The sequence below is a fragment of the Nuphar pumila genome, chromosome 3 (genome assembly GCF_984573655.1).
Source record: "Nuphar pumila chromosome 3, dmNupPumi1.hap1.1, whole genome shotgun sequence".
Taxonomy (NCBI): Eukaryota; Viridiplantae; Streptophyta; class Magnoliopsida; order Nymphaeales; family Nymphaeaceae; genus Nuphar; species Nuphar pumila.
The window spans coordinates 130,619,026-130,691,114 of NC_143251.1; the positions used below are offsets into that span (position 1 = coordinate 130,619,026).

Sequence of the window (72,089 nt, forward strand, 5' to 3'; positions counted from 1 at the left end):
CTACGTTGGACGAGCAAGCACTGTTGATCGAGCATGCTGTTTTTTTGGCTTAAAAACAGTATTTAGCGGTGGTTGTGATCACTGTTAAAGACGCAATGGTTGTGATCATCGTGACAAATATCCCGAGTTTTATGAAAATCTTGCAATAATATTGTAAGAAATTGCCCGAAAGTTTAAAATGGTAATTTCTTGCAAGATTTCCAAAATATTATGAGATTTATGAAAAAACACAAATACCATCATTTAAACACGATATTTAAGTTCTAAATGGCTATTTATCATGAAAAAATGTGTATTTTTATCTTTAAATAATTTTTATTATAACAATATTTTTTATATTATTTTCTTATTGTTGAGATTTTGTCAAAAAAATGTGAGATTTATGAAAATGTTTCAAATTCTCAAGAGTTTGTGAAAAACAAGATTTTGTCATTTTTAACGTTTGTTACTATGGTTGTGATCATTGTTAAAGGCTTTTTGGGTGGATGTGTGGTGGTGCATAACTGCACAATCACACGTTCAATGCTAATAACTTGTCTGACAATGCTCTCTTGCAAGTTAGTGCACGTCACCTAGGGATAGCAGTGGACTGAGGAGAAACAAGGTTTTGCCCTGCCTCGCCCCATTTGAACCGTGGATGGAGGACATGAAACGGAGAATGGATCGAATGAAGGTTAAAGTCAAGACATGTGCAGGGATGGACTTACTCTTGCTCCTGCTTCGTCCATCCCTAATTTCTGTTAAAAATTTATTATTATACCCTTAAACATATTATAAAATATTATCTATATATTCTTAACTCTAATTTAAAACCCTTTCTCGAATCTCTTCTCTTTTCTTCTTCTCATTTCTTTAACGATCCACATAAGATCCCGTTTTTCTCATCATCTTCTTCTTCTAATGGTGGAGGATGGCAGCGGCGAAAGGATCGAAAAAGCAGGGCTTCTCCTTGCTTAGCTCTGTTTGAATCAGAGATGGATAGAAAATGGGGAATGAACCGAGAATTGGGGTTAAAATCAAAATGAAGGCAAGAATGAAGAGCAAAATTTTGAGACGAGATGAGGATAAAGACCTTGTCCTCCACCTCTGCCCTGATCCACTGTAACGACCCTAACTCATACCCCTTAAAAACGCAAAAAAAAAATTAAACCATTGCAAAAATATTCTCAGAGACCCGGAGCCTTTATAGTTTCACTCACCATTGGATAACGCAACCAACCACAAGGGATCTTACATTTATCACCCAAATCATAGCAACTCATTATTTATTAATTATGAATAAAAGAGTATTTAAATTAGTATTTTCAAGAGAGATATCAGAGTTATTTAAATGACATAAAAGTAAATAAAGAAAAATTGAGTCATGTTGTCCATATATAAAACAGTCTAGCAAAAGTGACACACTTGTAACTCTCCTAGAAGTCAGCCGCTTCACTAATCCCTTGCGGCTGCAAAAACCATAAAAATAGGAGTGTCAAAACCGAAATCTTGAGTACAAGTACCTCTAATGAAATAAATGAGCAAAAAAAAATAGATCAAAGGAAATGTATTTATGACATATCTATAATTTTAGCAAGCATGAAATTAACATAGAATAATTGCTAAGCAAGAGGAAACATCTTATATCAACAAGAAGCATTAACTAAGCATTAAAGTCATGCTATTATTCAAAAGAAAATACATATCAGGAAACCATCTATATATCACAAGTAATTATGATGATCTAATGCATAGCAGAAATATGCATGACTTTAGTGCAATGCATGAGTAAATTATTATCTTTTATTAAGGTTTTCTTTTCATATGCATGTTCCTATTAAATGCACACAATTAATTTTCTCTTTTTAATTATCGTTGCCCGCAGATACACCAAGCGGGTAAAATCCCCAAGGTCAAGTTAGGTTTCCAGAGTAGTTTAGCACACAATTTGTATTTTATTACTGGGTTCCAAACTTAGCACTCGATTGAAACAACCTTCAAAACATTAGACCACCCATCTAATGTTGGGAACACTAGGGACCACCCATCCATAAGTGCCACTTTTTTTGGTATACCAAAACAACAGATATGTCTACACACCACTCTCAAGCAAAGTGGCAGACTCTCCCTAAAACTGTGGTCAGGAGAAAGAACCTCAATATCGGGTTCAAAGATAATTAAATAATGAACACAAAGTTTTTGTATCCTCAGGGTCCCCCAAAACTGAAACTCCAAGAGTCTCGTACTCTCGATGAGACATCTTAGAAAGTATATTACATCGTTCTTTTATTTTTATTAGATTATTTTTATCATATTTCTTTAATTTATAATTCAGCATGTAAATAAAAGCAACAACTCGCATATTCCTCTGGGAGAACTATAACGGGACCATCGCCCACAGAAAAGAATAGAACAGTGCAAAATATTAATATGATTTTTGCTATGCATTTAAAATAAAATAAAGGAGCAACCCAGAGCTCGAGGCTCACCCGACCTACGATGATTCATTTTTATCATCGATGCATCGTGTAATGCCCCAAAAGTTCAACTTGAAATAAGAAAATATTTAGTGAAATCCTTTTGAAATTTAGAGTTTGTACAGCGAAAACTTTTAGCAATAGTAGATTTTCTTTTAAAAAGAAACAAGTCGATTCTTCTGAGCACATTAGTACAAAATCCTAACAAAATTACTTCTAGCCAAAACAGGTAGTGAACAAAAGGTAGATTTTTCTGATAAATAATTTAGTTTATACAAAATTTGAGGTCTTCCTCCCCTGGAAGCAAAAAGTACAAAACCCAAAATGAGCAGCCAAAACGCCAGCAAGAAGGGTGAGGCCTTGATCATGTTACACCACACCACTGACTGTGAAGAGGACCTACTTGTCACCTGCACCCATAAAATAGGTCAGTCTCGCAAAAAACTGGTAGGTGCGCAAAAGAACAGAAAGAACAACTAATATAAAGCATGCTCATAATTGTGCAATCATATGAATCAATGATGAAATTGATTCCACATGCAGAGAATAAGTACTAGACACAAGCAGTTATAACAGAATTAATTATAAGCAGTTATAACCAAGCTAATCATACAGTTACTACAAAACCAACATTGCATACCATTAACTATAATAAGTAGTAAAGCAAAGCAGGTAACCAAGCTCACAAGCAAAATAACTATCGTATCTCTACCAAAGTGTAAGTCTAACAGTAGTGTGAGCCAAACATATTTTTGTCTGATTATTAACTGGGCATTGTGGTTATGCATAAGGCACAAAATGTAGAAACAACCAAGATCGATTCGAGGATCGATTATGTCATGTATTTTATGCTACTCCGAATGACTGACTAAGTCTGCTCCTAAGGGAATGACCAGTGACCAAGAGAGTAAGTCTCTAGAGGCATATAAGGCCTATGGATGCATCCAACTTCTGTAGAAATGTCAGGCGACTACCACTTAGGATAATTATGGTAGCCCCTATCCCCGAACTCTGATGATTGAGGAAGCCGAGTCATTTGCCCGTAACAGCCATGAATGGCCTATCCATCGAAGTTTTTGTACCATCCATCATCTCTCTTGATGAACCATCTCGAACGAGTATGATGAGTTTTTTTTTAACCGTCGTCACATTCTACATGCTTCGATCCATTAGACCCACTCAAGCATCTTGCCTGTGAAGGCGCTTAGTTACCCTTTTTGAGAATTCCAATGATTGTGCCATATTGCATACCATGAGGTTTAACAACTTCTCATGCTACATATCGTAATATCGCATAATGTCATTGCCAAATGACATGATTACGATAATAGGCAAGGGTCACTCAAAGGCACCTGAAACAAGTCTAATCATGCAAGCATTCTTGAGAGAAAATAGAGTCCTTGTAAGGCATGTTCTCTCGAGATCAAGGTGTTGGTACCCAATTTTGCATCACTTGAAAAGGAGTGAACCTTGGTACGCATGCACTCGCCTCTTGCGAGGTTTAACCTGTCAGCAATCATAAGAGGCCGCGTCCTTGCTTCCTGTGTGGCCAAAGCTCAAAAGTAGCCAACGCAAAGACAAAAATAGCAATATACAGCAGAAGCAAGAAGTACAATAGTAAATTAAGAGGATGAGCATAAATGCAAGCAACTAAAACAACAACAAAGCCTAAGCGCATAAAGTGCAGGGCAACAACAAGGAAGTGCTATAATTAAAAGCAGAAAGTAACCAGCCAAGGTGCATAAAGCGCAAGGCAACAGAAATGAAAAGTACAGAAAAGCAAATAGCCATGGCGCATAAAGTGTGGGTCAAATAGAAAGAAACTGCAGAAAAGCAAATAGCCATGGCGTATAAAGCACGGGGCAAACAGAAAGGAAAGTGTAGAAAAACAAATAACCATGACACATAAAGCGCGGGGCAAATAGAAAGGAAAGTGCAGAAAAGCAAATAACCATGGCGCATAAAGCGCGGGGCAAGTAGAAAGGAAAGCACAGAAAAGCAAAAAGGACAAAGATTGTGAAACTGCATCCTTGAGTTAAAAGATATCAAATGAAAAGACTGGAATTAAAAGCCTAGGCACATAAAGCGCAGCGACAACAAAAAAGAAGTGCACGAAAAATAAAGGAGGACAAGGATCAAGAAACTGCATCCTTGAGTTAAAGGACATATGTATATATATACATATACGTATATAATTGTCCTTTACTTTAGTTATCTTCCTTTATTTTAGTTTGTTCATTGATGGTCTTTTTCATGTAACTTTCTCCTACCTTGAAGAGTTGCAGATTTCTGTATGCTTGCGAGTGTAGGTACGAACGTGCTCAGGCCATGGGGCGCGAGAGGGCTCTGTCATACAAACTGAAAGCACAAAGATATTAGTATGCCAGATTAAAACAGTGGACGGGTCCGATAAGACCTGCAGTGGTACCGAACCCCGATGCGAGGGTAGGCAGGGAGCCTAGCTCCCTGCAGAAGAATCAGCAAAGGCAACAAGGCAAGGAGCCCGGGGGTTCTCTGCCTGCTAGAACAACAAAGGCCCTCGGTTAGGGCCTTGCTGACAGCAGACCGCGAGCCAAGGCGGTGGCAGAGAGCCCTACTGCCTCCCAACTCAAACGACAAAGAGGGATACGGGCTCAGCCCCCACCTACCGACTCTACAGATGGCACAGAGGTGACGGCTCTGCCTCCTTCTGCAAGGAGAGCAGAGACAGGGGCTCAGCCTCTGTCTGCCAGGCAAAACCGAAAGTAGGAAAGAAAGAAGGGGAAGAGGGGCCTGATCCCTCTTCCACCAAGGCAGAAAACAGGGAGGGGCTCGGCCCTCTTTTCCCTGCGACAAGGGAAAACAGGGAAGGCTTAGACCTTCCCTCACAAGGATAGGGCGACAGAGAGGGTCCCACCCCCTGCCAGTCAAAAGAAAACACAATGGCAGGGGATGAAGCCCCTTGTCGGCCAAAGAAAAAGGACATAGGCAGGGGGCTCTGTCCCACCCTGCCTGATAAAAGAACCACGATAGGGGGCGAAGCCCCCTGTCGGCTGGAGAAAAACACAGGCAGGGGCCTCACCCTCCCAGCCTTACGAGAAAAGATAGCAGCAGAGGGCGAAGTCCCCCTGCCAACCAAAGAAAAACCAAGGCAAGAGGTAGAGCCCTATGTCGAAAAGAGCCAGTGACAGGAGGGCGGAGCCCCCTACCGAAAAGAGCTTGTGGCAGGGGGGATCCCCCTTTCGATGAGAGCCAGCGACAGGGGGGCGAAGCTCCCTGCCGATAAGGACGAGTGACAGGGGCAGAGCCCCTTGCTGACAAGAACACACGACAGAGGGTGGAGCCCCCTGCTGACAAGAACACGCAACAGAGGGTGGAGCCCCCTGCCAACAAGAATCCGTGAGAGGGAGCAGAGCCCCCCTGCCGACAAAAACGAAAAGAGAGATGGGGTGGTAGGCAGGATCCCCCACCGATAAGATTGAACAACGAGAAAAGGAAGGGAGTGAGACAGGAGGCTACCTGAGGAGATAGTGGAAACGTGAGCTCGTCGGTACAAAAGGAGCAAGCATAGCATCGCCAGGGGGTCGAAGAGGAAAAAGGGGGAGATGGCGACGATCGGAGGTGGCCGACGACAACATAAAAGAGAAAGGAGACGGGAGGTTGTCTGCGCAGTCGTTGATGGTCATTGATCGCAGCAGAAAAGAGGGAGAAGATGGTGGTGCTTGAAGGGGGTGGCTGACAACTTCGGTCGCTGGTGTCTGCTCAAAGAATAGGAGGCGCCGGGAAGCAGTGAGGATAGAGAAAGGGGCAAGGGCTTTTTCCCTTTGCCAGAAGGCCTGCGTTTTTTAAAGATGCAGGCTTCTCTATCTTTCGAGAAGTTGGGTCTGAGTCAGGCTCAGATCCGGGTCTGGCTCAAGCTCGGATCCGGGTCCAACATATTCGAACCGACAATGTCACGTGTCTGACACGTGTCTGACATGATTTTTTTTTAAGTGGACTTTACATCCTTTCCTCCTTAAAAGAATTTTATCCACGAATTTTTTATTGCAATCAACGTTCGAAATACAAGCCAGGGTATTTCTCTTTGACAATATCCTCAAGCTCCCAAGTACATTTGTTGGTGCCATGATACTTCTATTGAACCTTTATAAAAGGTATCATCTTCAATCTCATGACTCGATCGCGATGATCAACAATCTCTATTGGTTGCTCCTCGAATGTCAGGTCATCGCGAATATCAATGACGTCGAAATGAATGACGTGGGATGGGTCATGAATATACTTTCTCAGCATAGACACATGGAAGACATTGTGAATCTGGGTGTACTGAGGGGGTAACGCCACACGATAAGCTGCCTCGCCAAAACCGATCTAGGATTTTGAAAGGCTCAACGTATTTGGGACTCAACTTTTCCTTTTTTCCAAATTGAAACATGCTCTTCGCTGGTGAAACCTTAATAAACACCATATCTCTAACTGCGAAAGTAAGCTCCCGGTGGCGACGATTGGCATAACTCTTATGCCGACTATGTGTCATACAAAGTCATTCTCGAATCATCGACACATGTTGTGTGTAATGCTGAAGCATGGTAGGTGACTCTAGCTTTCTCTCGCCTACCTCATTCCAATACTCTGGTGATTGACAAGGCCTCTCATACAAGGCTTCGTAAGGGGCGATGTCGATAGTAGCGTGATAGCTATTGTTGTAAGCGAATTCTGCTAAACTGACATGAGAATCACATTTCCTATTCCAGTCAATCATGCAGACTAGCAACATGGCTTCTAGAGTCTGAATAGTATGCTCAGATTGTCCATCACTCTGAGGATGGAAAGTAGTGCTAAACTTTAGCTTGGTGCCTAATGCTTGCTGAAGTTGTCACCAAAACCTCGAGGTGAACCTTGGATCATGATTGGATATAATAGAGGTCGGCACACCGTGCAATCTCACAATCTCTTAAACATATAAATCCACCAGGTTGTCCAATGACTGGTCGAGACGAAAAGGCAAAAAATGCACTAATTTGGTGAGTTGATCGATGATCACCGAAATCACGTTGTGCTTTTTCTTTGTCATAGGCAAGCCAACGATAAAATCCATGGTAATATCTTCCCATTTTCATAGCAGGATCTCTATCTGCTGCATGACTCTACTCGATCATTGGTGCTCGATCTTGACCTGCTGGCAAATCAAACATCTCGAAACATACCCTGTCACATCTCGCTTCATGTCGTTCCACCAGTAAATCTGTTGCAGATCCTTGAACATTTTGGTACCCCCAGGATGGATGGTGTACCTGAACCTATGCACTTTGGTCAAAATTTCATCCTTTAAGACAGATTCATTAGGGACCCAAAGGCGATCCCTGAGCCATATACTACCATCTTCCCTCAGACAGAAGGGAGTCTCATCACGCATCGCTCTTGTCTTCAGTCCTTTGTAAAGTTGACCATTCTTCTGTCCAACAATAATCCTTGCAGACATATCCGGGTGAACGATGAGATTTGACAAACATATTGAGCCTGATAAGGAAGCAAAAGGTTTTCATGAGACAAAATTGTTGATCAACTTCCACCCGGCAGATAATACACTGACTAAAGCCCCAAAAGACTTGCGACTGAGGGCATCAGCCACAACGTTTGCCTTCCTCGGGTGGTAGGAGAGGGTAAAATCATAGTCCTTAAGGAACTCAAGCCATCGACGTTGATGCATATTCAGTTCTTTCTGAGAGAAAAGGTATTTGAGACTCTGGTGGTCAGTGAATGCCTCAAATTGAACTCCATACAAATAGTGTTGTCACATCTTTAGTGCGAAGACTATAGCGACCAACTTTAAATCGTGTGTCAGATAATACCTTTCATGCGGCTTAAGCTGACGAGAGGCGTAAACTATCACCCTACTATTTTGCATGACGCCACTAAGACCCGATCCTGTGGCATCGGTGTAAATCACAAACCCGTCTTGGCCAGCATAGGAGCAGTGGTAATATGTTCTTTCAATAACTGGAAATTGGCCTTTCAACTATCGTCCCAAACAAACTTGGTCTCCTTTTTCAGCAGCTTCGTCATAGGCAGCGCAATCTTGGAAAAGTTTTGGATAAACCTTCGGTAATGTCCTGCTAATCCAAGAAAACTGCGAATGTCATGCACACTCCTCGGTTGTTTTCAGTTCAGCATGGCCTCAACCTTCGCAAGGTCCATGGATACTCCTCTTTTCGAAATGATGTGGCCCAAAAACATCATCTCTTCAAGCCAGAACTCATATTTAGAAAACTTGGCGATCAAGTGTTCTCTTTGGGGGGTCTCTAAGACAACGCTCAAATGATCTCGATGTTGCTTCCGACTTTCTGAGTATACCAGGATGTCGTCAATAAAAATGATTACAAAAGCGTCCAAAAAGGGCTTGAACACCCTATTCATAAGATCCATAAAAGTTACGAGGGCGTTTGTGAGCCCAAATGACATGACAGTGAACTCATAATGCCCATATTGGGTTCGAAAAGCCATCTTTGAAATATCACTCTCCTTGATCCGAAGTTGATGGTATCCCGTTCTAAGGTCAATCTTAGAGAAGATCCTGGCTTTCTGCAGTTGGTCAAAAAGATCTTTGATACGCGGTAGCGGGTATTTATTCTTAATCGTGGCTTGGTTGAGCATTCGATAATCGATGCACAACCTCAAGGATTCATCATTCTTTTTATGAATAATACAGGGGCTCCTCAAGGTGACACACTGGGGCGAATGAACCCGTGATTCAAAAGCTTCTGAAGTTGTTTCTTGAGCTCCTCGAGTTCTGTGGGTGCCATACGGTATGGAGCTTTAGAGATGGGCATGGTATCGAATATCAATTCAATACAAAACTTCACCTCCCGATGTGGAGGGAGACCTGACAGTTCTTGAGGAAAGACATCCAGGTAATCACATACCACGTCCAGCTCACAAATGGGAGTCAATACTGAGTCTGACTGGATAACGCTGACTAGGAAAGCAGCACATTCCTTACGCAAGAAATTCTACACCTTCAGCACTGAAATTATCTTGGTCTTACGCACTGGTTTGGGAATCTAAAATTCCACCTTTGAAAAGTCTGAAGAGAACAACACAATCTTGCCTTCTTGGCAAAAGACCTTGGCATGGTATTTGTGCAACTAATTCATGCCTAGGATAACTTCAAATTTCGTCATCTCGAGTAAGATGACATAAACAGGTAAGTGTTGATCCATCATGATGACATCTAATTCTGGCAAGTAGGTGGCGCACACCGTGTTCTTCCCAATCAGGTTGTACACGTCTAAGACAGAGTTCAACCATGATACGGGTAATTGCAATTATGCAGCAAAACTTGCAGAAATAAATGTATGTGTGGTATCACAATAAAAAAGAATGAAAGTTGCTCGGTCCGTGATTAAAAAAGTACCTTGCATGAGATCCCCTTTTGTCAATTGTTTGATAATAGTCGCATACACCCATCTTGGTGCTTTCTTCACACCGCTAGTCTATGGTTGTTGTTGTTGATGCATCAGTTGTGGTGTCTGTTGCTGCTGCGGCTGTTGTTGGGGAGGCTGGGGTGCACCGCCTGCTCGCTTGATGTCGTCCACCGCCTTCTTGCGGCAATCCTGAATAAAGTGGCCCATCTTGCCACAATATAAGCAGCCACCCGTATCGCAGGGACATGACTGACTGCCATGCGACCTCCCACATTTGGCGCAGGTGTCCCTGGAGGGCTGTCGGGTGGAGGATGGTTCCAGTACCATTGTCTCTTCGCTGGAGGGACTTGTTGCTTCCCTCCCTCGATCTTGATGGGTAAAAGTGATCATCGATCCTGACTGCGAGGCTGGGCCTTCTTCTGCTCGCCACCTGCCGCAGGTGGCTTCCTAGTCGAAGCGCTCCTCAAACGCTCCCAATCTTCACTAAGAAGAGTGGCTGCTGCAACAGCCGCAGAGAGGGTAGCATGCATACTCGTAAGGACCCTGTGCATGAGCCCTTCCTTCAGGTCTCGGATGAACTTTCCTGCCTGATCACGCTTGTCCCCAAAAAGGTTGGGACAATGATGTTCCAATCGCTGAAACTTGGCAACGTACTCGCCTAAAGGTAGGCTGCCCTAACACAGCTCCAAAAACTCGATTTTCTTTCTCTCCCTCGCATAAGGGGGGAAAGTAGTTCTCAAAGAATGCCCTCTTGAAGGCAACTCAGGGAACCACCTCAATACTCAGAAACTGTACCGCCTGAGTAGTATCCCACCATTTTCGCACCTCATCTTTAGGTCGAAAGGACCCAAACAAAGTCTTCCTCTCGTCAGGGACTGAGAGGATCTAAAAAACTCATTCAATCTCCTTAACCCAATGCTCAGTTGCATATGGGTCCATCGTGCCAGAGAAAATGGGAGGGTCCATCTTCAAAAATTTCTTGAAAGTGGCCCTTTGCTTTGCGAAAGGAGCCACATTCCCTTGGGAAGCAACCTGACTCCTGATCGCTTTGGCCAATGTATTAAGAGAATCTAATATAAATCCTCTTTGCTCTGACCAATCGTCAGTCGAATCTCCACTCAAACTCCACACCATCCTTGTAAATAACCATAAGATATAAGTCAGAATGCACCAAACTTGATAGAAAAAGCAAAATACTTTATAATTCTTAAGTCATTACCGATATATCTAATACAAAATTCCAACGATGCCGGTGCACAAGCAAAAAGGAAAAGATTTATCCGTAATAGAGTTCACAGACTCCCATACAAAAAGCGGACAGACACTAACTCCCTCTAGGGATGACTAGTGAATTGTCGAAGGTACTCCCTCTTATCACCTGTGCGCCTAAACCTGTGTCGAGGGGTGAAAGAAGGTGGCTCATCATAGGGAGTCTCTTTTCTATAAAGCGGTGTTGCAGGCATATACTCTGGCAAGCCCGAGCCGCTCATAGTCGAATTTGAAATGTTTATCAGGGATCCAACAACATGTATTGGGGATACGGGGCCACTGAGGGCAGTGGCTGCTTGACGACCGCTAGAGGTAGATCCAACATATTCAAATCTGAGATGGCAGTTTTTGCAAAATCCTGAGCCGCAAGAGCCTCATCATGCGTAGCCTTGAGGAGACAAGAGTCTAGGGTGTGTCCCAAATCGCCATAGAAGATACACTCTACCTGGACCTCTAGAGGAACGTCTCCTTCTGACTCTTCTAGCATAGCATGTCAATTTGCTTGAACATGCGAAGGTATACGCTCATCCATCCTGGCATATACCGAAGATCAAGTTATTGCCAACGGTATTTGAAAGTCCAATGGCAGTGGAATGCCCAACTCGTCTGTAAAGGTCGGTGGGGGTGGGCGGTTAGCCCAATAACCCTCCCAAGACATTCTATGTCCTCCATTTTCTACGAAGAGGGCCCCACGTCTAACTGAATGGGCATGCATCCTACGTGTGCCCTTTTGTGACAACCACTAGAACCAACTGATGGATCCATCAAACAAAAGTACTGGCAAAACAAAAACAACACTTTAGTTTATAACATTAAATATTTAACAATAACAAAGGTCTACTTACATTGCGATGGAATGCTCGATGGTCAAGGCTCAACCCTTCTTGTCCTGGCTCTGATACCAAAAGTTGTAATGCCCCAAAAGTTCAACACGAAATAAGAAAATATTTAGTGAAATCCTTTTGAAATTTAGAGTTTGTACAGCGAAAACTTTTAGCAATATTAGATTTTCTTTTAAAAAGAAACAAGTCGATTCTTCTGAGCACGTTAGTATAAAATCCCAACAAAATCACTTCTAGCCAAAACAGGTAGTGAACAAAAGGTAGATTTTTCTGATAAACAATTTAGCTTGTACAAAATTTGGGGTCTTCCTCCCCTAGAAGCAAAAAGTACAAAACCCAAAATGAGCAACCAGAACGCCAACAAGAAGGGTGAGGCCTTGATCATGTTGCACCACACCACTGACTGTGAAGAGGACCTACTTGTCACCTGCACCCATAAAATAGGTCAGTCTCACAAAAAACTGGTAGGTGCGCAAAAGAACAGAAAGATAAAGCATGCTCATAATTGTGCAATCATATGAATCAATGATGAAATTGATTCCACATGCAGAAAATAAGTACTAGCCACAAGCAGTTATAACAGAATTAATTATAAGCAGTTATAACCAAGCTAATTGTAAAGTTATCACAAAACCAACATTGCATACCATTAACTATCACAAGTAGTAAAGCAAAGCAGGTAACCAAGCTCACAAGCAAAATAACTATCGTATCTCTACCAAAGTGTAAGTCTAACAGTAGTGTGAGCCAAACATATTTTTGTTTGATTATTAACTGGCCATTGTGGTTACGCATAAGGCACAAAATGTAGAAACAGCCAAGATCGATTCGATGATCGATTATGTCATGTATTTTATGCTACCTCGAATGATTGACTGAGTCCGCTCCTAAGGGAATGACCAGTGACCAAGAGAGTAAGTCTCCAGAGGCATATAAGGCCTATGGATGCATCCAACTTCTGTAGAAATGTCAAGCGACTACCACTTAGGATAATTATGGTAGCCCCTATCCCCTAACTCTGATGATTAAGGAAGCCGAGTCATTTGCCCGTAATAGCCATGAATGGCCTGTCCATCGAAGTTTTTGTACCATCCATCCTCTCTCTTGATGAACCATCTTGAACGAGTATGATGAGTTTTTTTTTAACTGTCATCACATTCTACATGCTCCGATCCATTAGACCCACTCAAGCATCTTGCATGCGAAGGCGCTTAGTTACCTTTTTTTGAGAATTCCAACGATTGTGCCATATTGCACACCATGAGGTTTAACAACCTCTTATGCTACAGATCGTAATATCAGATAACATCACTGCCAAAGGACGTGATTACAATAATAGGCAAAGGTCACTCAAAGGCACCTGAAACAAGTTCCATCATGCGAGCATTCTCGAGAGAAAATAGAGTCCCTGTAAGACATGTTTTTTCGAGACCAAGGCGTTGGTACCCAATTTTGCATCGCCTGAAAAAGAGCGAACCTTGGTACGCATGCACTCGCCTCTTGAGAGGTTTAACCTGTCAACAATCATAAGAGGCAGAATCCTTGCTTCCTGTGTGGCCAAAGCTCAAAAGTAGCCAACGCAAAGACAAACATAGCAATAAACAACATAAGCAAAAAGTACAATAGTAAAGTAAAAGCATGAGCATAAATTCAAGCAACTAAAACAACAACAAAGCTTAAGCGCAGGGCAACAATAAGGAAGTGTTGTAATTAAAAGTAGAAAGTAACCAGCCAAGGTGCATAAAGCGCGGGGCAACAGAAAAGAAAAGTGCAAAAAAGCAAATAGCCATGGCGCATAAAGTGTGGGGCAAATAGAAAGAAAAGTGCAGAAAAGCAAATAACCATGGCGCATAAAGTGCGAGGCAAATAGAAAGGAAAGTGCAGAAAAATAAATAGCCATGGCGCATAAAGCGTGAGGCAAACAGAAAGGAAAGCGTAGAAAAGCAAAGAGGATAAAGATCGTGAAACCGCGTCCTTGAGTTAAAAGACATCAAATGAAAATATAGGAATTAAAAGCCTAGGGATATAAAGCATGGTGGCAACAGAAAGGAAGTGCGAAAAAAATAAAGGAGGACAAGGATCGCGAAAGTGCGTCCTTGAGTTAAAAGACATATGTATATATATCTATATATATATATAATATTGTCATTTACTTTAGTTATCTTTCTTTATTTTAGTTTTGTTTATTCATGGTCCTTTTCATGCAACTTTCCTCAACCTTGAGGGATTGCGGATTCTTGTACGCTTGCGAGCATAGGTACTGACATGCTCGAGCCACGGGACGCGAGAGGGCTTCATCATGCAACCTGAAACCGCAAAGATATTAGTATGCCAGATCAAAACAGTGGACGAGTCCAATAAGACATGCAGTGGTACTGGACCCTGATGCGAGGGTAGGTAGGGAGCCCAACTCCCAACAGAAGAATCAGTAGAGGCAGCAAGGCATGGAGCTCGGGGGTTCCCTGCCTTATGGAACAGCAAAGGCCCCTGGCAAGAGCCTTGCTGACAGCAGACCGCGAGCCAAGGCGGAGGCAGAGAGCCCTGCTCCTGCCCAACCCAAACGGCAGAGAGGGCTACGTGCTCAACCCCACCTACCGACTCTACAGATGGCACAGAGGCGGCGGCTCTGCCTACTTCTGCAAGGAGAGCAGAGACAAGGGGCTTGGCCTCTGTCTGCTAGGCAAAACCGAAAGCAGGAAAGAAAGAAGAGGAAGAGGGGCCCAATCCCTCTTCCATCGGGGCAGAAAACAGGGAGGGGCTCAACCCTCCCTTCCCTGCAACAAGGGGAACATGGAAGGCTTAGCCCTTCCCTCGCAAGGATAGGGCGACAGGGAGGGTCCTAGCCTTCCTACTGCGCTCACTAGGGCGAAAAGATAGAGACAGAAGGGGGGGGGGTCAAATCCACCCCTTGTCGGTCAAAAGAAAACACAGTGGCAGGGGGTGAAGCCTCTTGCCGGCCAAAGAAAAAAGACACAAGCAGGGGGCTTTGTCCCACCCTGCCTGACTAAAGAACCACGACAAAGGCAGAGCCCCCTGTCGTTTGGAGAAAAACACAGGCAGAGGCCTCACTCTCTCTGCCTTACGAGAAAAGATAGTGGCAGGGGGGGCGGAGCTCCCTGTCGACCAGTGAAAACAAGGGCAGGGGTCCAACCCCCTACCGAAAAGAAACAACGGCAAGGGGCGAAGTCCCCTTGACAGCCAAAGAAAAAACAAGGCAGGAGGTGGAGCCCTTTGCCGTAAAGAGCCAACAACAGGGGGTGGAGCCCCTTGCCAGAAAGATCCCACGGGGGGGGGGGGGGGGTTCCCTGCCGATGAGAGCCAGCGGCAGGAGGGAGCCCCTTGTTGACAAGGACCAGCGACAGGGAGCAGAGCCTTCTATTGGGATGAACGAACGACATGGGGCAGAGCCCCCTGTCGACAAGAACGCATGACAGGGAGCAGAGCCTCTTGCCGACAAAAACGAAAAGAGAGACAGAGGGCATGCAGGATCCCCTCACCGATAAGAGACAACGGTAGAGGGCTATGCCCCCTGCCGATCGAATAATGAGAAAAGGAATGGAGTGAGAGAGGAGACTACCTGAGGAGATTGTGGAAACGTGAGCTCTTTGGTACAGAAGGAGCAGGTGGAGCGTCATGGGGGGGAAGGGATCGAAGAGGAAAAAAGGGGAGATGGTGGCGATTGGAGGGGGTCATCGACTGCACGAAAGAGGAAGGAGACGAGAGGTCATCGACACGGTCGTCGATGGTCATCGATCGCAGCAGAAAAGAGGGAGAAGATGGTGGTGCTCGAAGGGGGTGGCCGACAGCTTCAGTCGCTGACATCTGCTCGAAGGATGGGAGGCGCCGGGAGGCAGTGAGGAGAGTGAAAGGGGTGAGGGCGTTTGCCCTTTGCCAGAAGGCCTGTGTCTTTTAAAGACGCAAGCTTCTCGAGCTTTCGAGAAGTCGGGTCCGAGTCGGGCTTGGATCCGAGTCTGGCTCAGGCTCAGATCCGAGTCCAACACATTCAGACCGACAATGGCATGTGTCTGGCACGTGTCCGACACATGCCTGGCATGTGTCTGACATAAAAAAAATTTTAAGTGGACTTTACACATCGTATGCAAAAACCATGATAATATGCCATATATGAAATAATTTACATGCTTTCTAAATGCACATTCATATTTCCAAATTTTAATTATGTGCATGAAACAAAGATGTTTATATGCATGTTTTTTTTATTCAATTCATATGACAGTGACAAATGCACGCTTTCATTTAATGCACATGTTCAAGTCAATTAAATGCTTCCATTTATTATGTACACATATTCACAATCAATGCACGATTTATTTGAGTGTACATATACATAGGGGTGATCGATTCTAGGATGGATGGTTCCTATCCTAGAATCGAAAACCATCAGCTAGTGGCCAGTTTCACAAATTGCAAACCGTGAACCACCCGCTCGTTTCATGGATCCAACCAAGAATCAAACCACTGGTCCGGTTTTGTTCCGGTTGAATCCCGATTATGGTCTTACTGCTTACCCAATTTTCTGCAAAGAAGTTATGTTTTACCTTTTTTTGTAAATGGGACTATAACCATAACATCCCGAAACATCTTGAAATGAAACAATTTTTGTAAATGGAACATCCTAAAATCAATAATATAAACCATAATATCTTGAAACTTCACAAAGATCAGGCCATAGGTACACAAAGGCCTTAATCCTGTTTGACATATATAAACCATGACATATAAACGAAGTCCAACTAAAAATCTATGTGAGGGGAGTAAGAGAAGCACTAAGCTCCGTGACATGAAGCGAAGGTTGAGGAGTTGAGGGTAGGGTTTTTTCATTTTGGGTTGGGTTGCTTTTCTTTTGGACTGAAGAGATGGGCCTTCGGGCAAATGATTTCATTTTCAAAAATATAAGTTCATATTATATATAAGACCGGTTGGTTGGACCGGTTGGGTGGTTCTCACCCAAAACCAAAAATCGAATCGGTACCCGTTGGTTTTGAAAAATTAGAACCAAGAACCGAACCATACTCGCCGGTTACGATCCAAAATTAGCCGGTTGGTTGGGTACGGTCCGGTCCAAGTTGGTTGGATCGTGGTTTTTTTGCTCACCCCTACATATACATGTCAATGAATATCTTCTTTTGGGGGTGCATATTCATGACAACTGTATGCTCTCATTTAGCAAGCATGAGAACACACTCCCACCCAAGCGCACACTGTCAACATCCCAAAATTGACACTGTCAACATCCCAAAATTGGATTTTTATGTATGCAAGTGACAACAAATTTGTATTTAAAGCCAAAGCAAGCAAGGTGTGTCAACTGAGCATGTGAAGTGTTCCATTATTAGCATGCATAGGGCCTCTGTTATTATCCTAAACAAATTAACAGCTATGGACATTATACTCCATGACTGAGTACACTCTTTTTACATGTGCACGTGTACTTTGAAACAATCAATTACTCAAGTGTATCATTTCAAGTCATGGCGTGTGAAGAAAATTCTAATCACAACATATATCAAAATCAAAACACATGTTCTTAACAAAAATATGGAAAATCATCATACAAATTCCAAATGCAAAATTCCATATTCACACAATACCCGTTATTAAATATATAACAATTTTTTTTTACTGCCCAGTCGAGACACTCGATTGGGCACCAACAGTATGACAGGTCGGGCCAGTTGAATGGATTCAGCTGGGCCTGGGGCCTATCAAAGTGTAGCCATAACTGATCATGCCTCGCCAGCTGAGTTGCACTCGATTGGCCTGCTGCGACATTTTTTTTTCCTTTTTTTTTAACACTGTACCCAATTGGGCCTGACAGGAGGCTGAGAAACCAAGCTGGCCAAACCAGCCCAACCAGACCCAGTCGGTTGGGACTAAACTATCTCAGTTCTGTCCAGCCAATTGAGTTGGCTAAAACTCCAACAGACCACACTTTTTTTTGAAATCACCCAACATAGTTGTATATATATATATATATAATATATATATATAATATATATATTTGTATGTTAAAAAAAATTCTCTGAAACAGAATTAAACATGATATACCTACATGTAGCATGCAAAACACATATTACGTAAATACATGGTTCCAATGAGTATTGCATACACTTTTCCACTGATCATCAGATTAACAGAATATTTTTCTTGCCATGTATGTTATTCAAAAACAACACCTTATCAATATATATACTGTATCGATGCCATGCATGATAGTTTTGATGCAAATGATATAAAGTTCATATAAGAAAAACAAAATAAAAATATATGGATTAAAAGAAGCCTGTATCTTTTATTTCTTGAAACTAGAAGATTAATAAGTTTGAATATATGTGTTCAGATGATTAACACTGGATATATCAATTCAAGATTTGAGACACAGGAACACATGAGAATATCCAAGCTTCTTTATCTAGTTTCCTTTTACATAATTTGGATTCAAGACAATGTGACACATCAATCACAACATTGAAATCTTTACAGATCATGGGAAAAAAAGGTGCAAATACACTCATATACGATTTTATAAAAAAAAAAAACTATGATTTCATCCATGGATCATTAGGGTGACTATCAAAGTTTACCCTCTTCCCATTGGATTCACTAAACTATTGCATGAGAAATGAATATGTGTTCCTTTTCTCATTGGAGATCAAAAGGAGAAATCAATCCGAACTCGATTCGCACAATATGTGAACTGAGTTTGGGTCATGATTTTTTCTGGGTACCTGATCCGACCCGGTTTCTTTTGCGGATACCCAACCAGTGTATTTGTAGATACTTCGCGTCGTGTCAACCCAAAATGGATTCAACGAGGCTGATTCGCCTCTCAGCTGATTTTCAATACTTGAAATTTAATATTTTAATAATCTTTAATGGTTTTTACATTAAAAAAAAGTAAAAAACGGCCGATTCAGCTCGATTTGGACTCTAACCGAATCGGTGGTGATCGTCTTCCTTCCCAAAAGGCAAAAACGATGGTTGGATTTTCAGCCTTGGGGAACGCCATGGTTTCGTCCGCCTCTAGTTCAGTAAGCTCGGAGTTAGAACGCCTGTGGATCGACGAGGTCCTGTACCTCCACTCCCTATGGCGCATCGGTCCTCCCCCCAACCGCAACCGCAACCCTAACCCTAACCTCGGCCCTGCAAATTCCCCAAGTTTCAAAAACGAAAAGAAGAAGAAGAAGAAGAAAGAGGAGAAGAAGAAGAAGAAGAAGAAGAAGAAGGAGGAGAAGAAGAAGGAGGATGAAGAGGAGAAGGAGGAGGAAGAGGGAGAGAGTGCGCCAGCTAGTTCCGTCGTCGAATGGCCGACGGAGCCCTCGCCGCTCAGCCTCACCCGGACGGACGTCACCTGGGAGGAGGCCGCGGCCGCCGCCCCAGCCCCGACGGAGCGGCCCCTTCCCTCCGCCGAGGAAGCCGCAAGATCCGCCTCCATGCAATTGCAACGCCGGGCCGCGAAGGCGTGTGAGGAGCTTCTCTCGGCGAAGGATGATGGAGATGGAGACGAAGATGGAGATGAAGACGATACGGAGGCTGTTGGTGAAGAGGAGGCGTTCTTGTTTTTTTTGGGGGTTTTCAGGAGGGAGGACGCGTTGAGGAGGTATTATGAAGGGAACTGGGAGAATGGGGAGTTCTTTTGCCTGGTTTGCCTTGGGGAGGGCGTGAAGTTGAGCCGGACGTACTTTGGCTGCGTCGGGTTGGTTCAGCACGCGAATACGATCGCGAAGACCAAGACGAGGGGCGCCCATAGGGCGTACGGTAGGGCGATCTGCCGGGTTTTGGGTTGGGATATCGGTCGATTGCCGAACATCGTGTTGGATTTGGCGGGGCCTCTCTGTCCCTCAAAGGTTAATTTTTTCCCTTTGTGTTTCTTGCCCTCTTGGGAGTGCACCTGTTCGGAATGTCGGTGTATTAAGAGTTAAAGATGATTTTTTTTACTTCTTTTCCTTTTTCTCCCTGCTGTAGAGTTGGTTTCTATGCTCTGTTTTCGTAGTTCCCTTACATTTGTATATTTGTTTTTGTCGCTATCACCATCGTTGCTGCTATTTCATACGTTTTTATTTCATGGTCACCACGAGTTACAATTCTTAGTTTGATGGAAATCAAAAAACCTGTATTGATAAAAATTAAAAAGCCCATATTGATGATTGGATTCTTGGAATTGGGTGAATATGGAATCCACTTGCATCGAAATTCTTCCATCCTAGACATGGAAAAGGAATTTTTTGGTGGAATTGGTTTCTAGTTCCATCTGTTCCCATTTATCTGAACATGCCCTACAATGAGCTGTCTATGAATTCTAATTCGGGTTAATTAATTTCAAACCCATTTTACAATTTTTAAAACTGTAGGGGAGCAACTTGGGTAAATTTCTATAGGGCACTCATTTAGCTGAATCTCCTGCTAAAACTTGGTTCAAAATAAGATGGCAACCAACGGGCTTGAATCTCTACCTCATTAGTGTTGTCATGGATGAACTGCTGTTTGAAGTGTTTATACAATGGTACTGTGAGATTGTATTTCATATATACGGATTTGTGCATGATGTAGGCTGCCTTGGTAGGAGATGCAGCAATTTCACAATAAAATATTCAGTTTGTTGCTTGGTTTGCATGTAATGTGGGTTATCTTTAGAAGATTCGGCTATTTCATAATGAAGTCTTCATTTTGTAATGTTGGTGGTTTGATTTGTTCCCAATGTAGGTTGCCTCAGTAGAAGATTCAGCTACTAATCAAACGGAAGTTCTTCCACAGTGATTGCTGGTAATGTATAACAACCAATGCCTAGACTGATGATGGAGATGGACAGTTTGATGGTTTGCATGATATCAATTTACCATGGTAAATTAAGGCTCTGTTTGGGAGCTGGAGATGGGAGTGGAGATAGTATTTAATGAGGGTGTAATTAATACCACCTACCTCCACAGGTGTTTGGGAACCCCATTTTGGGAGATGAGAGTCAGAGACTGGTGTTGGTAGTGGAGATGGGCCATTTTCTACTACATCCTCACAAGGATGTTGTTGACAACTCCAGCTTCATCTCCATTTTCGTCTACACTCCCATCACCCCTGTCATCTCCTCACCAACATCGGCTCCCAAACAGAGTCTAAGTGTTTTTGTTGCTCATATCAATGAACTATAGTCACTGCTATTCTCTGTTAATCCCTATTGAGATTTGAAAAGGGAAATCATGTACAGAGATTTTGATTAATTTAATCTTGTAGAAGCTTATGTAGTGGTACTGCACATGTTATAACCAGCTTAGTACCATTCATTTTCCAACATTTGTAACTTTGGGCAACGTTCTCTTTCATTATTGTATCATAAGAGGGGGAATCTATTGTCTTATATGTTCCTTTCCTTTCAGTAGTGCTTTGCTTTACGCAAGAAATGCAAATGCACCTCTCTGCCAATTATACCTTTTAGTTTAGGCTCTTGTATATTTAGATATACCATCATTGTTGAGAGATTATTGAATGAACCACAAAAACTGATTGAAGATTGATGACTGAAGCTTGTTAGGAGCATTGTTGGCACATTGTGACTCTTTAGTATTCAGTTAAGCATGGTGTATGGGTTTGAAGAACAGAACAGAGACTAATTAGATTCACTATAATTTTAAGTATCCTGTAACAATTAGAATTTATTTAGAATTCCATGATGATGTATGTATGAGACAAACACATATGCAAGGTCTGGGAAAAAGCTTGTTGTATTGTAGATGTAAGACCAAAATACATCAATAATAACATAAATAGAAGTGGTTATGAAGATGATGATAATGTAATGAAACAAGGAGTCTTCACACACCTCACTCAAGAGGCACAAATCAAACCCACAAATCGTCTAAAGCACAAAAACCACTAAGGGCTTATGAAGAACGCAATCACAAAGTGCACATGCACAAGTCCACTATGAGACAATCCAAAAAGCACGAAGGCTTACACAAGCAAAAGAGTGTATACAATATCAAAGGGGAGACAACACTTAAAAATAATGATTTTATTCATCAAGGAACTTCAAAGAAGCTTACTAATACACGGGTCCTTAAGCCCTAATTTATAGACAAGAAGAGGCCAAGAGGGAGCCTCCAAAATAAACGTTGGGAGGCTCCCAACGACTATGTGGGGCATATTACAATAATGCTCTTACACAAAGAAATAAAAAAAATACAAAAATAAAAAGAAGAATAATAAAGGAAAACCTATTTTCTAACTTGTACAAAATGACCAAAATACCCTTGATGGGCAATCTAAATTACATTATTCATTATAGTTACATATATCTTGAATATATATAACTATATATGAAGTTATAGATATAACTTAACACCTCTCTCAAACTTACGGTGATATAACCGTAAGTTTGCAAATACAAAAAAACTCATGTCTTTAAAAGTCTTCATCATGTTTCTTCATTAGTCCTTCCATTGAAGGATGTATAGAGTCTTCAATATTTCTGTTCAGTCATTTGCTCAAAAAGAACTCTTTAATACTTGAGAACCTGTAAATAGACCAACAAGCCAAATATCCCAACTATACAAAAAAACATATATATCATAAAAACTAGTACATTTTAAAATATTATTTGTTCAAAATATATTGATATGCACAATACCCCAATACTTCGAAATGAGAAAGTAAAACCTACTAGAAAAACTTCAGAGTCATGCATAAGATGTGAAAAACTAAAAAACCAACCAACCAGTGTTATCAAAAACGTGCCTTGAGGCGCAAAAGGAGCGTCCCTCTGTGCCTCAAGGCGCACTTTTGTTGGTTAGTCTCGTAGATTTTTCAGTTATTTCAGTCATGTAATTACTTTCTTAATATATTTTAACTTTTGTTGGTTAATTTCATATATTTTCAGTTATGTAATCAGTTTTTTAGTTACTTTTATATGTTAATCTCATATTTTTTAGAATAATCTCATATATTTTAACTTTTGTAGGTTAATCTCATATATTTTTCTGTTATTTCAGTTATGTAATCAGTTTCTTAGTATATTTTAACTTTTGTTGGTTAATCTCATATATTTTCCAGTTATGTAATCAATTTTTAGTTACTTTTATTTGTTAATCTCATATTTTTTAGAATAATCTCATATATTTTAACTTTTGTAGGTTAATCTCATATATTTTTCAGTTATATAATCAGTTTCTTAGTATATTTTAACTTTTGTTGGTTAATCTCATATATTTTCCAGTTATGTAATCATTTTTTAGTTACTTTTATATGTTAATCTCATAGTTTTTAGAATAATCTCATGTATTTTAACTTTTGTAGGTTAATCTCATATATTTTCCAGTTATTTCAGTTATGTAATCAGTTTCTTAGTATATTTTAACTTTTTTTGGTTAATCTCATATATTTTCCAATTATATAATTAGTTTTTCGTTACTTTTATATGTTAATCTCATATTTTTTAGTACTTATTTGAGATTTTGTATTTTTTATTGGTTGTTATTTCATCAATAAAGCATTTCTTTATTTATTTGTATTTTAGATATTTTTTTATAATTTTTTTAAAAGTTTCCAAAAATTTTTTTAGGCTTACGCTTTACGCCTCAAGGCTTACGCCTCACCTCGGTTTTTGGTGGAGCGCCTCGCTACGCCTCAACGCTTTTCACAACACTGCAACCAACAAATAAAAAAGTTAGCTTTAGGATAATTAACATATATATTTATCAAGAAAAAGCACATTAATGCATGCAAGGCATGAAATAGGATTTGTTGAATAATATTAATACCATGAATAAATGACTAAAAAAAGGTGTTTAAATCATAAAATCCCACAACGAAGAGTGTTTGTCCTTTTGAGAACAAGTTAGTTTTACAGAGCGGAATATATAAGAAATAATTCAAATCATTCAATAAAGGTTAAGGTAAGACCATGGTTGCCAGTTGAGGAAGCGGGAGCGGGAAGCGAGGCACTTTCAAAATTTTAGGAAGCGGGAAGCGTGGGACCACTTAGGAGCGAATCGGGAAGCGTCTCGGAAGCGAGGCGGAAGCGAAAAAAATAAAAATAAAAAATAAAAAATACAAAAAATTGAAAAAATGGGGGAAGCATGGGGAAGCGAGGGGAAAGCGTGATGGGAAGCGCGCTTCCCAAAAAAAGGGGACACTTCCCCGCATGCTTCGGAAGCGCGATGTTTTGCGCTTCCCCTTTTACCTAGGCGCTTCCGGTAACCCTGGGTAAGACAAATATGACAAACATGGATAAATCAAACATTATGTTTTAGAAGTAGTATTAATCATGCATATATGAGTGAATCATGCATATATGAGTGAATCATGCAATAGTTTAGAGCCAATGAAAGAGTCACTTTCGGACCAATAAAACTTTTATAAGAGAAAATAACTTATAACATATTTAAAATTCCACAACTCTCACGAAATAATATTTTTGCAAATAGTAATATATATGCAAAACACACAAGGCAACCTATCATGAAACTCCTTAATCATATAATTAAAGCATATTCGATGCAAAATGCATGAAAATATTTCAATAATCATTTTCCATATAAAGATAAATGAGTAGTAAAAATTCAGACACTTTGTGGAGAGATTTAAAAAATCTCATATAACACAATGAATGATGTTTGTAAATCTCAACAATAATTTAACCATCACAAGCAATCACCTCACTAAACCTCAAATCCTCAAAATCAAATGTATCAACGACTAGAAGAAGAGCATAAACATAAAGCCACTAAAAGGCCAAAGACACACACAAAGGTGTATATAAATATCTCGTCTTCATATAATGATACTCAAAACAAGTGTATCAACGAATAGAACAAGAGCATAATCATAATGCCAACAATGGGCTAAAATTACACACGAAGGTGTGAACAAACATCTCTTGTCTACATATAATGACACTTAGATAAGAGTCATAACAAAGAGAAGACACTCAAAGGTAATAAAACTTGCAATGAAAACACACCAATGTCATAAAAAAAATATCAATTTTAACAATCCTTTGAAACACTATGGTTTCAAACTATAGATTGCCATCACAAGTAAATAGAGTTATAAGCATCCATAATAATAACAATGGTTGATGCAACTTTTCTTGAAAGTATTTTTTAAAAGGGATTTTTCGATAAAATTGTTAGTGCAAATCGTGCATCAAATCTTAAATTAACCGGTTTACACTAGTGGTGAAGTCCGGGTCGAACTCAGGGAACAAGTTTATAACTTTTGTACTCCACACAAGAACGAGCTTTATTGCCTTAAATGAAATGTAAATAAAATGAACTACCCTATTAGAGAGGTTCAAGCAAAAATAAAATTTATTACAACCCAATAAATTAAATGGCCTGTAGTCCTACAAAAATAAAAATAAAGAAAAGCAAAAAATTGCAGGGCTTTGTTCGCTCACGATCTAGCTTCCTTGGTCCGCACATGCACGGCCCTCGCTGTCGCGTTCCAATCAACAAGCTTGTACCTACCTACAAAACTCAAGACCACTAAAAGAATGAATCAACTAAAATACCTAGTCCAGCTAAAGTTAATTGCATGAAATAAAAATTAGATTTAAAAACAAAACAAAACTGAAAACTAACTATGTTAAACTAATAATGAAGGGAATACATTTACTCAACTAATCTATCGCTACACTGATGAAAGGGAGTACAAACAAAACTGAAGCACACAGTCTACCTTAACCGAGCCCCTGCTAAAAGAATATTCTAATTAAGTCTACTCGACTATCAGATCTAGCCAAGTGATCTGCTGGGCTGGTAAGTTGACGTTGATTCGATCTGATCGGCAGTTTGCTGGCAGATCGACTAATTGATCAGGCTGCAATGCAAGCAGCCTGCTCACTTACCTTGCAGTCGTTCTGGGCTGATCCGGATCAGCAGACCGGTCTCAACAGATAAAGAAAATAAGCGAATCAAGCGTGCTGTCAAGATGGCTGATCTGGTCGACAGCGATTCAAGCAGGTCTGCTGGCTGATCTGCTTGAAGATCGCTAGCAGCGGGTTGGATCAGGGCTAATCCGCCTGGTTGTTGATCAGATCACCCTGATCCGATCAACAGGTTTGGCTCGGCTGGCAGTTGATCGGGTCAGGCTAACAGATCAAGAAAAATAGGATCGCAGATCGGGTCTGCTATGGCAAGCTTGATCAACAAGACTGCTGGCTGGGCTTCGGCTGGCAGCTGACTGGCAGCAGATCAGGGATGGTCTGCTGCTGCAGCTCAAATCTAAAAAAAAAATAAAAATAAAAAAAACCTGGACTGCCCTGGTTGGTTCGGCGAGATTGAGTTAATTAATCATAAATTGCCCCATCTGGCCTAACAGAAATGCATGTCAAATCAGAGCTGTCGAGCCCACTGCTAACGGCAGATCACAGGCTGATGTGATCTGATCTGATCAGCAGGTCAGATCGTCAGAAAAAAAACTCAGAAATCTATTTTTTTATTTTCTTTTTCAACAAGTAAAAGCAATTAAACTATCGTGAAGAAAATAATATAATAAAAATGAATCTAACCTGTACAACAACTACGCAAAACAGGAACTTAAAGAGAAGGGAGAGAAGAAGCGCACTTGGGGTTCGCCTCCGATGGATTGGGGAGATCAGAGCGGCCTTCCCAAGATAAAAAAGAAACTCTAACCGGCGAGGAAAAAGGAGAGAAAGGAAGAAGAAAAGGGGAAGAGAGAGAGAGAGAGATTAGAAGAGAGAGGGGCGTGTTTTTCAGAAAGGGAGGACACCCCTCTCTCTCTTAACATTATTATTTATAATGTTAAGTTAGGTTAGGGGGGTTTAAGAAACTTTTCTAAACAAGTTTCCTAATTTTCAATAATTTCTCAAAACCACCTCTTTCAAAAATTATTTTCTAAAAACTTGTTAGTAAAACTAAACTTTTCTAAAAAACTCAAGTGGGTCAAAACTTGTTTATTTATTTATTTTTTCTTTAATTGAAATCAAAAGTTGACCAGCAGGGCCATGCACAAATATTAGTTAAACATAGGTTTTTAATGCTCCTTTGGCACAAAAATCATACATACAAACTATATAAATTATGCATGATCAATGGCCAATATGAACAATATACTCATAAATTCAGAGATCAATCAACCGTCTGTTAGAGCAAAATCACAAGTTAACAATCTAAACTAACATAAAACGAGGTGCACACAACTCACCCCAACAAACAACTTTGAACAAATAACAAGGCCAAGAGAAAGATTCATCATATAAAATTTTGTGATGGACAATCCAAATGCCACAAAAGGCAATACATACTCACATAATTCAATTTCCAAATAGGTGAGTTCATATCAAATATTCGATTTGAAAAAACAAGTTTGAAATCATAAAGATTTGTGCAATCATATTTTTTCATAAACCTTTCAAGTAAAGACAATCAAGGTTACATCAATAACAATGAAGAATGAGTATGGCCAATAAAAACAAGCTATATATAGAGAGAGCTCAATCTATAGATTATAAGTCTATTATGATACAACAATGGTACACAACATAAAAAGGTCCAAAACTTATAAAGGTTCTCAACATACCATATACAAGACCAAGAGCATACACAAGCACAATCAATCATGGATACTCTCAAAGAGATTAAAATTCATGCATATCCAATAATCTAATAATTTTAAAGCTACATAAAATCTACTATAATATTTAACATTTTATGAATGACAAGAACCATTAATTAAGAAAATTAATGTTCATTAAAGATCCAAGTAGACAAGCACAACAAGTGTTCATTAGGGGCACACTTACAAAACCCACAAAGTGGCATCCATAAAAGGCTCAAGATGAAAATTTTATTTCAACAAAAAGGAAGAGGCATAAAAAACATATAATCATAGTAATTAGAGTTCTTAAGAAATCACATACTTAGAACATAATTTTTAATATATTATAGGAATATACACAAATAATCATAAAGACACTAATATACCCAAAATATACTTTGAATTAATGTGTAAGGAAATGAAAGTCTCCAAAGATGTTCACCATTGAAAGGAAATAAGGTCCTCCAAAAGATATTTACCACAACAACAAAGTGGACACTCAAAGAGTTCCACCAAAGTACCAAAAGAACATTCACAAGCCACAAAATGAGCTCACACTAAATCACCAACAATGGACGCTCAAAAGAGTTCTACTAAAATACCAAAAAGAATACTCAAAGAACCACAAAAACATTCACTCACAAACACCTACTGAAAGAGTACAAGAACAAGAGATAAAAATATTGATTTTATTGATCATAACACCTGGAGTGTTGTGCGATCGTAGAATGCCATTGCGGTTGAAGGGAAAGTTTTATAGGACGACTATTAGGCCCACTTTACTATATGGTACGGAATGTTGGGCTGCCAAGAGACATCATATTCAAAAAATGAGTGTAGCTGAGATGCATATACTTAGATGGATGTGTGGAAATACAATAAAAGATAAGATTCAGAACGAGGAGATACGTAAGAAGGTAGGCGTTGCACCCATTGAAAATAAGATGAGAGAGAATCGTTTACGGTGGTTTGGACATATTCGACGAAGGCCTAATGATGCTCCAGTTAGAAGGATGGAGAAATGAGAAAATATATTAGTTAAAAGAGGTCGGGGTAGGCCTAGGAAGACTTGGATGGAGATGATAGGAAAGGATATGAATGCTTTGAACCTCACACAGGACATGGCATTGGATAAAAATGATTGGAGGAGAAGGATTCATGTGGAAGACCCAGAATGATTTTCTTTTTTGGTTCATATCGCCGACCTTAATTATTTTGGGATGGAGGCGTAGTTGTTGTTGTTGTATTGATCATAACACCTGCAAGAAGCATTAACTTATTTTAAAAAACTCTACATAGATTTCAAAGAACATGCATTGACATATGCATGAAATTATCAATAATTATAAAAGTGTTCAAATTTTTTTGAATGAACACGTACACAAATTAACTAATGGATGTATACGAGAGCATAGAAAATATATATTTTTGTAGAAAAGTAAAAATGGAGAATTTATCATAAAGAGTTCAACAATATGCTACTTATGAGTTAATATCAAAACACAAACTCTAGTTCCAATTTAATTTTTAAAGAAAACACATTTTACACCATTAAGAAGTAATCATAATATTTCAAACAATTTTTTCAAAAATATACAAATACTTTTTAAAATATAGAGAACTAAAAATAGTCATACATATAAGGATTTTAGAATACATACTGAAGCCCACATCATATAGCTCTATTTAACTTGAAAGATTATAAGAGAGAGAGAACAATGTAGACAACACAATCTCTTGGACACCACAATCACCACGTCACACGGGTACCACGATCACGTGATGATCACACTTCAAAGGTCCAAGAACACCCTCACTCTGATACCATGTAATGAAATAAGGAGTCTTCACACACCTCACTCAAGAGGCACAAATCACACCCACAAATTGTCCAAAGCACAAAAACTACTAAAGGCTTATGAAGAACGCAATCACAAAGTGCACATGCATAAGTTCACTATGGGACAATCCAAAAAGCACTAAAGCTTACACAAGTACAAGAGTGCATACAATATCAAAAGAAAGACAACACTTAAAAATATTGATTATTCATCAAGGAGCTTCAAAGAAGCTTACTAATACAAGAGGCCTTAAGCCCCTTATTTATAGATAAGAAGAGGCCAAGAGGGAGCCTCCAAAATAGACGTTGGGAGGCTCCCAACGACTATGTTGAGGCATATTACAATAATGCCCTTATACAAAGAAATAAAAAATAAAAAAAAGAATAAAGAAAAACTTATTTTCTAACTTATGAAAAATAACCAAAATGCCCCTGGTGGGCAATCTAAATTAGATTATTCATTATAGTTACATATATCTTATATATATATATATGAAGTTATACATATAACTTAACAGATAATACCACACATGAGCTGTGGCTTTTAAAATTAGTTTCCCAGGCAGCCCATATTTAACAATGTTCTTTATGCTACAATTGGCCAGAAGGACGTGCTTTTTGCTCTGAAGCCTGCCTGCTGAGAATCTTTTTTTTCTGTAAGGATTGAATTGTGTACTGTGGGTCGTGACACACAACCATTCACCCAAATGTCTTGAAATGTGGGTGTTTGATTCTTGCACAAGTTTGCGCATCAAGCCAATCAGATGTGTCAGGAACCACACTCCATTATCTTCATCCTTTTACATATTTGTATATTATGAGTAGGTTGCACTGAGAAGCAGCAACCTTGGCTGTAAGTTCAAACAATCCTAGTAGTGGTTTTCCTCCATTTATCAAGTCAGTCATTAAAGTGTATAGCACGGTAAATGAAGTTGAGCATAATTAATGTGTCCTTTTCTACTTAATGCCATTAGAGATCTCAGTTGCAGTCTTGCAGATCTTTTGGATCTGAGTATACTGGTTAATATGGTCAGAAGGCATCTTGAGTACCTATAAGGTTTTTTGTTGGGCTTTTTCTTTTCTTTTTTTCCTTGATCAAAGCATCCTCAAAGTGGATCTATCATTGGCAGCTTAAGTTGAAGAAACATCTCCTTATCTCTGTCCTACTCACTGGTCTTCTAGTTGCTGTAGGTTTAATATCTCAGTGATGATGGATTAACCCAGCTTAGTTGTATTCTGGTCGCAGGTTATGAGGAAGCTCGATTTTTGTACCATGATCAATGTGGAAGTATGAGGCCAGCATTACTGTAAGGACAAGGGCTCCAGTTGTACGTTGAAGTGTTTTTTATTACTAATTTTTACCGAGTCTGATTACATATCAATACCTAGGAAAACAATGATTATGCTATGCTAATGATGGGGTGGGTCATCATTTCAGCTATTCCCAGTGTTTGTCAAATGGACCTCTTGGTCGTTAGAGGTTGCCCAAAGGCGTATATAAATTATAATGCATATCTAGTTAAGCATACATGGGAACCAAATATGGAGGTTGTGTTGAAGTTGCAGTTTTCATTATTAGGCAATTTCCCTCCATGTCTTTCATGACAATCTTTTTTATCTTCTTTTTAATACATACTCCATCTTTATGGAATTTGCTCTTGTGCTTCGATGTAAATGGGTTGGTTGTTTAACCCTATACACTTGGATGTGACCTTAATCCAATAGGACATCTACCAAGACTGTATCCAGTTAAATATATTCTCTAGAGTGGCTTGCATTCAACAAAGGCATCCTTCTTCTCTCCTTTTCTGTTTCCCTTCGTGCTACGTTGAGTGGCTCCACCTTACCTATCATCTGACTGAGTATATGCTTTTACGTCCAAAACCCACTCTAATCTACAAGAAAGTCCCATATCGCTAAACCATGCATCTGTAATATAGACACGTATTGCATATCCGATCTGATCCATTTGCACAGTTTACATGTGAAAACCTTGATGGTTGTATTATCAGGAATTCAGATGGGGCCTTGGCTGCTAGACAGGGAGTCAAGGTTTGATTAATTTTATGGGCATCGCCCCTCTACCCAGGCCAATGCGTAGCATAGGCCCAGGGCAGGGATCCTAGCTTTAGAGTTTTACGCTGCTGGCATGACGACTGTAGGTATGGCAGGCTGAGCCAGCGCGACCAGGTCTTTGTGAGGTTTCTTCAATTTATAAATCCAAAAAAAACTCAGCCTTTTTAATTAATCATGATATTTCTTTAAGTGCGTTTTGAAGAATTTTAAAAAAAAATTTAGGTGCTTTCTTCATTAATGTCCAAATTTAGGTGTCTTTTTTTTTTTTTTAAATTCCTTTTTTGAGAGGAAGTAAAATTTAAGAGGAACATCATGCAACTACTGCACCAACACCTTGTTGTTGGCAATACAACTAACAAGGATGGTAGATGTGGGCTTCTCACTGGAGCTTTTATTTTACCGGATCCTATAAAAACTCGCCCAACTACCTGGTAACTCAGGCTTGGGTTTATATGAAATATTTATTTGGTCGGATATGAAGCCTTTTATGGGTAACCGGATAACTATCTGAACCCGAACTTGAACCGAGTCATTACTAATATGGGCGGATTAGTGTTAACCAATGTTGTCAGTATTGGCCTGAACTGATACATATCATATCGGCAGAAAACTATACGATATTAACCTGAATCAGCTATTTTTTAATAAATGTAAAAAATGCTTAAAATTAAATTTTAATATTATTTTGATGGTTTTAACACGTCACGTTCTGATTGACACAAAATAGTTTTTAATTATTTTAAAGGTTTTCTAATTCATGAACTAAGCCTATTAGCTAATGGAAACTTACGAGAATCTAAGGAGGAAAATTTGAATGAGAATACATGGGATATGGGGCCCACATTCCAACCATGGTGGGATTGGCCACCTCCATCGTCTAAATTGTTAATTGATTAATTAAAAAGAGGCATAATTGACTAGGAATCCTATATGGCAAAATGGCTATACCAATGGCTGGTTCTTCAAATGGGATGGATATTAGATAACTCATTCCCTTTGGCCAACTAGAACCTTTGGGGATCATACTACTTCGATTTGCACAACAGGGTTGTTCCCTCGGTGGTTCGAACTCATGCCACGCCCCTTTGGGTCTTAGGGAAGCTAAATAATTGTTATTTATTTGATAACAGTAATCAAGACTTTTGAGTTTTTGCAGTGGGACTGAAGTTTAGATCTATGCTTGGACCAGAAGTCTATTTAGGTCGAACTCTGATTTGCCCAGAATAACTGAAACAAACACACATGCACACACACATAGTCTATTTAGCTTGAACTCTGATTTGCGCCCATAATAATTGAAACGGACACACGCAAACACACATAGCCAATTTTGATAGGCTTGGGGTTTAGTTAGATCCTTAGAATAATGTTATTTGCCTTTAATATTCTTGTAACTAGTTCCACCTTTGATCGATATATATTTTTGTTTTTGAAAGACCCAAGTCTACCTTGAAAAGGATAAGTGGTACAACCCTCATATGTCCAAGTATTATGCTTGGTGAGAGTATTTCTGAATTGAGGTTCACCATGTCTCCAGTCCACAGGTGGTAGGAGACTAGGACTTATCAAAATTTTTAGTCTTGATCGGCCTTTCTTTTTTGTCATAGCTAACTAGAAGAGTTTCTCTCGGTCGAGGACCACTCCTGATGGATTCGACTCAGTCAGTCGGGCAAAATTAAAACATATAGCATAATAAACAATTGAGTGGTCTAGATTATTTCGTGTTAGCTAATTATGAATACCTTTTTAATTATGCAATCACATTCATATTATATTTGTTACTGAAAGCATGCACATGTTATTATTCCTATGTAAATTAATGATATATTTTGTTAATGTACAAGTGAGATGAATTGTTATAATTATTCAGTTTTTACTTTAAATTTGTGTTGATTACATGGATGCTTAATAATGTGTATATGTGTTTGATTAACGAGTAATTTATTGAGACTTGTGAAGTTTGACTCCCTACTTTTAAATAAATATAAGTAATGAGTGAGATGTTGCGAAGTGGATGCGGGATATTGCGGGGGTGCCGTGTAAATCAATGAATTGAGAATCCTGAGAACATGAATTGATTATTTTATTATTTAAAACTTTAAACTTTAAGATTGAATATATGAACTTTATGCATGTGATGAACTATTTAATTTACTCTCATTTACTTTATGATTGGATGAGATGTGTGTAACTACTTGTAACCCGCTCAAAATGTTTAACTAGTTTTAATTTGTGTTTTTTGCTATGTTTTCAAACTTATTTGAAAAAGGGTTTTGTCAGTTGGATGTCTTTTTTCAAACTTCGTTTTAAGGATTTATTAAACGTCGATGGATGCATAGGATGACTCTTTAGAGCTTGATTCGGATAGGGTGATGTCATAGATAAAACCTCATTAAAAAAAATATATTTTTTTGGGTTAAATTTTTTGATCGTTAGAGAATCAGATGATACACAGATTCTCAAATGAATCGTTTTGAATCGACTAACAAAAACTAAAAAATATTTTGTATCAATCATAACATGACACATGTTAAAAGCATTAAAATGATATTAAAAAAATAATTTTAAGCATTTTTTATATTTATTAAAAAATAGTCGATTCAAGTTGGTATCATATGGATTTTCTGCCTATACAATACGTATCTGCGGATATGCACCGATATTGACAACATAGGTTTGCATCTGTACGATTTTGCTTATAAAAAAAATTATTCATCCAAGGGTATTGAAGTCGTGACATTCAAGCACTTAGTGATGTTCACAAGCTTCTCGGACCAGATGAATAGAGCCCTTGTGGGTTCAGGTATAGGTTTTATTGAATTTAACCTAATTGGATACTATCTAATCAAGTTTATATGGATAGGAGTAGGGTCCATTGATTCAATCATTTTAAAATAGCAATTGAAAAAGACTTTACATGTATCTAGGTTCAGAAATCCATCATATTCAGGTTAAATAGAACTCATATTTTGTTTACAATGTAAAATTTCTTCCCCATCTGAATCCAATTGTTAACCAGATGCACTTAATTGAATCTAATTAAACAGATACAAATTAGGGTCAGATCTCAATGGGTGAAGGTGCTGAGATGAAGGCACCTAATCAAACCCCACTGGTGCATGGGTATGTTTGTAGAGCTTCTAGTGCTCTTTGGCTACCATTCCAATAGCCTTTCAAGTGTTATTTCTTACATGAAAGCTGCATCCCAAACAACTTGAAAATAAAAAGTGGAGAATCCTCATCTGAATTGTAATGGCCTACCAAACAACTGTGTGGATTTGACAAAACTATAAAAAACCGTGGATTCCACACTTACATCTGTGTGGCTGCTCCTTCCCAAACAGAGCCTAAAAGAATTCACATTTTAGGTAGTGTCGCTGCATGGTGGGCCATGCAGCGACCTCCTTGACAGCCACCCATCTTGGCATTTCTGGAGATGGGTGTGGTAGATTTTCCCCGGACTCTGCAAAAATTGGCCCGGATAGGATTGATTCTACCCTGAATCAATTCACTTATGCATTTTAGAAAAATATATTTATAAAAGGTACAATTTAATAAAAAATCAAAATTTCAAATGGTCCAATTAAAAAACGATACAATTTGGTTCGATTCAAATCCTTAAAAAAAAAACAATTCACTTAGTAATCCAATTTTAACAACATTGGTCTAATCTACATTTAGAATTATCATCAAATCCAATCCATTTACATATTTTGTCCGATCCAGTATCATCATCTGAGAATCAGGCTTAAGTTCAACTCTACCAAATCGGACCTAGTTCAGATTTAGAAATTCATGCTTTCTGCCCGATATTCATATTTCAATTGGTGTGGAATGAGACAGTTGGATGGTTACAAAACCAAGCGGTCTGAGTAGGGGTGTCAATGGGTTGCGTTTGACCTGGATCAGACTCGTGCCAAACCCTATAGGGTCAGGGTTTGGTGATAAATAGGACGGTCCCATTACAATTCGGGTCGGAGCCAAAGAATCTGATTAATATATGGAGCCAGTATGATTTGTAAAATTTGATACCAGACCGAGTTCCGACAAAGATCTGCAAATTTTCAATGTAAAAAGTATTATTTTATAGGGTATGGTCCGGTTCTGGTTCATGTAATCCTTACAAGATCCGGGTAGGATTTCTCTTACGGTGGGTTCGATTGAACCCATGTCCGGATTAGGTACCATTATTTCAATTCTGGTTTCACCTGAGTTCGAACCATACCTCCATGTTGATTCATCTTATAATTCCGATCTACCATGAATCAGCATGCACCCGACCCGCTTACGCCCCTTAGATATCGATCAAAACAATGCTCTCGATATAAATTTCGAACCTGAATCGAGTTTCAAAACGATTCAAAGATTTGGCTGAATTGGACTCGAACCGAGTTGAGTCTGACATTTTTTTTTATGATTTTTAAAAATTAGAAAAGATTATTAAAATATTTTTAAATTATTAAACATCGGCTGAGGGCTGAATCGGCCAGTATGGGATCGATTTTTGGGCCGATTCGCATCGATACTGACAAACACTCATCAAACCGTTCAAACGATTCGGATGTGAAAGCCTGATAAAATCGAACCAGACCCGGTCCGTACATCCCTTCGATTGAAGAACAGGTTAGTCATTTTATGTATAGTCAAGGGTATAAGGATACTTCCGGTTTGCATAAAAATGATGGGAAAAGTAGGAAAGGACAAAGAAAACAATCTCCGAAAGATCATCAGCGTCTTCGCTCAGAAAGAGAGAGATTAGGGTTTGCTTGCTGCTTCAGGGAGATCAAATTAGGGTTTTTCCTCTCGTTTTTCTCGCGTGCAGCCGGAGGCGTCGTGCTAGGGTTTTCAGGAGATGGCGGGGGTCGGTCCGTTGACGCAGGATTGGGAGCCCGTGGTGATCCGGAAGAAGGTGCCCAACGCCGCGGCCAAGAAGGACGAGAAGGCGGTGAACGCGGCCAGGAGGAGCGGCGCCGAGATCGATACCATCAAGAAGTGTGAGTGTCCCCGTCGATCGCCTCCGTGGTGGATCGCTCCTTCCTTTCCTGACTCTTTCTATCCTCCGATCGTGCTTCTTTCCCGTCGAAAATCCCATATTTCATAGGTTTTCGCTTGTTTTCCGGCTTCGGACCCTTGCGGTTCCGCCGTTCCCTTGATCAGTGGATTTTTCGTTGCATTTAGTCATCTTTCGATGCTCTCTTGCTTAAATTCTGAAAGTTTGCGATTGTGCATGTGTTTAAGATATCCATCCTTGTGATGTCAGGAATCGCTGATCTGATCATAACGTCAATGATCTTTCTTGCAGCAAACGCAGGGACTAATAAAGCTGCCTCTAGCGGTACTTCGTTGAACACAAGAAAGCTCGACGAAGAAACGGAAAATCTGACTCGTGAGTTTGCTCGCTCTCTTTTTATATTTTCTCTTTTTTCTGTTTCAGGGTCCTCAGGTTATCATATTTTCTCTTAGTCAAAACACTCAGTTTTTTCCTGATATATTATTTCTTGAGTGAAACTTATTTTCTTAGTTGCTTTCTAGTTTATTTATGATTGGCAATCAAGTAATTCTTGATCGTTATACCATAGAATGTATATTGCATTCATTAATTGTGGAATTAACCCTTAGCAATGGTGTTCTGGAACGGTGTTTTATGCGATTGCTTGCTAATTAATGGCTTTCGAACTTCATGCTGGATATCAAAATCGGGAATATATCCTCTTTCTGAATTTGGATATATTAGGAGGGTGAGAAGATGTATCCAAATTTCTTACCAGGAGTATTGTTTCACGATACTTTTAATGATCAATAAGCGAATATCTATGTCACAGGAATAATTCAATTTAGTTCTTTGCATTGGGAAACTACACAAGGATAATGTGCCCCATGTCCTTTAAGCCATGTCTATATGACATAGTAGAATGGTATGTCTTTTGAAATGTTAAGGTTGCTTTGGAAAATCTGGGGACGTTATTTCATGGCATTATCATGTGTAGCTAAACTGTTTCTCGTTTTCTAAGATTATAAAATGATTAATTTATTTAAAATGCATTTATCCCAGTCTCTCGAGACCAGTGTTGTTAAAAACGCGCCTCAAGGCGCAAAAAGCGTGCCTCGCCTCGAGGCGAGGCCCTTTTCGCCTTGAGGCGCACTTAAAAAGCGCAACAGCCTCAAGGCGTACACCTCACGCGCCTTGAGGCGTACGCCTTGAAGTGAGGCGCGCATTAAAAATCGGATGGCCCGGACCCGAGTTCGACCAGGATCCGGGTCCGTATTCTCGAAAGATCGAGAACCTGTGTCTTTAAAAAAGACACAGGCGCTTCGGGATGAGGGAAATCCCTCACCCCTTCTCTCTCCACTCCGTCCCTCTCGTCCACCACCACTGCTATCACCGGCCACCACTCGCCGCCGGCCACCACCCGTCGCCGATCATCATTTTCCTTCAGGAACTTCTTCTTCAGGGGAAAGGCGTCGAGGTGCGAAAATCCCTTCTCCTCCTCTTTCTTCCTCATCATCTTCTTATTCTTATTCCTATTATTCTCATCATCAACTTTGTGGTTTATTGATTGTTTGGAGTAAGATTTGATTGGGATTAGTCGTCGCCTCATCGGTGTTTTTTCCTTTTTCTGTTTTTTGTTGGTGATTAGATTGATGCTCCTAAAATCTATCATGTATAGATCGATCGTGCGGTCCCTTGTTTTCCTTTTTCGGATAAGATGTGTCGGTTTTTGTGAATTGGAATTGTGAAACCTTTGCATGTTTTTTTTTGTTTATTAATTAAAGCCTTTATACTGCTTCACGAGGCGAAACTCTCTTTGGATGTACGACCTTTTCTAATTTTATTTGGAAAACTGTATCGATGATGATTTCTTGGTATGCAATCAAATATGCGATGTCCTGAATTGTTTAAGCTTGCATTGATTTGGTTTTTATTTACTATGTTACAATTGTAGATTTGTGGTGTCATTCCTTGAATTTCTTATATTGATACATTTCGTGCTAGTTTTCTTCTTTAATTCACGAGAACACACAATTGAAATTCTGATAAATTGGTGTGTAAGGAATTTTAGCAAGGGACCTTTTACGTTTCCCGTGGGTGCAATTTTTGCTCATACTCTAAATATCTTATCACTTATTGCATGCATTACTTAATCAAATGTTCTGTATCAGTGTGCCTGAAACTCCAAAGCATTTTTCTTCTGAAACGATTTTTTGGGTTTTCTTCTACCCTTTTCGTTTTTTATTTTGTTTGTCTTTCTTTCTAGTTGCTTTTCGTGATTTATACGTAGATGTGTTTGTTTCTGAACAATATGTTCCTTTGTTTTTTATGTTATTTTGCATCTAAATATGAATGACATGATACCATTTTTATCTTTAAATGTAATTGGTATGTTTTCTTTCCCTGTTGACTGATTTTGTTCGTTAGAATTAGTGGGTTCCTCTTTTTATTAAGTTTCATCTTTTTTTTTTTGGTGTTGATTTGTGTGAACTCATCTGATTCAGATATTTTAAGTTTCATTAAAATATGTATTTTTTTTCCCTGTCGAATTGCTGGAATCAAAAGATCTCAGTCCTCTGATTGGGAATTTTCCATATATTCCCCCTTTCTTATGTTAAGCATCTGAAATATTCAAACATAATGGTGACCTCTGTTTAGCATATTCAATATATGTTTTTTTTTCGGCATTTTCACAATTTCTTGGGGTTGATCTCCGGAGAAGTTCTTGATATACCTTCTTGTTGAATTCTAGGGATGGTTATTTTGTTGGTTTTAACATGCTCTTCTTTCTTCGAAAAAAGGAAGACAAATTTCGTTGGTGTTTTATTTGTGTTTTTAAGGATATTTTTGTCTTTTGTTGGTGCTTTTTTGTGATGATTTTCATTTCAATCGATGCAAAATTTGTTTGGAGTGCCTTGGAGTTGGTTGGTGTTTTCTTTTTGTTTTTGAGAAGAAATCTGGGATCCAAACCACCTCCACTCTATCTCTACTATGTGTGTGTGGCTATAAGTGTGCATTATTGAATGAACTTTGAGACCCAATTAAAAAACTGACCTAATTATATTTATTATTTTTTTCTCGTCAATTATGTTTTTTTCTAGGATTCGTATATAGCTTATACACCAAGATTGTCTATTTTGCATTTGTTTTCATGTAATGTGGTCAGCAAAATGCATGATGTTAATATATATTTTGTGTTATGTATTTTTGCAGTTGAACAATGGCAAAAGATGTAGGATGGGATCATGGAGTTAAAGTTCCAAATCCTACTAAAGATCCCAAACTCGTAGGACATGTAATTTGCAATTACTGTCATAAACAGACTACAGGAGGCATCTATAGGCTAAAACATCACTTAGCTGACACAAAACATGGTGTAAGCATGTGCGAAGCGGTTCCACCTGACGTGAAAAGATTTTTTCAGAATAATCTAAAGGATCAGAGGCTAAAGAAAGAAGAGTTAGAGCAAAACAAGTTGGATATCGGGAGAAGTGTTTATTTTGGATCATCAATCGACGATAATGTGAATAAAGAAGCTAGTGGATCAGGTAGTGATGTAAAAAACAAGTGCAACTGGTCCTATGAACCTTTTTGTGAACAAAGAAGCACGACAAACCACAATAAACACTGCTTTTAAAAGGGATGAAAGAAAAAATGTATGTCGTGCCATTGGTAGATTTTTTTATGCAAATGCCTTATCATTTAATCTTTGCAACAGTCCATATTTTGGTACAATGGTAGAAGCTATTGCAAATTATGGGCGAGGGTTCAAACCACCTTCTTATCATGAGATCAGAACTTGGATTTTGAAGGACGAGGTAGATTGTACTCATGAAATTTTGAAAGAGTTCAAAAAAGAGTGGCCAAAGGTTGGTTGCAGTATTATGGCAGATGGTTGGACAGATGGGAAAGTAAAAAACTTAATTAATTTTCTTGTGAACAGCTCATCTGGGACAATATTTTTGAAGTCCGTTGACATCAGCGACATGAAAAAAACTGGTGCAAATTTGTGCCAGTTGTTTGAAGTTGTTAAAGAAGTTGGTGAAAGTAATGTGGTGCAATTCATTACAGATAATGCACCAAATTATGTGGCAACTGAAAATATGTTAACAACAGGAAAAACATGTTTTTGGACACCATGTGCAGCCCACTGCTTGGATCTTATGTTAGAAGATATTGGAAAAATATCAATTTTTAAAGATACAGTGGAAAAGGCAAAAAAAATTACAAGATACGTTTATAGTCATGCATGAGTATTAAATTTAATGAGAAAATTCACAAAGAAGAGAAAACTTCTGCGTCCAGCCGTTACTCGTTTTGCCAAAACATATCTTACACTTCATAGTATTGGATGTTATAAGAAATAGTTAAAGTCGATGTTCTTATCTTCAAATTTTAGAACATCTAATTACTATAAGAAATCTGATGCTAAGAACATTTCTTGTATTGTTCTTAATGATCATAAGTTTTGGGCTGCCATATCATATGCAATTAAAGCTACACTACCTCTCGTTAAAGTGTTGCGGCTCGTTGATGCAGACGAACCTGCTATGGGATTTTTGTATGAGGCAATGGATAGGGCGAAGGAGGAAATTGCTTCAAACCTTGACAATGTCCAAAGAAAATATAAACCTATTTGGGATATCATTGATAGATGATGGGACTTGCAACTTCATAAGCCTTTGCATGCAGCTGCTTATTATTTAAATCCACATTTTGATTATGCTGACAACTTCAACCCTGATGGAGAAGTTATGGGTGTCTTTTATGATTGTGTTGAAAAATTAGTTTCTGATGCAAATATTCGGTTGAAAATTACAACACAAATCGATGCATTTAAAAAGGCAAAGGGCTTGTTTGGCAGAGAGGCAACTGTTACAACAAGAAAATTAAAAAGTCCTGGTAAGTTTGCAATTATGTTGTTATTTGTCAATATTTTTTTATGTTTTTGTTAATTTTGACATTCTTAATGTTTTTATCAATTTTTTATTATTTTATTTGAATGCACCTGATTGGTGGAGTTCATTTGGGCACGAAAATCCTGAGTTGAATTTTGCAATTCGAATTTTAAGTTTGACATGCAGTGCATCTGGCTGTGCGAGGAATTGGAGTACTTTTTTATTGGTTTGTGACTTTGTATTTTATTTTTGAAATACATTTTTATATGTTTAATTATCTTATATTTGATTATCAATGATTTGAAATTATAGGTGCATACAAAACGAAGGAATAGACTTGAACAAGAGAAGATGAATGCATTGGTTTTTGTAATGTACAATATGAAATTAAGAGAGAGAAATATGAACAGGAGGGCTACCAAAGACCCTATATGTCTAGATCATATAGACTCAGACGATGAGTGGATTGTGGAGAAGGAAGATCCAGTGTTGCCAAGTGATCCCAATTGGTTGGAGGATTCATGGTTGGATCCGAACTTCGACATAAATGCCATTGAGCATGTGCCTATTGAAAAAGTCACTTCACCTCATGTTTCACAAAGTGGTTCTAGGCAAGACATGTCTTCAAGAGATCGAGGTAAAGTTATATTCCTTTTACCTAGCTACGAATATAAATGTATTTTTTTAATTACATAACATAAATATTTAATACATGTTTTTTTATTGAAGGAAAAAGAAAAGCAAAAGAAGTAATTGAGGACGTGGATGAAGAAAGTGTAGATGATGAAGAGTCAGAGAATGAAGATGAAGAAGAACCTATTTATATGGATTCTTCAGATGATGATATTGAAGACTTAAATATTGACGATGACGAGACACAACAAGAGCCTAAGCCCTAATTCATATCATAGAGCTATTGGCCATTTATATGTTTTTTGGGACTTTCAGTTATAATTGTGAATGTTAACACTCTCATTTTGAAGAATTCTCAACAAATACATTAACATTTGGTTGTTAATGTTAACATGCATTTTTTTAATTATGACATGATGTTGTTAGTGCTAATATGCATTTTGTTGTTAATGTTAGTTTTTTATTGAATGAATGCTCATATTTATGCAATTAGATACTTATATAGATCAAGTTGTTGCATTAATGTTACTTTTACATGTTAATCTCATATTTTTTTTCGTATTTATTTGAGATTTTTTATTTCGTGTTGGTTGGCGCTTCATCAATAAAGCATTTCTTATTTATTTATAATTTTAGATCATTTTTATAGTTTTTTTAAGTTTAATTTTTTTTGAGCCTTACGCTTTGCGCCTCGAGGCTTACGCCTCGCTTCAGATTTTGGTGGAGCGCCTCGCTACGCCTCAACGCTTTTCATAATACTGCTCGAGACAAATAGAAGTGGGTTCCTTGTGCCACCTCTGCTTAACATGGTGGGACTTCTCATTGATTTGTCTTAACATGCTTTTGTTATTCATTGACCTAATCCATCAGGAATGCCTGACCAATTGTTTTTTGAGCTGCAATTATTGGATTGGCTAATATAAAAGTTTTTCATTAATTTCATGTAACGAGCCCAACTCATACCAATGACAAAGTGACATTTTTTTTAAACAAGTGCGAAAACAATCCCAGAGGTTCAGGGTCTTACAGTTAAACACATCCACCACCACAAGGGATTTTATACTCATCTTTCACACAAAACCAAAACAAACCAAACTTTATTTATTCAAATGTAAAGAGTCTGAGACATAATTAATTAAAAGTAAAGAAAGCAAAAAGAAAGAGCCACACCGTCACAAGAATCTGTCATGTAGTCGTGTGGTCCCCTCGTGACTCTTCTCAGAAGCAAGTCCTCCACACTAGGCATCAGAGGCTGCGAAAAACACAAAAAAGTAAGGTGTTAGAATTCAAAGAATCATGCGTACGAATCCTTCTAATGAATCAAACAAGTAAAAAGAACACAAATAAGATTCATGCAATATTTTAGAGGGACATAAATATAACACATTCATAACTCAACTAATCATTCATGCAATAAGAAACGATTATTAAGCATGATGAAACATTTAATGACAACAAGGATCACAATTTAAACATTAAAGACATTTAACATGCATTAAGGAACATCTTGCATTCACCAACATATCACATTTAAGGGAATAAGTAAATATGCATGATTTACTCTTTCTCATGGATTTTTATCGAAAATATTGCATGAAATACAAATACATGCTCTTTTACTCATCCAAAATAAGAGAGGAACCCATACCATGAATCTAAAACGAAGAAAACAACGGTGGAAGGTATTGAAAAACGTGGGTAGATGGCTGGAAAAGATCAAATATCCTTCTCTTCTCCCTTTTGCCTCTCTTTTCCTCACTTTCTCTCTCCCTTTTCTTTTCTTCTCTTTCTCTTTTCTCTCTATCTTTTTTTTTGAAGCCTTTTTATAGGCCCTATAGGGGAGGACGCCTCCCCCCTCTTCTCCAGCCCATCTAAAAGGGATGGGGAGAGAGAACTCTAAAAAATTAAAACTCTTTTATATGAGTTTTCCAAATTTTTTAAAACTCTTCAAGTTTAACTTTTTTAATTTTTGTTAAAAAAGAACTCTTAGTCTCTCAAATCCTCTTGAACTCTTCTATAGATGTTTAAAGGCTCTTTCAAGAGTCCTAAACAAACCCCAAAATAAAATTTCGGAATTGCATTAAATTAATTAATTAATTATTTATTTAATATTAAATTATAAATAAATTTTCAAAAGTTTTCAAAAATTACCAAATTAATGGGGGAGGCTTTTTAACATAAATAAACCCCAATTTCAAGGTTTTTGATGAATTTAAAGTTAGAAAAATCGTTGAACATGGATTTGGATCTGGATCCAAGATCTAAATCTATATCCGAAATCCAAATGGGTTTTAAACTGGATCAAATCCAGATTAATATGGGTTTAGGATAGGGTCCAAATCCATATTAATTTGGATCAAATTCCTCAGATCCGGTCCGATCCAAGTCCAGATTCGAACTGACAAACTACTCAATTTTTGAAAAAATGCAATTTTCGGCCCAGCTGTAGCTCGAATCGAGAAAAATAAAATATCATTGCGCTCAGAATTTTGAGACACATCCAACGACATATTACACCAATATCAAATTCCAAATTTCACCCGAAAATAACTCGAATTTCGCTTGAATTTAAAGGTCGAAAATAAAACTTTTTCTCACGTTTTAAGTGGCTCGTTTAGACCTAGGTGATGAGACCTGGGCTTGGCCCAGCCTCAAAAGCATCGATCTAAAATCGAGGTTCAAACAATTTTTCTCCCATACTTAGCCAAATTTTCGAAAAAACTGAAAATGACTAAGTGTAAAAATACGCGATATTACATCTCATCATTAAGTTTCTTATTTTTTAATGCTATACAATGCTTAATTTCTCCAAACAACATTTATCTCTTTCTATAATCAGTGGGTATGGATGTTGTATTAGCTTAAAAGGTTGATTTTGTTGGGCCATTCTGCTTAACGTGGTGGAATAGCTCATTGACTTGGGTTAACATGCTTTTGTTATTCATTGTCCTCAACCCAAACCCATCAAGACCACTTCTACAATTGTTTTTTAAGCTGTATGTATTCAATGAGCTGGTATAGAAGTCTTTCATGCATTTCATCACTGATCAAAAATATTTTTTCTTGGCTGTTATTTGAAATATTTGAACATGAAAAGTGTCTTGGTGACTTTACTTTCAATCACATGAGATAACATGGATGTCAGGTAACTATTTTATACACCAAGTTGATCCTTGGTTTTTTATGGTCCTATGTTAAAAATTCATTCAACCTAGATGAGTTTTCTAAATATGTTTTTAGGGACCAAATCATATAAAAACTATTTCCTGTAGTTGGTGACCACATGCAAAGTGCTCGGCCATCCATATTTATGTGTAGTTTTCTCTCGTATTGCCTCATCCAGTTATACGCTCACTCATCCCTGGTTCAAAGACCAAATGACTCTGGACTTAAGTGATTCAATACGCTGACAGCCAGTTTTGTATGTGTGTGTGTGTGTGTGGATTTGGTTGAGTCTAGCCGTGACATAGATTTGTGGGTGGTGGTCAGATTTGTGTTCTGTAGAAGACAGCTTCATGGCAGGTGTCATGGAGCCATCTTCCGTGGCACACAAATGCTCCTTGAGTCTATTGTTCTTTGCAGTGAATCTCCACTCCTTTGTGGAAATCTACTCAATAGAGCTTCTCTCTTTCCCTGTGTGCCTTAACTAAAAACTCATATGCTTTAGTGGCTACTTTGCATGATGGGAGTAAATGGTTTACGGTTCGTTCAGCCATCTAGTTCAAATGGTTTATGGTTCAGGCCGTCATCCGAATCTTAGGCTCGCCTCTCTCTCTCTCTCTGAAAAACCACATTCTAATTTGTTGTCTTTAGTGTGTATTCGGTATCTTCTCAGATTGAGAACACAAGGTTCTTGGCTTGTGTGCATCACTTATTTGTTCCCAGCGCCCACTTCTTTTTTCTTCATTAACCCTTGACCATCTTCCGTCGCTGAATAAGAAATGATTCCTAATTCATTTCTTGCTTAGTCCTCTGTTTCTCACCAAGTTGTGTACCCATTACTTTTGTAGATATCCCATCTTTTTGTTCCCTTTATTTCTAACTTCAAAACCTACTTATTGTTTCCTGCCAAAACCCCTAGAGGGTAGGCACGCTTAATCTTCAAAAGGCCAGGCCCTCAGTTGGTGTTAGTTTGTTAATAGGGCCAATCACCACCAATCCCAGGATCCCCTCAATCAAAGAAGGGTTCTTTTTCAAGCCGTAGTGGTTTGTTTTTTTGTTTGAATAGATTAGTTTTTTTTTTTGAGTGGTTGAATTGCTGGTTGGTTGTATTCTATTTTCCAGAAGAATTGTCCCACTGTAGCTATCTCTAAACTGATTTGATGGGGACCCAGTTTCACCTTACCTTTTCTTGGTAGTTATGGAGTAACTGAGTAACTGTCTCGTAAACGAAATGCTGCTATTTGGAAAGGATTAATATGCATCTCTTCCTTTCTAAGAGGGATTGCTATATCACACCTATTCTTTATCGATGATGAGCTCCTTCTCTACTCAGCTAATATGTAGTCCGTCAGGAACCTCCCAAAAATTCTCCAATCCTTTGAATGTAGTTGGGGCATGATCGTCAAAAAGATGAAAAAAAAGATAGTGCTTTTTGTTAGTAGAGGGTGATAGAGTCAGCTTGATTCATTGCAAACTTGGCTGGGGGTCCTACTACGTTGGTCTGTGCCTGTTAGCGCGCCTACATTTTGCTTTACCTGTCAGGTGAACCTCTTCCACCTCCTACAATTAGAACCAATTGCTTTGACTCTTGTTTCCCCTTGTTCTCCTTCCTAGCTGGGAGGCAAGGTAGCCAACAACTAAGCGTGAAAGGATCAGGTGCAATATGATTGCACAGATATTTGTGCATTAAGCACCTGATCACCCTCCATCTTGGTGGAGGGACCCAAGACCTGATGGAAGGCCACCTGGTGCTTAATACATAATTTTTGTGCAATCATATTTCACCCGATCCGGACTCCAACTAAGCATATAATGAAGTTAGTAGTGATGGAGAGTTTTGTTCCGGTCTTTCTATTGCGTAGCAACAATAGAGTTGGATAGCATTTTGTGTCCACATGTTTGAATTCGAGGGTAAATAGCCTGCTTGTTATACGAGATTTGGCACATGCCAAAGAGCAAAGCAACATTCCTTTGGCAGTTGGCAACTAAGCTGCAGGAAAACAGACGGGGCTTTTGTAAGCTACAGTATGGAAGGGAGCAATATATGCATTTACCGTTTCAACCGAGCCTTCATGTATTTTTATCTTGGATTCACTTTTGTTTAGCTCAAAGGCATGCAGTAACACCATCTGCGATGAATATGCCCTAATGCACACACTGCATTTTGCTCCACTCAGACTGATTATCAGGCAAAGGAGCGGACATGCATGCCAATCTCAAGAGGGTGAAAACATCAAGTAACCATGCATCAGTGTTCCAGAATTGATATACAAATCATACTTTAATTCAGACTGATTTTAAGATTTTTCAATCCACTATTAAGAGGGAAAAGCCATCATGAAACCATCAACATCGTTGACAAAGAAAAATGAGAACTACAGCTTCTTGCGGAATTTATCATGGTGTCTGGACGTGCAAGCCAACAGGTTTTATTTTGTGCAAATTTATTTCAGCTCCTGGGCCTCATGCACAATATTGATCTCTATGCTGAGCTCTTTGCTTCCTGTCTTATGCTTGAATTCTCCTCACCCTAATCTCTTCTCTTTCGTCTACCCATATTGAACTATTTGCACCTTAACTTTTCATTCATTCACTCTTACTATAATTGACATTCTTTCATGCATCTAAAACTAATTTTAAGATGACTTATTATGGTTCATATTGTTTGCAAACTGGTTATTACTGGGATTTAGGACTTGCAAAATTTCCTTTTCTTTTCGCTTTTAGCTTTACATAATATGTGAACCTAGATGACCGAGTACCTGTGGAGCTAAAGAAGAACATCATGCAAGCTCGGATGGACAAGAAACTTACCCAAGCTCAGCTGGCACAGGTAAGTGATTTTCCTTGGTTCTGAACGTCTGATTCAGTCTCCTTTCGTTCATCTGTTATCGTCATACCGGAAGTTTGTATTTGCAGTTAATCAACGAGAAGCCCCAAGTGATTCAAGAATACGAGTCTGGAAAAGCTATTCCAAACCAACAGATAATCTCAAAACTGGAAAGGGCCCTTGGTGTCAAGCTTCGAGGAAAAAATTGAAACACGCTTATGCATATGGCTGGGTTGCAGTTTGTGATGCTTGTAGACAGTCTTTTTGTTCGAGTGTTTGTGGAACAGTCAGTTTGAGTGTCAGGTGCATGTGGGAATAACTTAATTTGGATTACTGATACAAAGATAAATTTGCCTCTTGAAAGTTCGTGCTTGATCGTATGATTCATGCCTTTCAGAAGTATTGGCTTTTAGGCATCTTTCTTCGGGTCTGGTATTACCATGTGCATTTTGGATTTGAAATTACCTTTTTAGATTAGATTCGTGTCCAGTCTTGGATTTGTATAATGTGGACTTGTATAGAACCAAGTATGATTCTACCCTTATCTGATCTGTTTCCATCTCCAATTCAGTTTCATCTGCTCGAGTCATCGAGGTTGTTTTCCACCATTAATCTTTCTCTCGACTCTGGTAAGAGTGCAATCGCGATTTCTACTTGGGCCTGAATTTGGGCATAACGTAAATCACCTGATTCGATCTGTCAAATTTAGCTATTAATGGAATAATTACATTTTGTTCGAGTATTCTTCATATACAAAGCATTGGCATATACAAAGGTGGCGTGATAAATTCTTTTCCGTAGTTTTTCCTTTTATCCATTACAATTTACAAGGTCTTATAAAACCTTGGCAAGGGAAAAAAAATTGCAGTTTTTTGAAGTTGGATTTTCTTAAGAAAATATCAACATGGTTTTTGACATTTTTTATAGAAAGTACAATATTACTAATTGAAAACCCAAAAATCTGTGATCAAACAAGCATCACCTTCAATGTTGGCCCAACAATAGCTAACACTAGCAAAAAAAAAGTCAGACTTTGTGACTACAATCATGTCTAGAAGTTTAATTCACACTCTGAGGTTGTTAACTTCAATGCCGGGATAAAAGATGCTGGAGACGCTATAATGGCAATGTCAGTGATGAGATAAGACTATGAAGAATGGATGAAAAATATCATGTACAAAGTCCGAGGAGGGACCTTAGCAAGAGGATGATGTGAACCTTAAAATTGAGGTTAATATGGATGATCATGAAGAAGTGAAGGTGAGTAAGAGAACTTTGGCTGGATTAGATTTTTAGTTAAATGTTGAGGTTGTGATGAAGAGTGCACAGGAGGATGCTTAGAGAGATGTGGAGGGATTAGAGAAGCATTGTCAAGAGTCTGAGGTTAATGTCCAGGTAGATGAATCCTTAGACATGAGGAGTTCGCAGAAGATATTGCAGTGAAAAATAAAGTTTGGTGCTCGTGGATAGGTACTATGCACACAAATATTATTTTGTATATACTTGTTTATAAGATGTTTACAATCATTGTTAATTTGATATTCAATCATTGATTATATTATATATATATGTGTGTGTGTTTGTTTGTTTGTATGTGAAACATGTTTGTAAGATAACTATGTTGAGTATTATAATTTATTGATTAATTTGAGGTATATATTTATAGGATAACTAGTTTCAATATATATATTCATTAATTTGTTATATATATATATGTGTGTGTGTGTGTGTGTGAAGCATGATGATAAAATAATTATGTTAAGTATCGCAATTCATTAATTAATTTGATATATGTGTTTGCAACATGTTTATATGATAACTAGTTTCAATATATACATCCAAATTTGTCATATATGTGTGAATAATATTTTTAGGATAACTATTTTGAATATATATGTGCATGTGAAGCATGTTTTTAAGATAACTAGTTTAAAGCATTATAATTAAATAATTATATTGGTGTATCTAGAATTTATTGATTAATTTGACTAATTTTGGCAAAATGAATTATAACTACATGATTCACATCAAGAAGATTCAGAGGATCCAATAAGCCGCATGCACCGATTGTACTAATTTCAAGCATATAAATGGTTTCTAAAACTAATGGAGGAAGTGAATGATAGGTTGGATCAGATGCATTTTCAAAATTTCTTGGAGATCACATCATGAAACATCGGTCACAGTCTTCTAGAGGCCGTTGTGCGGTTCTGAAATTCGACAACCAACATATTCCAATTTAGAGATATTAAGATAACTATCACATTAGAGAACACGACACAAATAATTAGATTTAAGTACTATGGGAAGCCAGTGAATGAACATCAGTGGAGAGATTTCAAGTACATTTTAGGTGTTTATTTACAAACAAATGATGATGCATTTGAAGAAAAAAGACTCAAGTTATTATGGTTGAGGAAACACTATAACCCCAACAGGGGGAGGAGAATGAAGGGAAATGTACCGTGTTTTGGAGGAAATGGTGGCCCTTGAGTGGGCAAAGAGGTTACATTATTCTTGTTGTACTTCTTTAGCTCATATTTATTCATTGATATTAGTGAAAAGTCAATCAATGGGTCATACATTGAACTGTTGTAAGACCTGGATCGCATCGATGAATATGCATGGAGAGCTATCTATATTTAAAGAATAACTATATTAGAGAATCAAACTCTTCTGCATAACTGGTGTTACGAAACATCAAAACTACTACTTTTGGATACCAATATATTGCTCCAATTAGTAAGATTAATACTATGATAGTATATTTTAACTCTTCCAGAGTCATCATTAATTCATTACACTAACCACATATATTATTTATCTAATAAAAATATCATGTGAGAAAAGATCATCCATATATACTTCATAGATTCAATTAATAACTACTTACAACAACCATTCTAAAAATGAATTATCCACAATAACTCCTAACCCCTTACTCAATGTTTGTTCACGGTCAACTTTATCCCTATTACACTAATATAAAAATATTAAATATTAACTAAAAGATAAGCAAACAAACATAAATCATATACAATAGAAATAAATATCTAAATATATATATATATCTATGAAAAAAATCCTAAACATAGTAAACCCTAAATAGTAAATCTGATGGCAAATATTAAATGAAATACAAAGAAACATACGAAAAACGTTCACAACAATAATTAAACACAAATATGCATGAAACTATTAAATGCTTATATCTACAAAAAATAAAAAAGTTCAAAATGACATAAAACAATATTGTTTGTATGAAACTCACATCTTGACTTAACTACGAAAATCAATGTGAAGGATAACGTAACCTCGTCGGAATGCAACAAAAAAATTTCACAAAAATCATCAAAAGGACAGAGAAAAAATGTTGAGGGTTTTAGAGGGTAAAGGGTTAGTGTTCTTTTAAAAAATAAATGACAAAAATGACTATTTATGATTCAACAAAAATGTTAATATATGAAAATTTGCATGCCAAAAATTCGCACAGATCGTCATATATTTTCGGTTCTTCTTGAGGATCAGTTACTAAAGGAGGTTCGCATGATATCTCATGAATTTGTTACTATATAAGTGAATTTAATACGTTATTTGCGAAGTTACGAGGTTTCAGTAACATGAGGTTTGCATGATATTTCATAAATTTTGTATTATATAAGCTAATTTAGTACGGTATTGTGAAGTTACGAGGTTTTAGTAATATGAGGTTTACACTGTATCTTGCTAATTTTGTATTATATATGTGAATTTAGTCTGGTATTTACGAAGTCAAGGATTCTCAAATATGGTTATGCGAACTTTGTGAGATCTAAAACAAAAAAGTGAATATACTTTTTAGTGAGAATTTGTGGTATTAAAATAGCATTTGCTTGTGTGAAGGGTAAAAAAGTCCTAAAAAAGTTGAACATTTGAGAATTTGGTCATGGGGGCAGATTTTGAAAATTATAAGCATGTCAGAAGTCTTTTTTGTTGTACGGTCATTCTTCATTTAAGGCCCCTTCCTTTTCAATAGATAGGCCCTAACCAGGCAGTTATTCAACCAGGTTTGAACTTGCAACGTCCCATCGCATGTTCTTGCACAAACTGCTCCTACCAAACAGACAAGTTCTTTTCAAGAAGAGCTTTTTTGTTGTTAAAAATGCAGTTCCTGTTTAGTTCGTTTTCCTGCCAAAAATTGTGTTTTTCTTCTCATACAAACCTTTTCTTCAATAAATGCATTCAAAGTAAAACCCAGGTTTGATATGTGCTTTGTAATTTATTCTTGTGCTTCCTAGATGCTTCACACATTAAAGCCACCTTGGATGTCGCTTTTTAACTTTGCTTCTTACTCTGGCAATAATGAGTTTTGCTTTATCTATGAATCCAACTTGACTTCACTGTAAAAGATATATAACAGAAATTATGAGATACAAAGTGGAATTCCTTAAGGAATCCAACTCGAGCAAATGGAAATAGATAATAACAGAAAATTTATGAGGGAAAAACCTCCAAATAATTGCAAGTTCTTTCGGTGGTGAGGAGTTATGTTCAGATATTTTAGACTAATACCAGGGCTGGAATCTAATCATTCAAGCATCATTCAAAGGTGATGCAGTATGCATTACCAATCGTGCCATTAAGGAATCACGTGGAGCAGAGTTGATGAGTTCAATCTTGTGCAATAACTAGGGTTGGGAAATGAACCGAGCAGCTCGTGGCTTAGCTTTGTTCGGCTATCCATGAACTCGTTTGTATTTGGTTCGTGTCGCTGGAGAGCCGAGCCTCGATCAGCTCATTAACCAAAAATAAGTTGAGCATGAACAAAGGGTGCTCTGCTCAGTTCGGCTCGTGTAAGCTCATAAGAATATGACATGGAATTTAAGTGAAACATTTAATATAAAAAAGTAGTTTTGTACAGTTGATTAGTGTATGGCATGTGATAGAGAGGTCTTACAAGAGCCAGCTCATGGCTTGGCTCAGCTCACTCGATCTCGGCTCGTTTAGTTACAAGCCGAGTCCGAGCTGATTTAAATGGTAAACAAAACCGATCCTGAACAAACTGGACTCAGCTCGCTTACCAGAAATAACATCCTTAGGTTTGATTGCGTTGTCCAAGTCTTGGTTCCTTGAACCATGAATTGCCTGTAGAACTTTGCTTCGTATAATAAAGTGGGATTTTTCAGATTGTGGAAAGACAAGCCACTGTATTAGCATCCTGATTTAAAAAACTTGTAGTCCATGAACTCAAAGGGCTGGTCAAGCGCAGATTGACTTGGAAAATAAAAGACTCTCTCAAAAGAATTTGAGCGTAGAAGCTGATGTAGGTCATAGAACAGCTTCAATCCCATCCAATCTGGAACTCCACCTGACAACCTCTCGGTGAGCGAAAGCTATGATAATCTGTATATCTGTGCTGAGAGGTTAGATTTGTGGCAATGCATTTATGGGACTGCTCAGGTAGGAAAGTGCCATATCTACATTATCCATGCAATTAGATATTGAGCAGAACCACAGTTTTTTTTTTCTGGAAATGGAAAGCAACCTTAAATGCATAGAGCCTCATAGGCTGATGGTATTATAAAATCTAAGAGAGCATGCCTCTCATATCAAAGTCCAATCTCAAGAGAACATGAGCAGAAAATTCAGGAAAATTGACTGACATCTTCAGAAGGAAAGAAGTTTCCCACTATTTTCCAACAAGGAAATTCAATCCTTCTTTTCTCCATTGAAAAGCAAAAACCACGTGGGCTGCCATGAGAAGACTACCAGAAAGAGGACAGACTCCTGCATAACCAGCTATAATACATCACTGCTGATACATATACAACCAACAAAATCTTCATACTGTTCAACAAGAGAGAACACATATATTGCAACAGACATTGCGAGCTAAACATCATCACTACAACCTAAGCTTCAGCAAACACAGAATGAGTAGAGATGTCACTCACAAGCAAGTTTTGTACCAAAGCTGGTAAGACAAATAGCAAAAGCCTGGAAGGCAGATAGGGGCTGCCTGTAATCCATAGTGAACATGTCATCCCCCACTTTACCAAATTGGAGGAGCACCAACTCATCATCACCACGTGCCCCGGGCTGGGTCGGATCAATGGCTGCAACAAGCTGGAAATTCTTGACAGAAGCAACCGTGACACGCCCATGAAAATTCAAACACCAGCATTGCAGATGCTCATGCCACCTTGGGGCCTTGTTTTTAAGAATCATGTTTCCTGAGGTTGAAGTAGATGCTTCATGTCTTGGGCTTCTGTCTTTACCATGACTCTTATCCTTGGTCTCTAATTGAGAAGGGCAGCGAAGAGCGCAATGCATTCTTCTTGGGCCTCTGGATTTTAACAAATTGAACTTGTATGAGGCCTGCCCAATCTCATAATTTACAGCTGGATCTCGTGGGCACACCTGCTTCGGGGAAAACCGACGGCTGGCCCTACATCCTGAAGGTCGTGCACCCGTGTATGGCTGACGGCTATCATATATAGTGAAATTGGTTCCCAGGAAATTAGAGCTGCAAAAGTAAAAGAGCCAACAAATTGCAAATTGGCATTTAGACAGCTGTAGGATCTTACTAAGTACCCATGTCATTGAGTTTGTGAAATATTTTAGTGATGGAATGAGGTGCCAAACCAAAGAAAAGCAAGCACATAAAAAAATAGTCTCACACTAAAAATCCAATATCTTCCACAAGGATCAAAAGCTAATCTTACATAAACTCTAAAATCAGTAGTAGAAACCAGAACCCAATTAATTGACCCCAACTTGCAAAGTGACCCATCAAAATCTAAGTCACATAATACTGTTCCAACACACCATGAAATTCATAAACATTCATATGCATTCTCTTTTGATCTTGAAATTTTAGAAGTAAAAATGTTTTGTTAAAAAGCATGATAAGCCCTTTCCAAATAAGCATCTGCTTAATACAAGGTCTGGACAGAAGCAATTCTTCTTATATGCAGACTCATAGTTGCATATAAGAAATAAGATAAAAAAGCCTATCAAAAGGAATTTTATGGTCCAAGGTCAGATAACACTTGTGGATCTCAGGGCACAACACTTTCAGATTTTTAGCTGTGAATTTCTTTTTTCTATTGAACTTGTTGCTTACCTCAATTTCCCAACATAAGCACTACTTCCTTGTGACAGGTCTTCAGCATCAAGAGAAATAATATATTCAGTGTGAGCACCATGCCTATATCGCCGAGCTGCCATGAGGAACTTGCCTTTTTCCATGGAGGCTGAGGGATAATAAAAAAGCACATTTCAGACTCTGCTGTAATATCATATATAAAATTGAGGAAAAGATCATCTACACTGAACTTTATATGCACAAAAAACAGGGAAAGAAGATAGATGATCCAAGAGGAAAGGAAACCAGCCAAAGTATTGCAGATGTCAATGCAATGTTAAAAACAAATAAATAGAAAAATGACAAGAGAACAGAGAAGTTGGCTTTTTACACAACTTAAGATACAATAGTCTTGATTTATAATATGCAAACCTGCAGTTAGGCTGTCAAGATATTCAAAGTAAGAAACAAACATGATTAGCACCAGCAAACTTACTTTGTGACAAGCCAAGATAGAGATAAAATGTTGAAGTTTTGTTGTTCCGCTTTATAAAACATTGGAGGGGAACATCCCGAGGCCCTGGCTGCATAAACCAACATAAACTATCAGTAACATTTCTGGATATTGCAAATTGTAAAAATAGCTGAAAAGGTGCTTATTGATTAATCTAAGACAAAGAGAAATACATGATTAATCAAGTGAATGCTCAGATATCTAGGACTTATGCCTCAATATAAGAAAAAACTGAATGGACAAACGATGCAGTGTAAACATTTGAGATGTAATGTAACTGGATTTGTGCTTGGTTAACTTAAGACATAAAAGCATTTGTATCTCTTCGGTTAGCTTTTCAATAGTCTAAACCAAGTGTCTCTCATTTGCGTAGATACTCATATTCATGTTAGAAAATGTAGATTCATTTGTATCAGTATAATCATGCATTAATGCAAAACACTACATTGAGAGAGAAAAGCTGGGACAAGGACCTCATGCATTCTAGTAAACGCTTTCAGTTGGAAAAAAAGTTTATGTAATATGAGTTAATATGAGAGTCATTAACTCTTGTAAACTTGACATCTTGAAAGCAAGGTATGATGAAAGCAGCTATTCCAAAGTGAAATTTGACGAACTAAATAACCATGACTGCTTGTAGACTCTGAAGTAAAGAAATGTATATTGCAACAATATATGAACTGCATCTAAGATGTTATATGTTTTATGTGCTTTCTGTCATTACTCTTTCATGTATGACAGATCATAGATTCAGCCTTTTTACAAGTCATGCTGAGCAGCTATCGCACACGGGTTGATATTTCCAGCGTATGGATTATTATGTTATAGTCTTCACCAATGTTGTAAGGGTATGATACATATCATTACTATGGGAAAAAATGCTACAATATACACTCATATCGTGATAGAGTGTGTATTGTATCTGGATCGTGTGTATCATATGATACAACCATATCGTACAATACAATACCTTTGGCACACTTTAAAAAGAGCTGAATCGTAATTTTTCTTAGTTTTAAAGACCTCTTGAGGGCCGACTTCCTCATTTGTGTAGAGGCCATTAGAGGAATATTTACGCACTGTAAGACTCATGAGAGCGATTTGGGGGCTGATCCCTGTGCAAAAGAGAGGAATTTTGCGGTTTTCTTAATTAAGAGTGCATTTCTACCATTTTTTATTCAAGGAAGTGAGTTAAGATAAAAAAAAATCTCTATTATAAATACAATTATAAAACTACCCTTCAAAATTTTTTGCCTCAGGGCGTGAGTTCCTGAACCCTCACCTTACGAGCAGGGGGGGTACTCTGCCCCTGCAACCCCCCGCCAACTTACCGCAAAGTTGGATCTGCGAAAACTAAGAATTTATATCAAGCTCCACACTCCAACAAATATGACATGATCCAACATGGCAATGGGGCACTCAAGTAATGAGTGGAAAACGATTGAAAATCGAGTACAAGTATTGCCATAATATTTTTGTTTATATAAAATAAAAGCATGAGTCTTGTAGCATGTTCCTAATTGTAAGTTACTTAATATTTTGCATTGTTCTTGTGAGATAGTTTGATGTTTGATGATGTCTTATGCAGCTCATAGAGACATAAATGCTTTCTATGTGATTTTATGGTTGTATTTTATGCAATTCATCATTGTTTCATGTGATGATTTTTTTAAAAAAAGTGAAATAAATTTATTAAAAAATTATAATTTTTTATGATACAATACTATAGGATAAGTATCATATTTTGGGCCCGACCAATACGGGTAACAAAACTATACTTAGAACCTTGGTCTTCACATTATAGTATCAATGGAATTTTCCCAATTTTCAAAATTTCAAAATTTCTGTAAATGGAACTTTAGACTATCTGTTGTACCGTCTGTTGTAAATCTATTTCGAGCTTCACAAACTTGCATCACATGTCAAAGAACTTCCACACTTATTAGACCACCATCAAACGTTTGTTGGTCAATCACCTCCACACAACCTAAGTATCACAAAAAGCTAATTCCTTTCAACAGAGGCCAATAACGCAAATCCATTACTTGTATGCTGGGACGACATGCCCAGAACTTTTTTCTCTTTGATTCATATGAATTTGGTCTTTTTCACCTTCAATTCAATAGCGCATGTTATCCAACAGTTTCACTTACTTCCTCTTGGCCACTTGCCACTTCACTCAGCCATACCTTCGCTGATAAAACATCACATAGGCAAGCATATAACAAGAGAAACGAATCCAGATCTACAGAAACAACTTACAAACGAAGACATCAACTATAAAAAAAAACACCAAACTTTTAGCAAACAAATAAATAAAGCTGAAATCAAATCGTAAATTCTCCACAAGGGAGAGAAAGATTCAGCAAAATCGAAAATCCGCTCCCAGATCAGAATCTCTAATCTCCTCCAGCGAGAAATGCAACGAAAAAAATGCAATTAGAAGAAGAAGAAGAAAGAAAGAGCCAGAGATCAAGATGTCGAGAGAGAGAGGCCCTGAGGACACTAACCTGCTTGAGGGAGGAAGGGAAGGTGATGATGCCGGAGTCCTGGGGGGGCCTGACGATGGCCCTCGTGACCTCCCTCCACCTCCTGCAGACGGCGGCGCAGGCCACCACGTTCCTCCTGAGGGGCCAAGCCTCGTCCCTCGCCTCCACTCTCTGTATGATCTCCACCAGCAGCTCCGGCAGCAGCCTCGACCACGCCCTCACCCTTTCCTCCTCTTCCTCCTCCTCTCCTTCGTCTCTGCGATCCTCCAGCTCCGATCTTAGCGTCATGAATGGAACAGTCTTCCCCTTCCCCTTCTCCTTCCTGGAGAAGCTCCTCCCCAGAGATCCCATCTTCACTAGGCTCCTCCTCAGAGACATCTCTTCTTCCTCCTCTTTTTCCCCTTTATTTCTGCTCTAATTTAAAGAAGAAGGAGAAAAGAGAGAGAGGAAGAGGGAGAGGCTTTCTGTGTGGGGGAGGATGAGGTCGATGTTGTTGTTGATGCTGTCCATCATCATCATCATCATATCATCATCATGGTCGATGGAGACATGAGAAGAGTCAAAACGCGGAAATAGAGCATCGTCCCTTACCCCCTCTTTCTTTGGGTTTTATTTTTGTGTGTCTTTTTGGACCGTGTCTTTTTCGATTTTTTTTTTTTTTTTTTTTCAGAGTTTGGTTTTTGAAAACTTGGTCACAACTCTGGGAAGCATTGGCCTCCCACGAGTGTAAGGTACTATCTAAGTATAAGCTTTTTTTTTTTTTGATCCAGGCTGTTAGGGAGCACAACGAACCACGCTATAGCTCGAGCTTCGTTTGTTTAAGCTCGATTCGAGCTCGTCTGTAAAAGTAAATGAGTCGAGCTATAGTATACAAGTTCAGGCCCAATCTACATAAGCCAGCCCAGTTTGATCAAGCCACTAAACTTGATTAAATATATAAAAAAAGTAGAAACAAAAGTGAGTGTCTCTCTAATGTGCAAGGTTTTGAACTTTTCTTCAAAAGGTCACTGTATCAAATCTGTGTCCATTATAACTTTTCACTAGCCCGTGTTTTGAGAATATGTATCTCTTTTTTTAGTTATGCTAGTAAACAATGGCTAGCATAGCCCAACCGTGAGGCACTCTTCCACTTTTAGGAGAGGTTGGGGATCCCACCTCCTCAAAAACTCGGGTAAAGCTCGGCTCGAGCTCGAGCTCGGAATCAAGTCGAGTCTGGACAAGGCTGTTTGAGCTCGAGCCGAGCTTGAACAAGGGTGTTTCTGTGCTAGTTGAGTTTGAACAGCCTAGGCTCGGTTCGTGTGCACCCCTAGCAGGCTGTATGATTTTCTTTAGGTAAAAACATGTTTTAGATGTTAAATCAGATTATATAAGTAGACTTTTACAAAGCTACAAAATTTAATTGTTCACAATGCATCAAATTTTATAATTAAATATATATATATATATATCTTCTGAATTAAAATCGTTGATGCGATGTGTATTTTCTTTTGTTTCCATCACGGACTAAATAAAATAAATCATAAAACTGTTTTTTTTTTCAAAAATGATATCTTATTAGAAGTGTACTTATCTGGTTCATCTATGAGAACCATGCCTTATAGGGTTCATCGGATCAACTGCAATAAAACCTGAGATAATTTTTGGACTCATATGTATGGACATATTTTATTCAGTTGACTAATGTTACTTGATGAATTAAGTTGGTGTGATACTATCTTTGTTTCAATTTATGTGGAGTCAGATTCTCGATGGAGTCTTTAGTGTGTGGACCTTGATATATGATTGAATAAGAATTGGATCTTGTTTAGTTTAGAGTTTTAATTCTATAACTTACCCAAGGTTTCAATTCAAAAACTTAAATTATTTTAGCTGATCTTCTCATTCGAGTTGGAATGTATTTAAAAAAAAAATCCTAACTAATAAAATCTAAATATAATAAAAATGAAGGAAAAAATATCCAAAAAAACAATTAGATCTGTTTTGGTTGAGTTTGAACGTGTTTGGATTTTGCTTGGATATGGGCAGCTTTGAATACTAACAATTGGATGCAGCCTAATTGTAAGTTGGAACCAGATTGCCACGGACACCCTGGTTTCAAATTTGAATATGAGGCTATCAAACACGGTCATAGAATTGAAATAGGCTCGATAAGGTCAATTTTTATGCAGCAACACTGCATACTTAGCATGCAGCTCCGTTATTGCTGACCATTCATCTTGACATTTCTCAAAATAAACACTGCACCCATCTCGAGAAATGCTAAGATTGATAACTGTCAAGGTAGCTGCATGCCCACCACCATGCAGCATCGCTGTACATAATGTGAAGTCTTTATTTATTTTCATTTTGAATTGATTTGGGTCCTTGTGAGCTCATGTTGTTATAGATAAGGGTAAAGATCGGTTGAGGCACAACCGAAAGGGAGCACATCAGGCAGAGGTGGAGGCACATTTACAAGAGGGAGCGCACGTGCTGACCCGCAAACCTCCCTTAAGAGGTATACGGGACCCACGGGCCACACAATGGAGTGCCCACCCTGACTATTGGGCAGTACCCGACCCGGTTGAACCTGCCCCTCTTGTATTACACGAGAGGCAGGCGCCTCAAGGCAGGCTGAGTTGCCTTCTTCTTTTCTCCATTTCTCCTTCTGTCTTTCCCTCTTGGACTCTTCCCCATTTCTTCTTTCCCGCCAATTGGCCTACTTTCCTCCTCTGTTTCTCTTTCTCAATTTCTCCTTCCTCGGCCCCCATCGTTTTTCTCCTCCCAACTTCCCCCATTTCTTCTTCCTTGATCGGTGGCTCCACCTTTATCTTTCCCTTCTTTGGGCTCTCAAACTCCTCCTTCTCTTCTCCCCCATTTTCCCTTTCTTAGAACCCTACTTATTTTCTTCCTAATTTCTCCTTTCTCAGCTTCTCTCTTCCCCTTTCATTTTGCGAATCTCCCATTTCTCTGGCAATGATCCCTTCACCCCCGTCCTTGCTCTTCTTCTTCCCCATTTTGTCTTAACTGCGCAACCTGTGGCCTATGCCTCTCTCTCTCTCTCTCTCTCTTGTTTATGAAGGGGTGAACCTACACACGTTGGAGGAGGGCTGAGTATCTAGCCGCAGCCACCATGCAAAGCGAACGGGCCGATTCTCTTGTTGAGATCCATTTTTTTGCTTAGAATGAGTATTTTTCATGAAAAAAGTAAGGGGTTCTATTCTCTACACGTAGATTGGAAGTTATAAGCATGAGTCTATTCCGATTTTTAAGTAAACGAACCCCTTACCGAACCTCCCATGCGAGAATTCGGTGTTGGATTAATCAAAATTATAATAGAGAGGGTTTTATAAAGAAAACCCCTTTCAAAAATCGGTTTCTTGCTAAAATCAATTTTCTTAAAACTTAATTAAAATTTGATTTCAACAATAATACGCATGCATACACTTTAAATCAAAGGTATACACACACATATATGTGTGAGGAAGACTATGAATTTAAACCCTATAAAAAAATACATACGAAATGGATATTGGGTTCGAATACAAGCAAATTGGTCTTAGCCGATTAGCCTGAATTTGAAATATTAAGATTGTTCAAACAAATAGCCTTCACAAAAGTTGAATTGGGTTAGTGAAGAACAGTTTGATGTGTTTTTTTCAGAGAAAAACCGGTTCAATCCCTAGAGAAAATGTCTTAATTGAAATAAAAACATAAAATTTAATGTACGTCATGTGTTATGGTTTTTTCAGAAATAAAAACCATTTTGAAGTATAATGATATACTATATATATTATTTTCTTGTGAAAATTTTTGTTAGATTGCTTGATTTACTGTTTTCATTCATGTTGGATGTTGTTAATTGATCTTTTGTTAGTTTTGCCATGAAAAAAAACATAACTCTATGCTTAGAATTGAGAAAATACAAAAACTATTTCTGAGGAAATAGTATTCAGGAAGACAAATCAATTTTTTCACCGAATGACTGCGAAAATGAGATTTGTCTATAATATAATATGTAAATATCATGTATTGGGATTTTTGATATTATACTGAATGTTTTGTTACTGAGAAATTTTCAAAATATGGATTCGGGTGGCCTATTTTTGCTCACCTGAATGTATATCACCCGCTATTTTGTATTTTTAGCCTCACCCGACCGGTAAATCGTTCGTATCTTTCTCATTTGAAGAAGTTTTTATGAATGGTTTGTTGTGTTAGCTAACACAGTTTCACATAATCTGTGAAATTTTTGAGCTCTATTCATCGAATGAGTACTGAACTGTGATAGTCAAAATAAAAAAATATAAGTGTGCACTAAACTAGTCATATCTCTCACATACAAAGAAATTTTTTTGAATGATTTATGGCATCAGAAAGTTGACAGAATTTTTTCCAAGCTGTCAAAATTTCAACTCTATCCACATGCTGTGGACTTCTCTGTGACAGTTATAACAGTCAGACAAATTTGAGGTCCGACGAATCTCAAACTGGCTAAAGGCTCAATTAGCAATATGTGTGATGTTTCTAATGCATTCAAATATTCTTTTGTAAATTGTACAACTCTGTATATGAACTGTTAAAATAATTTCAAGAATTGAGTGCCCAATATGAGGCACAAATTGAACTGCCTTTCCAACGTGGTTGCAACCCACAGTTGATACGAGCGCTCATTCCATCACATCTTTTGGGTAAAATTCTAAGACTCCTGATGGAATCATCTTGCTTATTTTTGTTCTTTTTATGAGTTTTGTAGTTTAAAAAAAAGTGTGAATATTTTTTTTCTTATTTTGCTATGTGGATTTGGCTCTCTTGTGGTGTAATCTCATATGAATTAGATGTATTTTATAATTTTTATTATTGGATTGAACAGGTAGGCCTAAAAAATGTATTCATATTCTCGAGAATGAGATGTTTTTATATTCTTGTATTCATTGGGATTTAATTTTTCTTTGTTTAAATAACGTGAAATTGGATTATGCTTTTAGGGTGCCTGCACCATTCCTTTTTAATTATTGATTTGGGCTAGATCTGAAAATAATTGAATTTAAGTTTTTTTTTGTTTCAATTGACATAGATGAGAATTTTAGAGTTTTTTTTTCTTCAATTAGGATGTATTTGTTTTTTGTTTCAATTAGCATGTATTTATTTTTTATTTCAATTAATGCAGTTCTTATTCACTTGTTAATTAAGGTTTCAATTTTGCATTTGTTCAAATGACATGAATTCATATTATGCCTTTAAGGTGTCATGTATTTTTTTTAGTACTTGATTTTGGTTAGAACTTAGAATAATAAAATTTTAAATGTTTGTTACTAGTTAGTAATTATTAGTATACAATTTTTTAAGAAGTTATTTGAAAAACTTTGGTTGGTTAGTAATTTGATTAGAGAAAACTTAAATAGGCTTTATTTAATTTTGATAATATAAAAATGCACATTAATATTTTTTTGTCACAGAGTGTGTAATTAATGATAAATAATTTTTGCTTTTATTTTTATAGGTATGGATAAATCTCATCATAAGAAAGCCTATTTCTCATCAATCTTCTTCAATTGAAGAAGACAAAAGATGTGACGAGAAAAAATCATGTGAGAAACAAAGCCAGGCATAAATTAATCTTGCAGAATTACCTGCAGCCTGGACTTCGTATTCCTATTGTAACTGTTTGGTAGAGTGTTAAATGTGTGTTTTTTTGTTTTGCGATTAAATTTTGATTTTTGATTTCTAGAAGGTAGCGGTGTAAAACTTGATTTTGATGTTCATGTGAGTTGTTTGAGTACTTTATCCCGAGAAAACAACTCATACATGATTTCAATTTGGGAGTGTGATTATTACCTATGATTTCAATATTGTCTGTGTGTGGTTAATTCTTGAATATGAGTTAGAAGGTATTGCTAGGACATGAACTTGTGTTCTCACGAATTTCTTTTAGGATTTTGTGTAAAAAAAATTACGTTCCCTGGTGTTTTGAGAGGTGCTCACCAAATGTTTGGTGAAATGTCTCAACAAACTCAAATGAGTTATATGAATCTGATTTTTTTTGTTGAATTAATTTGATATCATATTGCAAATGTTTTGGTAGTGAAGTTCGAATCATCATTCCAAAATTCACCCCATAGTTTTTTTTTTTTTAAGTATCATTAGCAAATTCTCATTAAATATAACTGCTTAAGACAAGTGCTTTCATCTATTGACCTTGTTATAAAGATAAATTGGTGAAAGACATAAAAATTATTATATACCTTTCATGTTTCTTTGTTTTGGTTGGCTTGTATTGTTTTAATTATTTATAAAACATTTATAATGTCCTTTGTAGATTTTTTTGAAAGATTAATTAATTAAATTGCTATTTATTTACAGGATGCTTACATTTTTTATCATGTGTTGTTGAATGCATTTCAAAATGAAAGCTTGTGCTTGGTCATGCTGCATTATTTATAGAATGTACTTTTTTTTTGAATGAATCAGTTTGTATATGTTTGTATTTAAACTTTTAATGTATGAAAAAATTAACCCATAGTCATTGTTATTTTTTGTTTTAAGTATCGTTAGCAAAATTTTGTTAAAAAGCATTGAACATTGCATGCATTAGAATATAACTACTTGGGATAAGTTGCATTCATTTAGAATTTAGTTGTTTAGGGTAGGTCATGCATCACTTTTGATAGTTTAGATTTTGTCATTTCCCTACGTTTTCACGTTAAGGAAAGCGGAAGCAGATCAGGTCATTCTGAACATGAGCATTTTTGCTCATGCCAACATCTTGGCCGTCTGTTTGCAAATCGGATGGCCGCGCGACGTCGGCATGAGCAAAAACACTCATCTCCGCCCCTGCAGGTCAGAGGTAGACGGCCAGAGCTGCCTTGAATTCCATTCTTCCATTTGATGAACAGCAGCCAGACCACCATGGATGGATAGGTTGTTTCTTAGATGAGATCCGCAAATTTTTTGAGATCCATTTAAGTTTTAGATGGACGGCAATTATAGCACGAAAAAAAAAAACCAAGATGGTGTCCTGGCTGCCATTCATCAAATGGATGAATGGCATTCAAGGCAGCTCCGACTGAAATGATGCACTCTCTAAACAGATTTGTTTCAGAGATGCACGGTATAAAGAACCAATCAAGTCAGATATGAGCAAAATTTAGGCGATAATTTCTTTTTATAGTCAGAACCAACCTACTTTCTTAAGTTGGATCAATTTTTGGATCCGTACCAACCCGTTGGTTTACTCGAGTGAGGCCTAGTTGCACCTAATCAGCTTGATTTCTCTGTTTGGTTCAGGTTCACGTGACCCGGCCATGCCTGGATCTGGGTCGGTTGAGTGTTGCCGGTAAGTTAGAGGGCTTCTTTTAAATTACTCTTAAGAATTTAGATTTCCTCATAAGTAAGGGTGTCAACGAGCCTGGTTTACCCGGACCCGCCCCAAACCAAACCCTATAGGGTCGAGTATGGTGATAAATAAGAAGACTCGATTAAGACCCGAGTCTGGATCCAATGGTCTGATTAATACATGGACCCGGGTATAGTTTGTGAAATTTTATACCAGACCTGGACCTAACTTGAGTTTCAATTAAGACCCGAAAATTTTCAATGTAAAAATAATAAAAAAATATGGTTTTACTGGGTATGGTCCCAGTTTGGTTCATGTAGTTCTTATTGGGTCCGTGTGGTTTTTTTATAGTGGACCCAATTATAAAATCTTGTCCAAGTCTGGTTCTACCTGAGTCCAAACCAAACCCAACCTGTTGACACCCCTATTCATAGGGAAGAACGGACCTCAGTGGGATCACTAGATCTCCTCTCCCCATAAGGATGATACCTACACGGGCAGAGTTGGAGTTGAGCTTGGGCTGTCTTTTTCACAATGCCCATGTTCAAGCTCGGCTTGAGCTTCAACGGCATTGTTTAGACTCGGCTTGGTTCTGTGCTCGAGTCGTGCCGAGCCGAGCTTGAACAACATCTTAAAAGATATATACAATAATGAGCAGATGTGGGATTCGATTCCTAACCCCTTACCAAAGGTTGCACAAACGATCCACAACTGCGCCAGACAAGTTTTTTGTTAATTGTGACCTAAAGAAATATACAAATACTAAAACCTCTACATTAGCCGTTCAACGAATGAAGTGCATAACTCAATCTCAGCACCTTTTGCGGAAGCAGCTAACACCCTACCCATTAAGCTAGCAGTAACTCTTAGGTTTTAAGTTGCATATATATATATATATATATATATATATATATATATATATATATATATATATATATATATATATATATGTGTGTGTGTGTGTGTTCGAGCCAGCTTTTCGCGCTTAATCGAGTTCAGCGGCTTGATCAAGCTCGGCTCCTTTATGGTACCTGCAAGCTTTTCACTTCTTAGTTGTTACATATGGCAATTGAATTGTTCTTTGTAATTTTATAAAAGTTGATTTTTTTTAAGGAATCATAAAAGTTGACGTTAAAAGTTGATTTAAGATTAAAGGGTTTGTCATCAAGATTTATTAGGTGGGATATGGTGGCCAATTTTGCTTCAATCAAGAAACAAAGATATGGTTTTCATGTCAGTAATATAAGGGATATGGTATAATTAAAGTGTATCTTCACAATGGTTTTAAGTTCCATATCCGTGATGGCTAGTCCTTCTATGCATGGGATTCTTTTATTTAGCTTAGAAACTAAGGCAAATTGGGTTTGGCTTTAGTGATTTGAGGGAGTACAACAATGTTTTATTGTTTCTAAGAAATGATAGTATTCTTATCATTTGATTAAATTGTAACATGTATCAAATATGGGAGGTTTGTGTCTTTGTTCATCAATTAAGTGAGGAAAAATAAAAAATAAAAAAGGCTTTAAATGAATTGTTTAATATGGCCTTCCTTATATTCCATTCCAGGCATAATTCTAAGTATCCTTGGTTCTCTTCTTATCTCTTATCCAAAGGACAAGCCCTATGAACCATTTATAATTAAAGCAATCAACATCAAGGATGCAAATATCCTTAGCTTTAAAAAAGCATGGTGATAAGGAAATGTCACCATAGTTGCCAACCCCTTGTGCAAAAACCAAGCTTATGTTGGATACCCTTCAAACTTTATTGATGTGAAACATGGGATCCATTTCATGCACATGCATATGCATATGTGACTGATTTTGTGTTGGTGCTTGCCAGTACTTGTAGACAATCTTGCAAGTAGTTGGCAACTTAGTATGCACCGGGATTAATCTTGCAGTAGCGGGCCCATTAAAAGGAAAAAAACAGGCTGCCTATAATAAATAATGTGCATTATTGGGGTTGATTGAGATGGCTAGATGGTTGAGTTGAGATCAAAAGAGGGGCTAAGTGCCATGACACTAGCCAATAACATGACAGCATTACATGGGGCCCACAGATACAAAGTACAGGCCCTATATGAAATGTTGTCATGTGATTGCTGTGTGAAATAGCCATGGCACCTAGAGGGCCTTTGTGGATGCCCGCTTCTAGATGGTTAGGTCTAGGGGTGTCAACGGTGGGGTTTACCCGGACCCGACCCAAACCAAACCCTATAGGGTTCGGGTATGGTGATAAATAATAAGACCTCGCCGTGGACCGATGGTCCGATTAATTCATGGACTTGGTATAGTTTGGGAAATTTTATACCAGACCCGGGCCCAACCTGAGTTTCGATTAAGACCTGCAATTTTTCAATGTAAAAATGATAAAAAATATTGTTTTACCAGGTATGACCGGGGTCTAGTTCATTTAGTTCTTATCAAGTTTAATTTGAGTATGGTTTCTCGTATGGTCGGTCTGATTAAACTCGATTTTAGACCCGATACCGTACCAAAAAATAAAGGCAAACTCTGATTTCACCTAAGTCTGAACCAAACCCGAACCATTGACACCCCTAATTAGGTCACACTATCATAGCAAAGTGGACTTAACTTTCAATTCCATAGGATTATCCTCTAGTTTGCACATAAAAAAGGGTAAATAGTATGTGTCCCTTATTGGAAGGCCAAAATTAGGCATATTTACCTGTAAATATGGGGGACTTGAGGTTTTTAAACTAATAATGTAACATCTTGATCCGGGACCTCTCAAGTTCAGGTTCATAGGTATTACTTCCTAGATAAAAGAGTCCAAACTGAGCGCATAAGAACCATCACATATAAAAAAATTCAAATTAAAACATCGTAATCTCAAAGTCCAAGCCTTATATGCTATATCATTCACAACAAAAGCTCCAACTTAACATAAGGTTTAATAAAAATAAAAACAACAAAATAAAATCTTTGCTCGACTTTTTCGCCATTCATGAACACCTGCTCACATAAGCGGCTACGTCAGATCTCAAGTCCTATTTCAAACGGTTCTCAAAACCTACAATTATAATTTTTAAGGGAGTAAGTTTATCACTTAGTAAGAAACAATTATAAGCAATTACAACACCGACTTACAACTATAGTGGACTCTAAGCCCCTAGTCTTAGCTTAGTTTTTATCACAGAATATAAAATTTTGTTTATTTTAAATTCTCCATTAACCTTCTTAAAACTCACAAGCTAACACTCACTCAATGTTAACTACTATATTAGATTAACTATACTGCTATGGGCGCAACAAGCAGTATAGAATACCTCAATTCTACAGTATTGATCAAACTATGAATCACTATCTAGTGTGATCTACAGATCATGAGTCACTGCAATGAAAAGACCCACCAGTAGTTAGCCAAGAATCGGTCTCAACATATCTATACCTACTCCAAGGTTCGTGATTTGTGTTACATCCTGGTTTGCCTAGAGTTCCAAATCACTGTGTGAAACATAACTTCTAAGATACATTATGCAACTACCTCAAGTTTGTTTTCTCTATATATCAAACAAGATTCTCAAGGTCTTTCTAGGGTTATGATATTCACCAAAACCTAAGCATATAGAAACATATAGTGTTTCTACATCGATGTAGTGTTTCTACATCAATAAATCACTCACGACCCACACCTACAGAAGCTTTCATTCTGCGGCCATTAGGTAACCTTTTTCATTTGTCACCTCTTTCAAAATTTATGGGGCGAAGTCTAGTATGCTAAGATAACTTAAACTTTCACTAAACCTAACTGAAATAAGTGACTCAAAGAACTTCACTCAAATACTCAACTTTGTTTTTATGCATGTCGTTCTACATTCTTTAAAGTCGTATTGTATGCATTTTTGTTTAAAATATAACATCTCTTTAACATGCAAATTATATTGAAACTCACAAATACATAAAATCATTCTTGGCATTACAACTAACTCATATACATTCATTCTATCTCTCAAGAAGCATAAAAATGCATTTCTAGAATACAATTGTATCATATACGAGGTACAACTATGTTCACAAACATACATGATTTCATGCCAGCTAGCTCATACAAATAAACAAAACCCAAGTGGTTTTCCTCAGTTATTCAAAAACAAAACCCAAGTGGTACTCCACTATTCCTAGGGCTCTTTGATGCAAATAAACAAGAGTGGATGTAAATGGGGACTATAAGGCCCTTGGGATCTATTAGTTACCTAGACTTTCATTTTTATCTTTTGAAAAATATTTAAATATTAGACATATATTAAGTTTATACATTTTTTCTATAATCAAGAGAAAACCCTTCCATCACCGACTGCACATTGGTTAGCCTCTGATTGATAAAACTGTTGAAGTGTCACCTGCTCACCAGAGAGTACACCTAGCCTCGACCTTGCAGCAAGGGATGCCACCCATGGGATTTAAACTTATGACATCTCATGAACTTGATGACATTCACAAGTCACCCCTACCAGAATGAGTGGAGCCCGTATTGGCATATTAAGTCTATATATACTTGGAATTAGGATTTCTTTAGGTCTCTCCTTTATACAAAAGACAATTCGATCAGGCTTTGAGATGATTGATTATTTTTTCATTTCTTGATTTTCTTATTAATTCTTTAGCTTTTAATTGATTTATAAATTTTTATATATTAATTTTCATTTTGGTATTTAGATCTGCAAGCCTCCATGCCTCATCATGAACACCTTTTTGCAATCTGCATCACTCTACTTTTGTTTAGATAATCTAAGGGGAAAAACCCCTCACCGACCACACATTGGATGGCCTCCCATTAGTAAAACTCTTGAGGCCCCTTTTTTCCCACCAGAAAATAAACCCAACTTTGATCTTGTGGCAAAAGAGCCATCTAAAAGTTTCAAACTTGTGACATCCCATCAAATCAACCTGGTGACAGTCACAAATCCTACCAGATGAACAAAGCCCTTGTGAGCCACTCTTTTCACTTGATCTGAAGTAAGTCTACATGAACCCTCATTTATTTCACAATGTACACAATGTACACAAGGGCCATGGGATGAAACAATGGACGGTGAATATGTCAAATAACTTTCTTAAAGTAATTTGATAGATCACCTGATCTGTTCTTTTTCCCTACCTCTAGGGCACACATGGCTGCCTCTGCCTGAATGAAGGATTATTTTGAACTAGACCTGGCCACTACCCATGTTTTGATTAAGATCTGCAATTTTTCAATGTAAAAATAATAAAAAATGTTATTTTACCGGGTATGATCCGGGTCTGGTTCATGTAGTTCTTATCGGGTCTGGATATGGTTTCTCTTATAGTGAACCCAATTAAACCTGAACCCGATATCATACCTGAAAATCGGGTTCAAATCTGGTTCCACCTGGGTCCAAACCAAACCCGACCCCTTGACACCCCTAATCGTCAGGCTACATGAGAATCTTTGCCCAAAAAAAAATGAGCCCTAAGGATAAGCTGTAAAACGGCTAGTCAAATAAGAATAATAAAGGAGGATGTCTAAGAAGATGGGACCATTTTTAGATATGGTTGATTCAGGCCCATTTGTTTGATTCTTATTAATGAAAAAGGGCACTTTTCCCATGCTTGGAGTCCCCACACAGCTGCCAACGGTTGAATGAAAAATGTTTTTATAAGAGAGGAGGAGGAAATGAAAAAATGGCATAAAAAGTTGATGGCAAAACCTTTTTTAATATTTCCTTGTAGATGTGATTTATATGGTCAGTTTTGTGAGGATTGATATTTGAATCACTAGATTTTGATGAGTGAGATTTTTTTTTTACAACAACAACAGCTACGCCTTCATCCCAAAACAATTGGGGTCGGCAATATGAACCAACAAAGAAAATCATTATGGGTCTTCCACATGAATCCTTCTTCTCCATTCATTTCTATCCAATGCCATGTCCTCGGTGAGGTTCAAAGCATTCATTATTGGTTCATATTCATAGGGTATGACTAAGTTTTTATGTTGGCTGTCACAGGCCTACCGCAACCCTCCTCTTTTATCCGGGCTTGAAAAAATCAATTGGTATACATGTTTCTACTTTTCTTAACTTACAAAATCTCTTTTTTTTTTATTGAAAAAAATATGATTCAAGAGTAAAACACATCTACCATGTAAATTTAAGTCACAATCGCTTGTATGAGATGTCAACTAGATTGTATATATAGTCGGTTTTATCAAAATATATATATATATATACACACACACGAAAACATGGAGTGTAGCGTCCATCGATCGTCACCAACCAAGTGTGGAATGCTCATCACATGAACTATGGATGCTCGAATTCATTTTGGTCATGTTCAAAAGTGATCATGCACTCTCGCTCTCTCTCTCTATATATATAATGCACTCTAAAATCCAAGTCTTGTTTCAAACCCGACCCAATTCCTTGAAATTGGCTGGACACCAGTCAATGAAGGCAATGAAAGTTAATTTTGAGGAATTTGAAAAGTCAAAGTCAACCTCTCATTTTACTGAACACTGATGTTTTTGGTCCTTGATGATAGTCAAAGCATGATCTTTGAGCCATTGACCTCCAAAGCTCCCATAATCATTTTTTAATTATACGTATAATTTTAAGCCTTGGGACTTTGTTCATTAGTAGGGGCTGCAAAGGCCAAAGTTGAAGGTTTTATGCTGATAGATGCGAGAGCAAATCAGGTGATTTGTCAATTGACTTTAAGAAAGTGATTTGACATCTTCACCGTCCATTGCT

General features: G+C 37.9%; 3 protein-coding genes across 4 annotated transcripts; 2 read left to right on the forward strand and 1 right to left on the reverse strand.

Annotated features, from left to right (window-relative positions):
* The first annotated feature begins 18,940 nt into the window (after window positions 1-18,940).
* On the forward strand, window positions 18,941-31,031 carry LOC149843825 (uncharacterized). The gene is made up of 3 exons (XM_090001951.1): window positions 18,941-19,838; window positions 20,695-20,754; window positions 30,627-31,031. Exons 1-2 carry the CDS (start codon window positions 18,969-18,971, stop codon window positions 20,746-20,748), a joined length of 924 nt encoding a protein of 307 aa, XP_089858077.1. The 5' UTR covers window positions 18,941-18,968; the 3' UTR covers window positions 20,749-20,754; window positions 30,627-31,031.
* Window positions 31,032-36,171: 5,140 nt separating this feature from the next.
* LOC149843826 (multiprotein-bridging factor 1a-like) lies at window positions 36,172-48,531 on the forward strand. The gene is made up of 4 exons (XM_090000081.1): window positions 36,172-36,450; window positions 36,759-36,842; window positions 47,890-47,972; window positions 48,059-48,531. Exons 1-4 carry the CDS (start codon window positions 36,309-36,311, stop codon window positions 48,176-48,178), a joined length of 429 nt encoding a protein of 142 aa, XP_089856207.1. The 5' UTR covers window positions 36,172-36,308; the 3' UTR covers window positions 48,179-48,531.
* A 5,109-nt stretch (window positions 48,532-53,640) lies between these two features.
* Window positions 53,641-58,564, reverse strand: LOC149843827 (tubby-like F-box protein 1). 2 transcript variants are annotated; one of them, XM_090000083.1, is made up of 5 exons: window positions 58,060-58,564; window positions 55,532-55,619; window positions 55,075-55,204; window positions 53,903-54,474; window positions 53,641-53,735 (listed from the first exon to the last, which is right to left on the reverse strand). In XM_090000083.1, coding segments are annotated over exons 1-5 (1,149 nt in total). In that variant the 5' UTR covers window positions 58,417-58,564; the 3' UTR covers window positions 53,641-53,733. The 2 variants fall into 2 exon arrangements, with proteins under 2 accessions (XP_089856209.1, XP_089856208.1); XM_090000082.1 differs by lacking the exon at window positions 53,641-53,735 and having other exon boundaries at window positions 53,737-54,474; window positions 58,060-58,560.
* Between the last annotated feature and the right edge of the window lie 13,525 nt (window positions 58,565-72,089).

Bases quoted from the DNA above. Each gene is read 5' to 3' on its own strand.
- LOC149843825 (XM_090001951.1), top strand. From the start codon at position 18,969: ATGGTTGGATTTTCAGCCTTGGGGAACGCCATGGTTTCGTCCGCCTCT. The intron at 19,839-20,694 runs GTTAATTTTTTC...TTCCCAATGTAG, and splicing joins GGCCTCTCTGTCCCTCAAAG to GTTGCCTCAGTAGAAGATTC.
- LOC149843826 (XM_090000081.1), top strand. From the start codon at position 36,309: ATGGCGGGGGTCGGTCCGTTGACGCAGGATTGGGAGCCCGTGGTGATC. The intron at 36,451-36,758 runs GTGAGTGTCCCC...TCTTTCTTGCAG, and splicing joins GATCGATACCATCAAGAAGT to CAAACGCAGGGACTAATAAA. The intron at 36,843-47,889 runs GTGAGTTTGCTC...ATGTGAACCTAG, and splicing joins AGAAACGGAAAATCTGACTC to ATGACCGAGTACCTGTGGAG.
- LOC149843827 (XM_090000082.1), bottom strand. From the start codon at position 58,416: ATGTCTCTGAGGAGGAGCCTAGTGAAGATGGGATCTCTGGGGAGGAGC. The intron at 55,205-55,531 runs GTAAGTTTGCTG...ATTATCCCTCAG, and splicing joins CTATCTTGGCTTGTCACAAA to CCTCCATGGAAAAAGGCAAG. The intron at 54,475-55,074 runs GTAAGCAACAAG...TTACTTTTGCAG, and splicing joins GCTTATGTTGGGAAATTGAG to CTCTAATTTCCTGGGAACCA.